Genomic DNA, 72,089 nt, shown 5'->3' on the forward strand with positions numbered 1-72,089 from the left:
AGTGGTTTGTCAACACGGGAAACCGGGGACGAGGAGACTCCACCCAAGATCTGCCCCCGACAGGATCTCAGGTGCGAGCGTTTCCCGGACGGTTCGGACATGCCAACCGAAAATGCCCGCCGAGACCACAGTACATGCATCGGCCCTCGCGTCTCCGGAGTACCCTCTCCCCCTCGGACAGGCGAGCAAACCCCAGCTGCATGGGTTCACCCCCAGACAAGTCATCCCCAGGAGGCGTGGGAGGAGAGGGAGGCACGGGTGGGACAGCAAACGTAGGCGCCAATCTGTTAGAAGGCCTCTGCAGGCTCTCCTTAAAGGAAGGTCTCTCCCTGAGTCTGGTGTCAATCAAAATCAGGAAAGAAATAAGAGACTCGAGCTCCACTGGTAGGTCCTTAGCTGCAACCTCATCCTTCAAGGCATCCGAGAGACCATGAGAGAAAGCAGCGACCAGAGCCTCATTATTCCAGCCCACCTCTGCTGCCAGGGTACGAAACTCAATGGCGTATTCAGCTACGGATCGTGAACCCTGTCTGATGGACATAAGGAGCTTCGCAGCAGAGGCAGCACGAGCCGGCACATCGAATACCTTCCGAAGAGAAGCAACAAAACCGGAAAACTCGGCAACCACCGGATTGTTGTTCTCCCATAAAGGGCTGGCCCAGGCCAAGGCCTTGTCCGAGAGCAGCGAGATCAAGAAGCCCACCTTTGATCTCTCAGTAGGAAAGGCATGTGGCAGCAACTCAAAATAAATGCCCACCTGGTTAAGGAAACCTCGGCACTGAGTTGGCTCTCCCCCAAAGCGCTGTGGAAGGGGGGCAGAACCGGTCATACCCCGAGACACCGCAGGCGCAGCAACAGGTGTCGGGGTAGACTCTGGCGCAACAACCGGAGCGGCAGTAGGAGCGGGCCCAGGAGCGACAACCGACCCATCGGCAACGGAAGCGAAATGAGCCGTGCGTTCAAGCAGGGTTTGCAACGCCACAGCGAACCGACCCAACAGGTGATCCTGCTGATCAAGTCTGGCAACCAGCGTAGGTAGCGAGGATTGCCCTGTACCGTCAAAATTCATGGCTTGGTCCTAATGTCATGGAACCATGAACCAGACGTGCAACAGAGATAAGTGGAAATAAGAAGGCTTTATTGAAAAGCAAGCTGTAAGCAAAAGTCCAAACGGATGGCTAAACCGAAGCAGGGTCTTGCGTAGACAGAGGTCAGGAACCAGAAGGGTAGTCAGACGAAGCCTGGATCAGGAACCAGCAGGGTAGTCAGACGAAGCCAGGATCAGGAACCAGCAGGGTAGTCAGACGAAGCCAGGATCAGGAACCAACGGGGTAGTCAGACGAGGCCAGGATCAGGAACCAGAAGCAGCAGCAGTCTTAGAAGCATGTGAACACAGGAGGACCAAGCAAGGAACTGAAGCCACAGACCTCCTATATATATGAGCTAGGCATCCAGCTCCTCCCAGTGGGAAGGAGAAGCCGCAGGGTGGGAGGCTACAAGAACCCCAGAAACCAAGATGGCCGCCAGCACATGTCAAACGAAGGAGAACAGTGAGAAGGTAAGACCATGACATTTATGTGTTCCACAAGAATTAATGGAAAATGGAGATGAAATTTCAGAATTTTTGGTAGATTTTCCATTTTAATAAAAAAAATTCCAGTAACAAAGCAAGGGTTAACAGCCAAACAAAACTCAATATTTATGGCCCTGATTCTGTAGTTTACAGAAACACCCCATATGTAGTCGTAAACTGCTGTACAGGCACACGGCATTGCGCAGAAGGAAAGGAACGCTATATGGTTTTTGGAAAGCAGATTTCACTGTAATAATTTTAAGCTGACATGTGACATTTGAAGATGCACCCCTAGAGTAGAAACTCCAAAAAAGTGACCCCATTTTGGAAACTACAGGATAAGGTGGCAGTTTTGTGTTGGTACTATTTTAGGGTACATATGATTTTTTAGTGTCTCCATATTCTTAAAGCCATAGTTTTTTGTTTGTTTTTTGGCGACTGTCTTATGTAGCGGTCTTATTTTTTTTTGGTATGATATGATGATTTGATTGGTACTCTGTTAGGGTGCATATGACTTTTTGATCGCTTGCTATTACACTTTTTGTGATGTAAGGTGACAAAAAAATAGCTTTTTTGACACACTTCATTTTTTTATGTTTTACGGTGTTCACCTGAGGGGTTAGGTCATGTGATATCTTTATACAGCAGGTTCTTACGGATGCGGTGATACCTAATATGTATACTTTTTTTATTTATTTACATTTTGCACAATAACAGCATTTTTTAAACCAAAAAAATCATGTTTTAGTGTCTCCATATTCTGAGTGCCATAGTTTTTAAATTTTTTGACTATTGTCTTAGTTAGGGCCTCATTTTTTGCAGGATGAGAAGACGATTTGATTGGTATGATTTTGGGGTGCTTGATTTTTTGATCGCTTGGTATTACACTTTTTCTGATGTAAGGTGACGAAAAATTGCTTTTTTTACACCATTTTTATTTTTAATTTTTTTACGGTGTTCATCTGAGGGGTTAGGTCATGTGATATTTTTATACAGCAAGTCGTTATGGACGTGGCAATACCCAATATATATATATTTTTTTATTTTTTTAAGTTTTACACTATTATTTTTTAAACAAAAAAAATCATGTTTTAGTGTCTCTATTGTCTGAGAGCCATAGTTTTTCTTATTTTTTTGGCGATTATCTTAGGTAGGGTATAATTTTTGCGGAATGAGATGATGGTTTGATTGCCACTATTTTGGGGTGAGTATGATTTTTTGATTGCTTGCTATTACACTTTTTATGATGTAAGTTGACAAAAAATTGCTTTTTTTACACCGTTTTTATTTTATTTTTTTACGGTGTTTTTCTGAGGGGGTAGGTCATTTGGTATTTTTATATAGCAGGTTGTTACGGATGCGGCGATACCTAATATGTCTATTTTTTTATTTTTTTTACATTTAACACAATATAAGCATTTTTGAAACAAAAATATTTTAGTGTCTCCATAGTCTGAGGTGACTGTTGGATTGGTACTATTTTCGGGCTCATACGCCTTTTTGATCACTTGGTGTTTTTTTTTAGCACAGATTTTATTTTTTATTTTTTGACGGTATTCACCTGATGGGTTAGGTCATGTGATATTTTTATAGAGCCAGTCGATACAGACACATAGAAACCTAATATGTCAACTTTTCTTTTTTATCCCTATTTTTTTTTTTTTTACTTTATTTTGCAAAAAGGGCGCTTTTTTTAACTTGAAAAGTAGATTTTTTTGTAAAAACTTTTTTAACCTCTTTTTTTCACTTAATTTTTTTTCCCACTATGGGACTTCAAGATTTCAGGGTCTGATCCCTGTTTCAATACAGCACAATACATCTGTATTGTGCTGTATTGAACTGTCAGTGTCTTACACTGTAAGACGCTAACAGTTGCCTAGGAGATCCAGCCCTGGGGCTGGATCTCCTGGGCTTCCGTAGCTGGCAGTCCCGATGCCTGTTCAAGGCATCGTTGCTGCCATAGCAACCATCGGGTCCCCGTCACCACAGCACGGGGACCTGATGGGGATGTACAAGCTGCCGCAAACCCCCTGTATGCCACGGTCAGCGTGACCATGGCATACAGGGGGTTAATCCGCCAGCATCGGTGTTTTCACCAATGCTGGCAGATATAGCAGGGGCCCGGCTGTCAGTATCAGCCGGGCCCCTGCTGCTGATCGCAGCAGCACGTGTGGGGCAGTGCATTAACCCTAGGACAAGAATGCTCGTCCTAGTGCGTTAAGTACCTGCAAGTTAGGACGTACCTGCAAGGTCCTGAACGTTTTAATATATAAATATATATATATATATTAATATTGACAATCTATGATGAACAGAGAATATGCGCAAAAAAATTAAGCATGCACAACAGATTAAGAGAATTCTAATATTCGATAGTTGATAAAGTCCAAGGGCGAATAAGTGGTCCATGCTGGTAGTCCTCAGCAGGATCAGGACAAACAGCAGCAGCAGATAATTGTTAATGGTATAGTATAAGGCCTTTACCTAGCTAGACCAAACTCGGCAGGAGCAGGTCAGACTGTAGCAGGTAAATTGTAACGCTGCAGTGTAAGGCATACACAGAGCTTTGCGTAACTCAGCAGGAACAGACAGCAGCAGGGAAATGGTAATGCTGTAGTATAGGGCATACACATAACTGGGCCTAACTCAGCAATATCAGGACAGACAGCGGCAGCTGGTAAATGGTAACGCTGTAGTATACGGCATACACATTGCTTGGCCTAACTATGCAATATCAGGACAGATAGCCTCAGCTGGAAAATGCTAATGCTGTAGTGTCAGGAGTACACATAGCTGGGCCTAACTTAGCAGAAACAGAACAGACAGCAGCTGGGAAATGGTAGCGCTGTAGTCTAAGGCATACACATAGCTGGCCCTAACTCAGCAGGAACAGAACAGACAGCATCAGGGAAATGATAATGCTGTAGAACAAGGCCAACACATAACTCATCAAGATCAGGACAGACAGCAGCAGCAGGTACATGGTAATGGTCAAGTCTAAGGCCTACACATAGCTCGGCCTAACTTAGCAGGAACAGACAGCAGCAGGTTCTTTGTTTGCAGCAGGAATGTGTTCCCAGGAATGGGCCCCCAACCACGCCAGTCCTGCTGCCCTCTGGCTTAGCGGAATCAGCACATGGCGCGGCAGGCTGCTCTACCGCATTGTTCTTCTCCAGACTCGATGTGCCCGATATGGAAACTAAGAGCAGACCGGGTCGGGCAGCATGTGGAGCGCTGTGTGCCAATTGGTATCGGAGAGGTCTATTTTCCAATATGGTTAATGTATAAAGGGCAGTGTCTAGAGAACACACAGAGGAATAAAGGTTACACTATACTAGGGCTGAAACGATTAATCAATTGAATCGAGTTATTCGACACAAAAAGCCAATGTGGTAAAGTTCTCTTGACATTTAAGATATAATGTTGCTACTAATGTTTATGCACTACTGTTCTAGCGCCGTTATTCAAACGGGCTTAATGTGTATTAGGCTTCTTTCACATCACCATTCAGCCTTTCCGTTCTCCTGCTCCGTTTAGGAGCAGGAGAACGAAAAAAGGACGGAAAAGGCACATAACTGACGCCAAACTGAGTAAAACGGAGCCCTTAGGACCCCATAGACTATAATGGGGTCTGTTATGTTTCCGCTCAGAAGATAATTTGTGCATGCAGGACTTTTGTCTCCGCTTAAAAATCATCTTCGGAGCGGAAACATAACGGACCCCATTATAGTCTATGGGGTCCTAAGGGCTCCGTTTGACTCAGTTTGGCATCAGTTATGTGCCTTTTCCGTCCTTTCCGTTCTCCTGCTCCTAAACGGAGCAGGAGAACGGAAAGGCTGAACGGTGATGTGAACAAAGCCTAATATATATAAATATTTCAACAATTAGTTAAATTAATGAATAAATAAATAAGAGGTTTAATAAATTAATGAAAAAAAGATAAATAAACTGAAAGATTTAAAAATAAAAAAAATTGGTCACCAAAAAAATATGTAGTAAAGGACGCTTGCCTACTGCCGTCCTTCACTCACTGCGCCTGCGCCTAATACTAAAATAGACGGCGCAGGTGCGGGATTTGCGAAGGACGGAGGAGCCCGAGGATGTCAACCACCTTTACAAGGGCGTGCCAAACGGTGAGAGGACGGAGCCTTTAGGTGCTGCAGCAACGCCCTACTAGCACCTAGAGGCTCATTTGTATATTATAAGAGTCATTATTTAGCGCGAACAGCGGCAGGCAGGGAGATATAAGTCATACAGTTATGTTCTGCACATCGCTAATGTCAGCCAGCTACATAACGATTATTCTGATCACAGAAACCCTTTAAATAAATAATTAAAGTCATCAAGAAATATATACAGTCCTGATCAAAAGTTTAAGACCACTTGACAAAAATGGCAAAAAATCTAATTTAGCATGGCTGGATCTTAACAAGGTTCCAAGTAGAGCTTCAACATGCAACAAGAAGAAATGGGAGTGAGACAAAACATTTTTTGAGCATTCAATTTAATGAAAACAACAAATAAACTGAAACAGGCTGTTTTTCAGCTGATCAAAAGTTTAGGACCACACCTTCCAAAAAAAACTAAACCCCCCCCAAAACAGAAATCCAACTTCCAAACATGAACTCAGTAATGAGTAGCTCTGCCGTTATTGTTTATCACTTCAAAAATTAGTTTCAGCATGCTTGATGCAAGCCTTTTTCATGAGGTGAGTGGGAACATTTCTCCAAGTGGTGAAGACGGCCGCACGAAGGCCATCTACATCCATTTTTGTAAACTTCCCTTGCCATCCATCCCGAAAGGTTCTCAATTGGATTTATATCAGGGGAACACGCAGGATGGGCCAAAAGAGTGATGTTATTCTCCTGGAAGAAGTCCCTTGTCCTGCGGGCATTGTGTTACTGTAGAGTTGTCCTGTTGAAAAACCCAGTCGTTACCACACAGACGAGGGCCCTCAGTCATGAGGAATGCTCTCTGCAACATCTGGACATAGCAAGCGGCCGTTTGACGCCCCTGCACTTCCTGAAGCTCCATTGTTCCACTGAAGGAAAAAGCACCCCAGACCATTATGGCGCCCCCTCTACTGTGGCGCGTAGAAAACATCTCAGGTGGGATCTGCTTGTCATGCCAGTAACGTTGGAAACCATCAGGACCATCAAAGTAAAAAAAATTCTCATCATGAATGTCCCATGTTTGGTGCTCTCTTGCAAAGCCCAAACGAGCAGTTCTGTGGCGTTTAAGGAGACGAGGTCTTTGAAGACGTTTTTTTTTTAAGTCCTTCAGTCTCAGATGCCGTCTAATGGTTATGGGGCTGCAGTCACCACCAGTAAGGGCCTTAATTTGGGTCGAGGATCGTCCAGTGTCTTGACGGACAGCCAATTGGATCCTCCGGCTCAGTGCTGATTAAAATTTTTTGGGTCTTCCACTTGACTTTTTTGTTCCATAACCCTCAGGATCCTTTAGGAAATTCCAAATGACTGTCTTACTGCGTCCCACATCAGCAGCGATGGCACGCTGTGAGAGACCCTGCTTATGCAGTTCAACAACCCGACCACGTTCAAAAAGGAAGAGTTTTTTTGCCTTTATCATCACAACATGTGACTACCTGACAGAAAATGACAATGAATGCACATCTTTGCACAGATTTGGCCTTTTAAAGGCATGTGGTCCTAAAATTTGGATCAGCTGAAAAACAGCTTGTTTCAGCTTAATCGTTATTTTCAATTAATTGAATGCTCAAAAAATGTTTTGCCTTAGTCTCATTTCTTCTTGTTGCATGTTGAAGCTCTACTTGGAACCTTGTTAAGATCCAACAATGTAAAATATCATTTTTTGCCATTTTTCAAGTGGTCTTAAACTTTTGATCAGGACTGTACAGTCGTGGCCAAAAGTTTTGAGAATTACATAAATATTGGAAATTGGAAAAGTTGCTGCTTAAGTTTTTATAATAGCAATTTGCATATACTCCAGAATGTTATGAACAGTGATCAGATGAATTGCATAGTCCTTCTTTGCCATGAAAATTAACTTAATCCCCCAAAAAACTTTCCACTGCATTTCACTGTTGTCATTAAAGGACCTGCTGAGATCATTTCAGTAATCGTCTTGTTAACTCAGGTGAGAATGTTGGCGAGCACAAGGCTGGAGATCATTATGTCAGGCTGATTGGGTTAAAATGGCAGACTGACTTTTCCTGTTAAAAGGAGGGTGATGCTTGAAATCATTGTTCTTCCATTGTTAACCGTGGTGACCTGCAAAGAAACGCGTGCAGCCATCATTGAGTTGCATGAAAATGGCTTCACAGGCAAGGATATTGTGGCTACTAAGATTGCACCTCAATCAACAATTTATAGGATCATCAAGAACTTCAAGGAAAGAGGTTCAATTCTTGTTAAGAAGGCTTCAGGGCGTCCAAGAAAGTCCAGCAAGTGCCAGGATCATCTCCTAAAGAGGATTCAGCTGCGGGAGCGGAGTGCCACCAGTGCAGAGCTTGCTCAGGAATGGCAGCAGGCAGGTGTGAGCGCATCTGCACGCACAGTGAGGCGAAGACTTTTGGAAGATGGCCTGGTGTCAAGAAGGGCAGCAAAGAAGCCACTTCTCTCCAAAAACATCAGGGACAGATTGATCTTCTGCAGAAAATATGGTGAATGGACTGCTGAGGGCTGGAGCAAAGTCATATTCTCCGATGAAGCCTCTTTCCGATTGTTTGGGGCATCAGGAAAAAGGCTTGTCCGGAGAAGAAAAGGTGAGCGCTACCATCAGTCCTGTGTCATGCCAACAGAAAAGCATCCTGAGACCATTCATGTGTGAGGTTGCTTCTCATCCAAGGCAGTGGGCTCACTCACAATTTTGCCCAAAAACACAGCCATGAATAAAGAATGGTACCAAAACACCCTCCAACAGCAACTTCTTCCAACAATCCAACAACAGTTTGGTGAAGAACAATGCATTTTCCAGCACGATGGAGCACCGTGCCATAAGGCAAAAGTGATAACTAAGTGGCTCGGGGGTCCATGGCCTGGAAACTCCCCAGATCTTAATCCCATTGAGAACTTGTGGTCAATCCTCAAGAGGGGGGTGGACAAACAAAAACCCACTAATTCTGACAAACTCCAAGAAGTGATTATGAAAGAATGGGTTGCTATCAGTCAGGAATTGGCCCAGAAGTTGATTGAGAGCATGCCCAGTCGAATTGCAGAGGTCCTGAAAAAGAAGGGCCAACACTGCAAATACTGACTCTTTGCATAAACGTCATGTAATTGTCGATAAAAGCCTTTGAAACGTATGAAGTGCGTGTAATTATATTTCACTACATCACAGAAACAACTGAAACAAAGATCTAAAAGCAGTTTAGCAGCAAACTTTGTGAAAACTAATATTTGGGTCATTCTCAAAACTTTTGGCCACGACTGTACATAAGTTAAAAAACAACGAAGTTTGGGAGGGAGAATCAAGGAGAGGGATGGACAATGGACCCTTCAGCGGCCAGAACCGACGGCGGGGGCCAAAAAGTCACTGCCGATCTAGAACTCGTTCATTTTGATAAATATCAGTCTGTCCACGGAGTCAGTTGACAGACGGGTCCGCTTGTCGGTGACCATCCCACCTGCCGCTCTGAATGTCCACTCAGACAGTACACTGGAGGGGGAACAAGACAGTACTTCCAGCGCATACTGAGCAAGCTCACGGCAGGTGTCCAGCCTGGCAACTCAGTACTCAATGGGGTCGTCGGTGCTCATGCTGTCGGAAGCACCGACGGACCCCGAGTAGTCTGCCACCATGCGGGCCAGCCGCTGGTGGTGACTGCTGCTGCTGCTACTGGATAACGCAGGCTGGTAGAACAGCCTCATCTCACCCATAAGATCACCTGCTCGGCTGGAGGTGCTTGGGCCAGCCACCTGCTGGGTTAGATGGGCGGGGAGAACTGGAGTGTGAGGCTGAGGGTTTGCCTGCTCCAGCCGGAGGAGCAGACAGGCCCGCAGGTTTTGCATACGGGACTCCCTCTGGCTGGCTGGGATGAACTGCTCCAGTTTCCCCTTGCAGCAAGGGTCTAAAAGAGTTGCCAACCAAAACTCATCCCTATACTTGATTTTCCTGATCCGGGGGACCCTCTGAGGCATCGTAGCATGTGGGCAGCCATGGGGAAGAGGACAGCCCGTTATGACTCTTCTCGGCTGCCCGGCACCAGGACATCTTGGTCCTCCTGCTGCTGCTCCCTGTGGGAGACACCCCACCCCCAGACTAATGGTGCCATCCTCACCGCCTCTCTTTCCTGACCAGGCCCAGGCTCCTAGACGTCGGCAAACTCAACACATTCTTCCTCCTCTTCCTCGTCCTGGGCCTGGTCTTGGTGGAGCATTGTTGCCTCTTTTTGCTCCACCAAGGCACTCTCCCCAGCCTCGAGCAAGCGATCTAGTGTCCTAGTGTCCTGTCTAGCAGGAACACTATGGGGAGCACGTCATTGAGGCAGACATGCTCCGCTGACCATCTTGGATTCCTACTCGAACGGGGCCAACACGTGGCAGACCTGGTGTATCTACCCCACTCCGCATTGGTGATGTAGGGGAGTGGGTGTGATGGCCCGGAAGTGCCTTGGTCCAGCAGGTATTCTTTACAGGGTCTGGTCTTGGGACCCTTGAAAAGCCTCACTCAACATGTGGTCTGGTTGCTGGGTTCCAGAATGGGTGGCAATTAAGGTCATCAAACTGAATTTTTGCCTAGGTAAAAGAAGGCTTCACTAGGGTTCTGCTTTCAAATCCAAAGAGATGTAACAAGAAACCACTAGGCCCCACAGTTACAACTGGAATGGACCATGCTTCATCGCCACCATGTAAAACAGTAGGTGAATTTAGGTCATCAAAAGTTTATTTTAGTGTTTTATGGGTCTCTTTTGGTTGTTGGGCCTCACAGAAGCTTCTACACTTAGGACAAAAGATATATTTCTATAAATTTGTGAGAGTGAGATTTGCTGATGTGTTTGTCTCGCTGAGGAATGCCTAGCATGGATACTTAGCAAAACATCCACAGGACGAACAACCACTAAGGAGAGACAAGCAGATTTTGTCATACAGTGGTAGCTGTATACATCTGTATGCAGTGAGCTCTCCCTAGTGGTGACTCAAGGCATAAAATAAATATTCTTTTTTAATTTAACTGATAAGTTATATGGAAGGAAACAAAATTTATAGCGTTGTATCAGGAAATAAAGATGCAGTGTGTGGGAAAGGTGTAAAGTTTTTTGAAACAGTTATTTATATATATTTTTACAAAGAATGTGAAAGAAAGTTTAAACCATATTTCAGGAATTTTCACAGAGCAAAATTTAAATTACCTCTTCCCTTTGTTTCTTCTCCCTACACCCAGTGATGTTGTTGCCCTCTCGTAAATGATCAGGTGGGCATAGCTGGAAGCGATCACATCTAATGTCACATAGCAAAGCACTGCTACCCAAACCTGTTAGGTGATATTTTTAAAAACTTATACACACAAAAAAAAAACAGGCCTCACACACAATTGATGGATTTCTTTCATTTTATCAGAACTTTCTTCACTGTTTTACAATCAAAAAGAAATTCCATTATATTAAGCGTTACATCCAAGCAATGATCCTTACAATTATTTACATACAAAAATATTTTGTACACATTTTTGAGAACTTTTTCTCCAGGACGATGATGAACACATAGGACTCAATGCATAAAAATAAAACATGCAATTATCCTGCCTTCACTCCAGAATTCTCCCTTCAAAAAGTTGCAAAAGGGGACTTTTACGACTTTTTGGGCTCACTTGCGCAAATTTTTTTGACTTATTGCATTTTTACACCACTCACTCCAGTATGATAGTAATATGAGTAGGAAAAGTGGGCATGGTTAACGATGTTAATGGGTTTCATTCCAGATTCATCACTACTCCAGATTTTTTCCTCCTCCGCCCTCCAGTAGGAGGGGCATTTCTAGACAAAAGTTCAAAAAAAAGTTTAAGGATAAGACAAATTTCTCAAACAACATACGACATTTAAAAAAGTGGCATTAAATACGCCAACGCAGACTCAAGCAAAGCTGACTTCAAATATTCCCCCCATGATAAATTCCCCCCAATATGTGTGACACGTCATCAATGCTGCTCAATGCCATAAAATTTACAATAAGAGAATAAATATAAAAGCACCATAAAAACCAAGTAGGTTTAACCAGAAGGATTACATAATACAACATGCTGCTCATTAATTCTTTTTAGTAGCAACACCATACGTTCCCCCCCCCCCACGTCCGTCTGTTTCTTAAAGGGTATGTAAACATTTGCAGCTATTTTTTGACCCTACTGCATCTAAAATGAGTAATAAAGCAACTTTGCACACAGATTTATCTCCTAATTCTTTTTTTTGTACACAGGTGCTACGTCTCCATGGTTACAGACTACAAACAATCCCTGTGTAGTCTGACAGTCCCTGTGTAATTTGATCCCCTTCTTCAGACAACCTACAGAATGAATGAATGGAGGGAGTACAACTGTAGTGTCAGTCTACACAGGGTTGGTCTCTAGTCCATAATCACAGACATATATAGGTCTGCACAGGGAGCTGTATGCACACCATGGGAGGAAATTTTGAATGATGAACCTTTTTATCAAAGTTACTTTGTTTTTTATTTTAGATACATGTGAGTTATAAAATTGGTTGCAAATGTGCACAAAGCCTTTATTTACAACAGTTTCTGGGAAATATAGGCGAGAACGAATATGGACACCATTTCAAAAGCCATGATGGATGTCACTCAGGTTTCCCACACTTTTTTTTTCCCAGCTACAAAAACGGATCTCAGGCGGAAATGGCAAAAACGGATGCTAAATGTGCATAACTGACGTTTTTTAACAGGAATCTTTTTTTTCTTTCTTTCTGACAGATAAGAAAAACGTAAAAATAACAGAGAGAATGACATCCAGAAGGAAGCTATCACTGTATGCTGGATCGGCAGAACAATATAAGATTGAACTGAATAGATTACTCTACAGCGCCACCACAGGCTAAACAAAGCATAGCAAAGTTCTAATGAAAAACAATAGGTTATCAGTGAAGTGCATAGATATGCCAGGTCTTTCTCCGCAAGTGGCCATCCTCCATTAGGAGAGACCTCAGTGGGGACCTCCTGTATGAATAAAAATGGTGATCTCACTCCTCTTGATCAATGGAAGGAAAAATAAAATAATTAAGCCAATTATTGGGTCCTAGGGTCAATTCAGTTCTATTTTCAATGGACACATGTGGTGATCTATTGCTGAGAAACTTGTATATAGTGCCGCTAACCATGAGTCTACACAGATTTTTTTTATGGTCCCATAATGGTCTCAGCAAATTTTAGCATGGAATCCTCACCCACCTCAACCAGTTTCCCAGTATGCAAGCTTCAAATACTCCCAGGCAAGGAGGAATGCAAAGCACGACTTCCCAGACTACTGACAAATTTAAGATTCGAAAGTGGAAGAATAAAACAAAAAGGAATGAAAAAGACGCTATTCACCCAATTTATCCAACTTCGAAAAAAACTGAAACTGGTCCTTCATAAATATGGAGCTCTTTCTGAACACTATATGTGGTGCCCTGGAGCAGACTATAGATGTTTGGGGACTTTTGTCTCTTTGGCTACTATGCAAAGCCATCAATGCATTACTTTATTGCACTTCGAAGGGTTGACTTGCACTGTGATTTATACTGGTGTGTGCACTTCTACTGTTTCATATTGCTGAACTTCATTTTATGTTTATTGTAATGTATCCTTTTGATTTGTACTGTTATTGCACTATATCTGCACTGCGAAAAGGGTTAATTCACAGCCAGCTAATACTGAAAGACTTTGGGACTTTCTATCTATGAACTGAGAAGTTAGAAATCTTCTACAGTTACTATAAGAGTATATGCAAAGCTCTGGGGGGGAAAACAGACACACTGACCTTTTGGCTGTCTGGTTTAGGTCTGTTGTTTATGTCTGAAAACACTGCTTAGACATTTCCATAGACTTGCATTGAACCTCTATACAAGTCTATGACAGACTGAAATAGCAACATTTTCTCTGTTTAGGCTGTGATTTTCCACTCCAACCCTTCCACTAGAGGGTTCTAATTCAGTATATAAAGAGAGCATCGGCATGCACCATGTCTTACCATCCCTTCCAGAGCAACAACACCTAGTGACAACTGGTATATATACATCGAGAAATCTCCACCATACAGCTTTATGTATACGGCTTCTGTACACATACAATATTTTAAAACTGTTTGCCTCCAGACCTAGGGGGAGGTCAACTTATATGAATTGATCCATTAATTTCAAAAGAAGCTGTAAATAATCTCTTTTCACTGAGTTCCCCCATGTGGTGGCTGAAGGAAAATGCTGTGAATCTATGTTGGGAACAGAAGAAGCAGTTCAGCTCTGGATACCCCTCCGCCTGTGCAGTTGCATGGTCTGGCTCCATAGTTGGTACGGCAATGGCTCTAAGGCTTCTTTTACATAGGCCTGATGTGGAGCCTATAATAACCACCGATCGATGATGTCTCGTTAGCTACTAGAATCAATTCTTAATTGAGTTAATCATTATATTAGATCAACATGCCCTAAAAAACTTCTTTTTACGTCCATTTAAGTCCATTTTACGTATCTAACTAGTCACCACTAGGCTTTTATCCTAAGATCAGTCATCAGTCTCCTCCAATTTGGGGATACCATCAATACACGTTTACAGTGGATCAGTCACCATCTAATCTTCCATGTACAATGCTGCACTTTGGGTAAGGTGGGTCAGGAGGTTATGGCCAGACTATAGACTATTCTGCAAGTTCAGACCAGAAGTGATGGACCTAAAGTAATGTTCACCAATCTGCAGCCGTCTCTTCTCATCAGAGAAATATGTCTGGAATTTCAGTGTGACAATACAAAGTGTCCAATGTTTGTCTTGACCTGTTCATAGAGGTTCACTCTATGTAATTCCATCCTCAAAGCTCTTCTGCAACTTTTCTATAGGTTCATTTTTTCAGCTTTTAAAATGTATATTTATTTTTTTTGGGGGGGGGGGAATATTCGAAGGTCATTCTAATATTTTATAATAATGCATGTAGATTAAGTACTAAAGCGACTTTAGCACCAGTTGATAACTAGTAATTTAAACTGCAACTTTATTTTAAAAAAGTTTTTCAAAAGTTGCTTCATTTATATTTTGTAAAATTATTACGAATTTCCTCTAAAGAGGTTTTCCAGGACATTTATACTGATGATCCCAGTTTAGGATTGGTGTAGTGGCCGTCCCTTGTAACTACAGCTCAAGACTGAGCTGCAATACCAGGGATAGCCACTATTAAATGTCCAGCGCTGTGCCTGGTGCACTGTGTGCTCTGCAATCGATTGATCGGCAAGGGTACCAGAATGACCACTGTAGTACTCCACACAGCTTTATTTATTACAAAATATGCTAGATATTATATAACTTAGGAATTGCCTCATTAAAGAGTTTAATACTGATGTCCTATCCTAAGGATAGGTCATCAGTATTTGATCCGTGAGTGTCCATTACCTGGCACCCCCATCGATCAGCTGTATGAAGAGGCGGCACCTCTCTGGCTTCCTCACAGCACACCAAGTACAGTGCCATACACTGTATTGTGGCTGTACTTGGTATTACAGCCCAGGGCCATTAACTTCTCTTAACCAAAAACTTTACATTTGATAAGATGATATATATTCCTCCAATGTTCTTCTCCCTTGCCAGAAGTGTAAAGGGTTGTCTAAGATTGGAAAAACGTGGCTGTCTTCTTCCAAAAACAGAGACATATCTGTCCATTGGTTGTGTGTGGTGGTAACTTTGCCCCAATCACTTCAATGGAGCTAAGCTGCAGTACCAGATGCAACCTGTGGACTTGAGTGGTGCTGTTTCTAGGGGGAGAAAAAAGAGACAGCTATGTTCTTCTAATTGTGGAAAACCCAGGGACAGACTGTATGACTTCATAGCTTCTAGTGTACAGAAGTATTTCAGAGTGTCTTGGCAATAGTTCACCCCAATCTGTCTGCCATATCTTTCACCCTTCTGATGGGAGACAAGAAAATAAGCTAATTAGAAGACACCATTTAAACAAAAAAATTTTGAATTAGCCAGTGAACTTTTTTAACTAGTGATATGGCCCAATGTAGCGATCCCACCATTGGTGAATAAAATTCTATGTCGGGAGAGACGCACAATCCCAATAATCCATTGCTGAGGATATTGGAAGAGGATGTCATGGTAGCCCGTTCAATTTGAATATTTGGCATAAGTCAAAACATTGAAATTCAACATCGGAAAAATAATTTTTCATGGAGCCCACTGTCTGTTTTCTCGAGATAGCGGTTGATAAATTTTAATTTTTGTTCTGGGTATAATTTTGATGACACTCTTTCTAAAACTTTTTTCCGACAAGAACATTCTTCCCTTTCACAAATTTTGAATATGTTGGATAAGAATATTGTTTTTTTATAAAATACCGCTCAATGAGTTCAATGAAGAATGACATCCTAATAATACATTTAAGCTTCCCCCTGCATATTTTGTACACCCTGAGATGAAAAGCTACTTAAGGGAACAAAAATGCATAGTAAAAAAAAATACTTTTCTACAGCAGTGATAATAAGTCAGTAGGAATATAGTAATTTATAAAAGAGACACATTTGCAGTCTTAGAATGAAGCAAGGGAAAAGTGTCTACTATATATCATAGAGCGAAAGGCAACTGTCGAAAAACTTTTCAACTTTTATTCAGCCTTTTCGAATGAAGCCCCCCCCCCCCAATCAACGTGATTTTATGTGACAGTCCTCATTAGCTATCCTGAGGTCTCGAAGAGAGACACAAAAAGAACAAAAACCTAAATTCTTCAATACACGTCTGGTAGAATCAGTTGACTTAGTAGCGTGAAAGAAGCTAGTCGAAAGAAGTCGAAACGTTCCCATTGTCCTTCAAGGTCGATGAAAGATCACATCTCCGTTGACAAAGGTAGGAAGAAGAAAAGGTTGCATTGGCTGAACAGTACATTCATACGTTGGCCATTCATATAACCAGAGCAATTGTTTATTTAAAAATTTGGTTAGTAGAACCACATTATTCATCCCTACAATCAATATAATTTCCTTTGATCCAAAAGCAGATTTGCGCATATTTAAGAGGTGTTATACGCACTGCTACATTAAAATCCTGCTTGTCCCCGTTTTTGTCCACCCACTGATGCCCAGAAAAAATTCCAATAATCTTCCGTTCCCATCTCCGTTTGTCTCGTTTCCACATCCTGACGTAAACTCCCGAACCACTGGCTCCCGGCTGGGCATCGCACTGTTGGTAAAGTAGGTCGTAGGTTTCTTCCTTGACATCACAGAATCGATATACTAGGTTCCCCGGTCTATCGTTGTCAAAGCCGGAGAAGTGGATTCTTCCACCAGGCAACTGTCGGCCAGTTGGACTCACACCGATCATCATAAATTTTCTTTTATGGGGTTTTTTAAGTTCTAGTAAAGCATAGTCGTAATCCATGCCAATGTCATTGGAATTACCTCTAATCCATCCTTTTGGGACATGGGTTCTTTTTACTCGAATCCATTGGAATTTCATTTTTTCACTAGATCCAGAATTTGTTTGCTTGAGACCTTTACCTCCATCTTTGAATTTCGACTTTAAGAATCCCACTCTGAGCTTCTGTGCCCCCTTGACATAATTTTTGCCATCATGAATGCAGTGGGCGGCAGTAAGGACATGTTTCTCTGCCACCAACGTGCCAGTACAACCAGTTGACAACTTTACAGAAGTTGAAAAGGGATAATTAAGTAAGAAGTTCTTCCCGTAGATATTAAACCTGCTGTCATATCCATAGATTTGCCTTTTACGACGGGACTTCCCGTGGCTTCTTTCACTGTCTGCTCTGTTGGGAAAAACGTAAATCCCTACTTCAGTCAAAGTGCGGCTCCCGTTGGAATACAAGGTCTCGTATGCCATGTTGCCCTTCAGTTCATCCAAAGTAGGCATTGGGAACTGTTTGTGACATTCTGACCCACAGGAACCTGGTACATCAAGCCTTGCCTCTCCATTAAAGTGAGGTTTCTTGAGGCCAGTGGTCGACTGAGGAAGAACCACTGGAACTTTGTACGTTGGCCAAGTTGGTTTTGAACCAGAGTTATGAGACTCCACACAGGAGATCAGGAACAGGAGGACATAAGCTGCCGACACCTGTTCTGCCATTACTATTTCTTCAATCTGCAAATAAAGAAAACAATTGATTAATTAGTGTAATAAAAAAAATTATAATAACAGTACTATCTAAAGCTGTCACGGGGCCCAACAAGGGGCTCACCTCTAGACAGAGGTAAAGTGCAGTTACTGTAGTGATGACTATGGATGATTGAAGGGGAAGGACAACTGGATGAGTTTTGCTATGGTCCCCAATAGTTACTTGATACAGTCCTACAGTGGTGGATTGTCCCTCTATTGTGGCATTGCTTTTTTCACTTTCTGCAGATAAAAACAGGGTTTCTGGAATTTTCATATTGATGGCCTACCCTCAGGATAGGTCATCAATATGATATAGGCAGGGGTCCAATTCCTGGCACCGCCATCCGATCAGAAATTTGAGAAGCCTTGGTGCTTACCGCAGCCTCTTCGCACAGCAGATCGGTGGGGGTTTGACTCATAATACCCCCGCTGAGGATAGGCCATCAATATCACAATTCTAGAAAAAAAATAATTACCAGCAACATGTATATGTGAACTCTCTCTATAATGACATCACGGTGTTCATTATCACTATGCTGTGACATCACTGTGTGTATTACCCTTATGCTCTGACATTGCTGTTTGCATTATCCCTGTATGGTGACATCACTTTGTGCATTCTGTATGCAGAGACACTGCTGTGCCTGTAATGTGCATTATGCTTGTGTATTTTCTGCCGATCCAGACAGCAAAACACTTACGGACGTGTGAATGGACCCCATTCACACGTCCAGTAAGTGTTTTGCTGTCCGGATCGGCAGAAAATACATACCGGCCGTGTGCGGTCGGCATTTTGTGGACCACACATTGCCGGCCCTATGACTATTGTCATTTTTACGGAGCAGTGGAACGGAACTACGGATGCGGACAGCACACGGCGTGCTGTCCACATCTTTTGCGACCCCATTGGAGTGAATAGGTCCAAACTTGTTGAAGTAAAATTGCGGAACCAGTGAGGACACAGAACTACAGGACATGTGAATGGACCCTAAGGGAAAAATATCTTGCAAGAAGTGGATACCAAAGTAACCATGAGCATTTCTGACCTCACTGCTGGTGGAGTAGGGTCCCATTCGCAATTAGGTCCCATGGTTATTTGTAAAGTCCCAGGTTAAAATTCAAAGAGTCTATACATTGTTTTAAAGATCTACCTAGTAAAAATGATCCTGCTTGCCATCATGCGCAGACTGGCCATAGACCCTACAGTGAAATTTCCCGGTGGGCCGATGCCTAGGGGGCCGTCCGAGCTCTCCTCACGGCCATTGGGTGGGTACATAACGATCTGATACTCTCAGAATTAATTGAGGGACTTATGCCCCTGGCCAGCAGCCTCAGGTGCCATCCTGATTTCAACTGTATCACCGTCCTCAGTATGGTGATAGGGCAGTATTTTATGCTGCATTGTAGTATTTGGTTCTGCTGCGGCGGTATTTTGTGCTACAGTACTGTATTGCTTGTGTTGGCCCTGCCTACTTGTGTTGTCCCACCTTCTGTCAACTTGGACTCACCTACAACTTAGGGCCACTTTTAGTTTTTTTTTTTTTTCCAGGGCCACTCTATGTTCCCAGTCCACCCTTGCCCATCCTCTTCCCTCTTGCGGGAGTGCCACAGTCCACCACTGTAGCCACCACACACTGATGACATATCCTAAGTGTAGACCAGTGATGTTATAGTGCCTGATAACTTCTTGAACAAGAGGAAATGAGGGCCACGACTTCTGTGTCTTAAAAAGCTTATTCAGGATGACAAAACCATGGCTACTCCAGAAACAGCGCCGCACCTATTCACAGGTTGCATATGGTAGTGCAATACAGATGCAAACTATAGAGGGGGAGGATCATGTACCTGGAGTAATTTTGGATAATTATAGCTATATACAAGCCAACTGCAGGGTCCAACCTCATCTTTTCATGTCTGTATACATTCAAGAACACCATAAAATACATTTCTGGAATTTCTGACCTAAATGCCTGTAGTCAGGGTCAAACTGCTAGACTGTTGATAACAGTACCTCGAGGCCATGCTCCTAGAAAAGGCCCACCAACAGAGCACAAAGCCCATTAGACTCTATTTCTTACAGGTTTGAGGTTAATCGGTCCATTTGATCATGTAGTTACACGTGACACGAATTACGGTTGAGCCTCTACTTTATGAAATGGGAAAGTTAAAACAAGAAATATCAGCACCAAGAACAAGAACCCCGAAGGTCGAGGGATTTCATTTATCTGGAAATGTACACAATTTGGTCCGAGCAGTATTAAGCTAGAATAGGGCACACATAGAAATCCATGAGGTTCAACTGTACCCAGGGCCGGTGTTATGGAAGGGGGCAAACTGGGCAATTGCCCTGGGCCCCCGTCACCAAAGGGGTCCCCTTTCAGTCAGTGGCAGATTACAATAGGGACGTTCGGGTCCGCAGCCCAACGCCGAACCGAACGCCCACATACTGCGGCGGGGCACGGGAGCGCATAGTGGCGTGATGACGTCATCGCACGCGCCTGTGCCAGGAAGCAGCACAGTGAAGTGCCAACTTTGGGGGACATGGGGGAGACACACAGGGAGACATGTGAAGAGACAGTACATCGTGGGGAAATTGCAGTATGGGGGCAAATTACTATGTGGGGGAAAAATATTAGGGTGGGATTATTGTGTGGGGGCAAATTATTATAGGAGGGATTACTATATGGGGGAAAATTATTATTGGAGGGATTACTATGTGGGGGCAAATTATTATGTGAGGGATTACTATGTGAGGGCAAATTACTATATGGGGCAATGTGGGGGAAACTGAGTGGGAGCAGTGTGGGGGCAATTACTGTGTGGTGGCAGTGTCGGGGAAACTACTGTGTGCAGGCAGTGTGGGGGAAATTACTGTATGGGGGCAGTGTGGGGGAAACTACTATGTGGGGGCAGTGTCAGGGAAACTACTGTGGGGGAAACTAGTGTGTGGGGGCAGTGTGTGGGAAATTACTGTATGGGGGCAGTGTGGGGGAAACTACTATGTGGGGGAAGTGTCAGGGAAACTACTGTGGGGGAAACTAGTGTGTGGGGGCAGTGTGGGGGAAATTACTCTGTGGGGGCGGTGTGGGAGAAACTACTGTGGGGGAAACTAGTGTGTGGTGGCAGTGTCGGGGAAACTACTGTGTGCAGGCAGTGTGGGGGAAATTACTGTATGGGGCAGTGTGGGGGAAACTACTATGTGGGGGCAGTGTGGGGGAAATTACTGTATGGGGCAGTGTGGGGGAAATTACTCTGTGGGGGTGGTGTGGGAGAAACTACTGTGTACGGGCAGTGTGGGCGAAACTACTGTGTGGGGGCAGTGTCGGGGAAACTACTGTGTGCGGGCAGTGTGGGGGAAACTACTGTGTGGGGGCAGTGTGGGGTAAATTACTATGTGGGGTAAATTACTGTGTGGGGGGCAAATTACTATGGGGGATTACTATATGGGGGCAGAGTGGGAGGTCTTTCTATTGGGGAGACACTGTAGGGGCAATTCTATTATTTTTGGGGACACTATACAGGGATTATTACCTGGAGCACAATATAGGGTGTTATTATTACTGGGGGCACTCTAGGGGACAATATAGCTGCTGTGGACACTATAGGGACCTTTGGGGTAATTTATCAAACTGGTGTAAAGTAGAACTGGCTTAATTGCCCATAGCAGCCAATCAGATTCCACCTTTCATTTTTGACAGCTCTTTTGGAAATCCAGTTCTACTTTACACCAGTTTGATAAATGACCCCATTATGTCTATTAGGGTCACAATTTTTTCAGCAGTATAGTACCTGGGGTATTTGGGGGCACAACGGGCACAGTATTGGGAGTGGCAGCAGGATGACACTGTGAGGGCACCAGGATGGGGAGGTTTATGGAAAAATTTAGAAATCTAACGTGTCTGTGTTACAAACTCTGTACAGACGAGATGCGGCTGAAAGAATTTGTCATGGTGGTCTGGGTCAAACGGAGGAGAAGAGGAAAGAGAAGGTCTACATGACAGGAGATGTCACTGGATGTAAGAGGTATGTGGTCACTAGGACATGTAGAAAGTGTTTTTAAAGGAGAGTTACACTATATATGTTTATCTTTCCAACCTGCTTCTTGTTATTTTCAGTTAAAAGGTTTACCTGGGAATTCGACATGGATGGTCTATCCTCAGGATAGGTCATCAGTATCAGATCAGCGGGGATCCAACTCCGGACACTCCTGCTGATCGGCTGTTTGAAGAGGCCACGGCGCTGACCAGAGCTCCGGTTAGCACTGCGCTCTCTTTATAGTTCACCAATCCCAGACATTAGACAGCAGCGATGCTTGGTATTGCAGCTCATCTCCTTTCATTGAATGTGACTGAACTGCAACTAGGCCATGTGACTGATATACAGTGACATCACTGGCCGCCCAACAGTTGATCGGCAGGGGTCCTGGAAGATGGACGCCAGCCGATCTGATATTGATGACCTATCCTAAAGATAATCTTATACACCTTGCTTGTACTGTATTACACTGCCGCTTCTCTGCACGAGAATCTGCGGGGAAAAACCATGTGTAATCCGCAATCAGTGCAGGCTGGCTATGCGTGAATGTGATGTTTGTGCAATATTTATTTTGGGGCCCCACTTAAAACTTTGCCCAGGGCCACACTTTGTCTAAAACCGGCCCTGACTGTACCTCTGTTTCGGTAGAGACTTATGTGGGGCTTATCTACAAGGAATTGTCCACTTATTCTATATTGATAGCCTATCCTGAGGATAGGCCATCAATCAATATCTGATTGGAGAGGGTCCGACACCCAGCACCGCTACCAATTGGCTTTTCTGCAATAACAGTGCCGGAAGTCGGTGCCAAAACTACAGAGCTCCGTCCATTGTGCAGTGGGCGGAAGTGGTTACTGTGGCGCTACTCCCGTTCACGTCAGTGAGAGACGACTTCTGACACCAGAGCTCCAGCAGAACAGCTGATCGGCAAGGGTGCAGAGTGTCGGACCCCCACCAATCTGATATTGACCGCCTATCCTGAAGCCATCTTGTGCCGGCATGGTAGATACATCTAAAGGACCGACCGGACTACAAATGTATTACTTCAGCCCAGACTTTTCAGATGGAATCTATGAGTCACAATCCTCAGACTTCTCATTTTCAGGGAACGTGTTTTTGGAAAATACATTATCCAGGACAATAACCTCTCACAGGAGACATGTAGCTATGTAGCCGTGACCCTACATAGAAATTAGGGGGAAAATCTTATCCTGCAGCCCCCTCATGCCTGGATGAGTCACTCCAATTCCCACGAGAACATCATAAAGCGCATATGAAATAAGGATGGAAATTCCCCTAACATATTTCCTACCAATATCACATACAAAAATAATTGCAGAATATTGTTTGCAAGTCTTGAATTTCAAGTATTTATGATAATTCTTCCAGAGCTTTACACTGACTAGAACTATACAAAGTGCACTGACAGACATTCACCAACTATGCTGCCAAACTATTACAGTATTATTATAGCAGTTATATTCTTGTACATAGGAGCAGTATTATAGTAGTTATATTCTTGTACATAGGAGCAGTATTATAGTAGTTATATTCTTGTACATAGGAGCAGTATTATAGCAGTTATATTCTTGTACATAGGAGGCAGTATTATAGTAATTATATTCTTGTACATAGGAACAGTATTATAGTAGTTATATTCTTGTACATAGGAGCAGTATTATAGTAGTTATATTCTTGTACATAGGAGGCAGTATTATAGTAATTATATTCTTGTACATAGGAGCACTATTATAGTAATTATATTCTTGTACATAGGAACAGTATTATAGTAGTTATATTCTTGTACATAGGAGGCAGTATTATAGTAGTTATATTCTTGTACATAGGAGCAGTATTATAGTAGTTATATTCTTGTACATAGGAGGCAGTATTATAGTAGTTATATTCTTGTACATAGGAGGCAGTATTATAGTAGTTATATTCTTGTACATAGGAGGCAGTATTTTAGTAGTTATACTCTTGTACCTAGGACTAGTATTATATTAATTGTATTGTTTTAATTAATAAAAAGATGTGTTCTTTCTTTCCAATAGCGAGTATAATATAGGAATTATATTATTGAGGTAATATTATAGCAGTTTGTGCTGGTAAAGACATTAGTTTTAGTGCTTCCGGACAGATAATTTAGCTGCTACTTTCCAGAGCTTTAAACTGTGCTCAGAGAAGTTTTCAATTCCCTTACTAACTAGTTCTGATCATCAGTACATTACTCAGCAGGGGGCACTAATGAGCACAGGAGAAGGAGAATTTGAGGTGCCGTGGGAAGAACATACAAAATGTGAAATAATTGTATTATTTAGGAAACTATTTCTATTCTTCCTTTCTACTCAGTTGTATCATTAATGACAATAACGTGTGGCTGTGGTAGACGTTTAATACAATATAGGAATAGCAGTGGTTGTAGACCTTAGCCTTGATACACGATTTTTCGGATTTTAGGCACGCTTTCACATTTAATCATTGGAACTGATTGAAGTTTGCTTTGGAGCGCAGCATTTGCTGTAGACACATTTGCTGTATTGACCAGCCGCTGGTCAGTTCCATGAAGAAGCTGCGGTGGCCATTGTCTAGGATGCTGCTGCTGAGTAAACTGCACGCCTATTAGATGCAATTAAAGTATCTTAATGAGATCTCCTTTATCACATCAGAATAACCTGCTGGCAGGAATTTCCCTCGACTCCAGAGCGCATCGAATCATTTCTCTGACTTGTTGCCTTTTCTGCTGGACACAATTGTCTTGTCCTTCCTGCAGAGTTACACAAAGTCACCGAGGCTTCACCGGCAGAACAGATGGTCTGCACTAAGTCCTAAGATGGACTCTGGACCCGTAGACGCAGCGGTATATTAGATATAAGCATTACAACACAGGTCAACCCCAGCCAGAATCACATCAGACAGTGGTCTCCAGCTGGAGGATCTCAAGCTGGTCTAGAACCACAACTCCCAGGATGCCCTGACCACTACTGGCTGTCAACGTATGCTGGGAGTTGTAGTTCTGTAAGGCCTCTTTCACACCAGCGTGACGGACTAGGTCTGGATACGTTCAGGATGCGTTCAGGGAAACTCGCACCATTTTGCAAGCAAGTTCAGTCAGTTTTGTCTGCGATTGCGTTCCGTTGTTCATTTTTTTCCGCGCGGGTGCAATGCGTTTTGATGCATTTTTCACACGCGTGATAAAAAACGGAAGGTTTACAAACAACATCTCCTAGCAACCATCAGTGAAAAACGCATGTCATTCGCAGCTGCTTGCGGATGCGATGCGTTTTTCACTGAAGTCCCATTCACTTCTACGGGGCCAGGGCTGCGTGAAAAACGCAGAATATAGAAGATGCTGCGTTTTTCACGCAACGCAGAACTGATGCGTGAAAAAAAATTATGGGTCAGGATTCAGTGCGGGTGCTATGTGTTCACGTCACGCATTGCACCCGCGTGGAAAACTCGCTCGTGTGAAAGAAGCCTAACAGCTCGAGTGCCACCGATTGGAGATTACTATTTTTATTACCGAATCACGCCATGTTTTTGAATCTGTTTTTATTTTCCGATTGTATATTTTTTTATTCTCTTTTTTTCTTTTCATATTTATATCTTACCCAAGGTGCTTGTCCAGAGGTTTATTTTATATCAGGCACCTGGATATAGAGGAATGACTGACTTCTATGAGTGGCTCATGCTCTGGGACACGTGAAGAGGTCATTGTGCAGGGAGGGGGAAGAGAAGCTGGGATATCTCATCACCTATCGTCAATGGTGCATCCTGTTTTGTCTGCCTGAATCTTTATTATAGAGGTTTTATAAGTCCAAATAACAATTTAGATAATAATGGATGACCACCTGAGTCAAACAGAAGAAATATGTAGTAAGTGGTCAGAATTAAAACTTAACGTTTAATTAGAAATTTTAGAAAATAGGTCCCATGATAATAGATAACAATAATGTATTGACATAAACAAGAAGCAACGCGGCGGGTTGCCAAACAGAAGGTAATAGTGCACAGAAGGTACTGTGCACTATTACCTTCTGTTTGGCAACCCGCCGCGTTGCTTCTTGTTTATGTCAATACATTATTGTTATCTATTATCATGGGACCTATTTTCTAAAATTTCTAATTAAACGTTAAGGTTTTATAAGTCACTGTAATCTTGCCTGTGATGATAACGAGCTGTAAAATATCAATGACAGCCGTTTAGGAGGAACCATCGACCAATGTGCAATATTTCAGGCCTTTTAAAAAAAAAGTGTTTTCCGTGTTTTCCGGGATATCCATAGGATAGGTCATCAAAATGAGATTTGGTGGAGGTATGACAACCTCACACCACCACTGATCAGCTGTTGGCAGCGACTGGTATGGGTCCACCACTGGGACCATGACCGATCACGAGACTGGGGGCCCTGTGTGCCCTTATGAATGGAGTGGCAGGTCGAGCATGTATACTGCTGCCTTATTCACTCTGTATGGGACTGCTATTTGGCTATCTCCAGCGGTCCCACAGAGAGTGAATGAAGCAACTATGTGCATGGAGGACCTGCTTCTCTATTCATATGGGACTACAGGATCCCCGCTCTCGTGAGGCAAGTATGTAGTATAGCTGGAAATCTAGATATTTATTTTTTGGGGTGAATGACTGAATAAGCAATACCAGGGGCATGTAAGTAAGGCTATATCTTTAGTTTAACTTTCATTTTCAGGTGAAAGGTCCTCTTTAACTACTGGGCACACAAAGGGGTGCATTATTTATACTGGGGGCACTATGGGGGCATAATATATATATATTGAGGGCACTAAAAACCAAATGAAGTGTATTAGTTTTTAATGGCCGTTTTTAACACTAAAAACGGATATTTGGCCAAAAAATTGATACAATGTGTTCGTTTCTAATGACTTTTTTTGCACTTTTCACTGTTGTGTGCATGTAGCCCAAGTGGTTGGAAGGTATAAAGCTACATATATATCTCATGGGAAATGTATGTGAGCGGCTCAGATATAGGTAAATGATGTATTTGCTTTTGCTCTGAAGAATGTCAAACAGGTAGGGCGGAAACAGACAGGATCTAGATATTGTGCTTGGATATCAATGCTGATATAACATTGTCAAGGGTGCTGTCTATGGTGACTATGTGAGTTATCAGCATTGTACAAGGAGAAAAACATATTAACAGAACGTAAAGCCTTGAACTCAGCGACTTTAACACTTCCGTGGCTGTTTCCAAAGTCCTTAAAGCACGGGTTGTCAATGGACATGACAATAATACAATTCTATTATGCTCTGTACATAGAACACTACAACCCCCAACATGACCCGACCACTGGACATAACCATAATACAATTCTATTCTACTTTGAACACAGTACACTACAACCCCTAATATGACCCAGCTACTGGACATTATACTACATCTCCCAACATGGCTGTCCACCAAACACTGTCATTATCATTTAGGTGGTATCAACATGAATGGACAGGTCTCTCAGGATCAGCATACTCTACTCCAGTTGCTCTCGCCATTTCCATGATCTGATGGTCAAGGATTATTGTTTATGGCCTTAAAAAACCCCATTGATCTTACTACAATATTCCCATAAGAACACAGGTCACTGTCTCCCACAATGTCAACACACTCCTCTGCTACTGCTGTCATAATTGCCATGATCTCAGTGGCTACAAAAGTTATTTAATTGCTGCCTACTACACACATTCTATAGTTTCAAAATTTCACAATCATTTTATGAGAACTTCGGTCACTGTCTCCTGCAACATCAGCCCACTCTGCTTCTGCTGCTGTGACCATCCTCTTTATCTGCTGTATATGGTTTCAGAGCAAGGGTGTATGTACCACAAAGACAGCCCATGCAATTGCTATCAGGTTTTTGAAGTGAGGGGTCCTAGTCCTATTTGGTACAATCCCTTTTGCTATTAGGTTCCAGTTAAATTAAATTTTTAGCAATTGGTGAAGGAGATGAGGAACTGTGAAGGAGATTACAGGTCATCCTGTCTTCGATGACAGAAGCCAGCACCAGTCTGATATTTGCTATAAGGCTTCCTATGTTCTGTGCATGGCACTGCTACTGAGTATTCTTTCCTTGTCTATTAATGGTGTATAGTCCTTAGTAGCACAATCACAATAGTGAAAAGGTCACTGCCATCCACAAGATCAGCATACTACTTTCCTGCTGCTACCATTCCCATCATCCCATTGCCTACAGGTTGCTCTTTCACTGCTCACTCTATGGGACTGTTCCTGTCTCATGTAGATCTATCCACACAAAACCTAAGAAAATTCTCATGAGAAAATTGGTCATTGCCTTCCACAAAATCAGCACACCTTTTTTCTCCTGCTATTATAGATTCCATTATTTATATGACTACAGGGTGTTATATCTTGTCCACTTCATGCTTTCTTTTCCTCAGTAACATAATCACAAGTGGACAGGTCACTGCTTTCCACAAAATCAAAACACTCCTCTCCTGCTGTTGTTCTCATTCCCATTATCCCATTAGCTAATGGTTGCTCTATAACTACTCTGTCTATTACATTGTCCCATGCAGTCAACCTCACAACGATAAAATCGTGAAAAGATACGTAGGTCACTGCCTTCCACAAGATCATCCCACTTTTACCTGATGCTGTAATCATTACTATTTTCCGTACCATATTCAGATGAATGCACAGGTCGCTGCTGCCTACAAGATCAACACACTCCTCCCCAACTGTCATCATTTCCATAGTTGGTTATAGGTAATTCCATTACTGAATGCTCTTCAATACTGTTTGTTTCATGCTATCCTAGCTTTACAAAACCTCACCATAATAATCTCATGAGAACATAAATCACTTCCTTCCATAGGACCAGTTCACTCTTCTCTTGCTACTGTGATCGTTACGTTGATCAATATGACTACAGAGTGTTGAACTCTCATCTACGGTGTGCAGTCTTGACCTAAGCAATGTAATCGCATTTAGTGGACAGGTCACTGACTCCCACAAGATCGACACGCTCATCTACTACTGCTGCCATAATTCCCATAATCTAAATTGCTACCACTTTTGCTGTTGTGATCAATCCCACAATCTCATGTAGCTCTGTCCCCACAAAACCTTACCATAATATTCTCATGAGAACATAAGTCACTGCCTTCCATAAAACCAGCTCATTCTTCTCCTGCTGCTTTAATCATTCTGGCCATCTCATTTGGTAAAAGAAGTTTTGTCCATACCCATGCTATGACACCGTTCCTGTCTGCTGCAGCAATGTCCATGCAAAACCCCACCACAATAATCTCATGAGAACATTAGTCACTGCCTTCCCCAAGACCAGCTCACTCTACCCCTGCTGCTGTCATAACTTCCATGATCTCAATTGGTAAAAGCTGTTTGGTCCATGACCAGTCTATGACACTGTTCCTGCAGCGCTATACCCACAAATCCTTACCATAATAATCTCATGAGAACATAAGTCACTGCCTTCCACAAGACCAGCTCACTCTTCTCCTTCTGCTGTGATCAATACCTTGATCTGTAAGACTACAGAGTGTTAAACCATCATCTATTTCGTACAGTCTTGACCTAAGCAACATAATAGTGGACAGGTCACTGGCTCCCACAAGATCAGCTCGCTCATCTACTACTGCTGCCATAATACCCATCATCTAAATGGTTACAGCTCTTTTGCTGCCTTCTGTATGACGCTGTTCCTATCTTTCACAGTCCTGTTCTTAGTAAACTTCACAACTATAATCTCATGAGAACCTGGGTCACTGCCTTTGGCAAAATCAGCTTCCTCCTCTTCTGCTGCTATCAACATCCACTTGATTTAACTACAGAATATCCTATCAATGTCCAATTTGAAGTCTGAAACATTTCATCAAATTTCTATCAAGAACAATTTTTTTATTATTATTATTGAAAATAAAATTGAAATAAGTCTAAAAATAAAGTTTAAAACAATGCAGTCATATACTTTTTTTTTTGGCAGGCTTCACTGAGGATCGGATTAGCAGCCAAGGAACTGAACAATACTTTAGCAAAGAACAAAGGTTTTTGGGGAGACAGGTCGCGCTGTTACCTAAAATGTGGAAATCCATTTCTAAGACATAAAAAATGTGGCATGGCAGAGTACATATTCTCTGAAATAATACATTCCGACTCCTTGTTATGAGTCACATGCCTCGCCCTAGCGTGTAAACTAAGTTTAAAGGGGAACTCTTCTTAAAAAGACTTTCACATAGTGTTTATACATTATGGAAAACCCTGTTTAAAGTGAATGTCCGGTTTCCTGACTGGACCAAATTTCTAATGGATGTGCATGAAAAATTCTTCAAAATATTCAGATCTGGGGGTGGTCTGGCCCTTCATCAACAAAGGTCATAGGTCACTTACCAACCACTATAGTCATGATGCAATGGCGCTGAGTCAAAACAAGGCATTGCAGCAGAACATTTCTCTTTGACCTGTACTGTGTTTACTGTATTTGACAAAGGGGACATGGTCCGATTCTGGTCATGGACCCCATTGGAATACACCAAAGTTTACTCCTCTTTAGAATACAAAAACCCGGTATAATAGGCTTTCGTAGCAAGTGGACCTTCTCTACATAGAAATATATTAATGAACTTTAGCCTTTTATCAATGCGTTGGATATTTTTGGCATAAATAGTGTCATTAAAAAGTTTGTCAAGTTCCAGGTTTGGAAGGGTGTATTTTGGGACCTTTGATGAGATGGAAAGCGTCGAGTTTGGCACGAGACGCTTTAATAAAAGGAAGCAGAATATTGTCTTAGCATCAAGAATTTCCAGCCTTTGTTTCCATTACCAGAAAAGGTATTTCTAGCCGTTTTTTCACACTTTCACCTACCAATCTGTGTACTTACTGTGGGAAAACATTGGCCAGTATGGACATCCTCGAAAGAACTATTAGAGAAGTAAGCTGCTGTTATAAATTATTTCCAGGAACAAAAAATTGGACCATTGGCCTAAAAAGTGATTAGTTGTTAAAAAAAAAAATTTGAGATATTTTTGGAAATATTTATGTAAAACAGTTTCTGTTTTCTATTTGGATATATTTTTGTTCATATTTTGCGAATTATTTTACTACTATTTGGAGTTATTTTTGATAATAGTTGTGAAATTATTTTTGGAGATTTTTTTTATTATATCTTTGGACATATTTTTTAGGTTGTTTTTTTTTTAAAATTATGTCTGGATAATTTTTTTTTATCCTCCCACTATACGACCTATGATTATATGTTTTAAGATAATCTTTGAGATATTTTAGATGATATTTCTAGAGCTATTATTTGAAAAATAATTTGAAATTTTTGCCCATAGTTTGAGAGTTTTGAATTTGTTGAAGATATTTTGATGTTGGTTTTGAAATTTTTTGGGTGATTTTTTTTTCTTACTATATGTTTTAGGCCTCGTGCACACGGCTGTTGTTTTGGTCCGCATCCGAGCCGCAGTTTTGGCGACTCGGATGCGGACCCATTCACTTTAATGGGGCCGCAAAAGATGCAGACAGCACTCCGTGTGCTGTCCGCATCCGTTGCTCCATTCCGTGGCCCCGCAAAAAAAATATAGCATGTCCTATTCTTGTCTGCACTTTGTGGACAAGAATAGGCAATTATATTAAAGGCTGTCCGGACCGTTCCGCAAATTGCAGAACACGCACGGACGCCATCAGTGTTTTGTGGATCCGCGATTTGCGTAACTGCAAAAAACGGAATGGTCGTGTGCATGTAGCCTAATACATACTTTTGAGGTTATTTTTGAAATGGTGTTTTGGAGATATTTTTCATTCTAGGACTGTGATAAATTGTTTGCTGATAACTTTGGAGGTATCTTTATGATATTTCTGGAGATATTATTTGATAATACTTTTTATTATATTTTTGGTATCCTTTTTGGAGACATTTTTTATTCTATGAGGCCTCATGCACACGAACGTATTTTCTTTCCATGTCCGTTAGTTTTTTTTTGCAGACCGAATACGTAACTAACCATTCATTTCAATAAGTACTCAAAAAAAAAGGAAGTTACTCCGTGTGCGTTCCGTTTCCGTATGTCTGTATTTCTGTTAAGCAAAAAAATAGAACATGTCCTTTTATTGTCCGCATTACGGACAAGGATAAGACTGTTCTATTAGAGGCCGGCTGTTCCGTTCCGCAAAATACGGAATGCACACGGGCGTCATCTGTACTTTTTTTGCAGATCCGTTTTTTGCGGACTGCAAAATACATATGGTCGTGTGTATGAGGCCTGACTGTGACAATAGTTGCGAAAATTTTGGATGATTTTATTTTTAATGATAGTTCTGGAAATTATTTTTGGAGATATTTTAGAAAATTGTTTTTGGTGCAATTTTTTTAAGAATTTTACAGATATTCTTGCAGTTATTTGGCTCATGTCTTTGTTAGGTGCAGCTGATCCTTTGCAGATAACTCATCTATGAGGTGCCTCCGACTTGATAACATTTATGTTCCTTTAGGTTTTCTGTTGGGAATTTTTAAAATTTTAAAAGGGAAATTTTGGGGAGAAGAGGGACAAATGGTCCATTCTATTCTAGACATGTAGATAAAATCAGACACCTGCACTATTCACTTGGAATCTGCAGACTTATGTAAGCAGGGTGTGGGCTCTTTAAGGACTTGTATGTTGGGTTTAAACAGCAGGCACAGAGCAGGACGATTCATATCGGATTGGCAGCAAAGGCCGCTGCATGTGGACAAAGGGGTGAAATCTATGGTCAGAATCCACAGCAGAATTTGACGTGCTGCATAAAGGGGTGCACACTGATTTTATAGGATCCCATTGGGTCGCCGTACCCCACCCAGTTGTCCAGTTCACCTTCGGTAAACTCTCTGAAGCAGCGCAATGTCTTTTTTTTTTTATTAAGCAGAAAAAATGTAAATCTTAAAAAAAAATATAAAAATTTTAATAAACGTCATCCTCCACCTCACCCACTTTATTGGAAAAACTGGTGATCCATACTCATTCAGAACATCATATTTCTCAATGAATTTACACCGGACAACGGATATAATGACATTAATACATTTCCCCATACAGCTCTATGTCTGCAGCCTCCCTCCTAGAATGTGTTCAAAAACTGTTTGCCTAAAGCCACCACTAGGGGGAGCTCAGTGCATATGAATATTTGAATGCAATGGAAGCTGCAACAATCTCTTTGCCCTGAGCTCCCCCTAGTGGCGGCTGCATGAAAATGTAGTGTTTTCATGTCGGGAACAGAAGAAAGAGTTCAGAGTCAGGCCCCCCTTTCTCCAAGGAGTAGCATGGTTTGCCTTATGGAAATTTTCCACAGTGTGCAGATGAGGCTTGTTAAAATCCAAGCAGCTATAATTCTTTCTGATAAGTCTATAGATCTCATTGATGTGCCCCAGTCTAGAAGGGTCTTTTATTTATTTTGGCTGATTCCCCCTAAGTTAAAGACGAGTCCAGTAGACTTAATAACGATATACAAGACAACAAAAAGCAAACGTATAAAAGGTGCCAAAGAGACTGACGGAGACTCCGCAAACAAGAAAACCACACAAAAGCCACATAACCGAAGCAGCTCCCTTTGTCGGGGGGCCGACTGCTGAAGTGAAGCCGAATGGTCCTCACAATGGCCGCTCAATCGCACCCAGTCCCTGATAAATACAGTTCTGGTGCATTAGGCTGTGTGTGAATGACGCGCACTCTGCACAAGGTATTCAGCAGTGCCGCCGCCAGAAGGGGCAGCCTGCCGCCGGGCAGACTTGATGACAGACTGGCCCTTTAAGAAGTTTACAGGTAAGCCAAGCAGCTGCAGGGGGAAGAAAAGCGCTCAGCGATGTGACAAGCTTTTAATGGGTAATTGAAGGAGACAGGGCGTGCCGGATTGTCCTTTGAAATCTGACAAGGTGGAACGCATAGCTTTAGGCCCCTTTCATACGAGCGAGTTTTCCGCACGGGTGCAATGCGTGACGTGAACGCATAGCACCCGCACCGAATCCTGACCCGTTCATTTTCATGGGTCTGTGCACATGAGCGTGTTCTATATTCTACGTTTTTCACGCAGCCCTGGCCCCATAGAAGTGAATTGGGCTTTAGTGAAAAACACATTGCATCCGGAAGCAAGTGCGGGTGCGATGCATTTTTCACTGATGGTTGCTAGAAGATGTTGTTTGTAAACCAAAACGCATTCTACCTGCGCGGAAAAAAACTGAACAACTGAACGCAATTGCAGACAAAACGGACTGAACTTGCTTGCAAAATGGTGCTAGTTTCACTGAACGCATCCGGACCTAATCCGTCACGCTCGCTCGTGTGAAAGAGGCCTTAGGGTCGCACCTATAGACGAAGTCCTTGAACTAGGATTATTTAGGGATTGAGGGAAAATATCACTTTCTAGCATGTGAAAGCTACAACCCCTTAAAGAGCAACGCAGTTCTTCGAAATTAAAGGGTCATCCCAGGATTATTGTAAAAAATTGAAATCTAACATCATATAGAACATGACAATCTCTTTCTAACAAAGCTAGAACCAGCCCTGTACCTCACATGGATCCAGAGATCTCCACATTCATTGCTCCAATTGCTCTGCCAGATTTATTTCAAGTTGACATCTCAGGGGGTGAGTCCTTTGACTGCAGTTCTCCTTATCACAGCTCAGGTGGTGAGTCCATTCTGCTGCAGCTCTCCCTATTATAGCTCAAGGTAGCGTTCATTTCCTCTGCAGCTTTCTCCCTACCACAGCTCAGGGGGTGAGTCCTTTCCTCTGCAGCTCTCTCCCTACCACAGCTCAGGGGGTGAGTCCTTTCCTCTGCAGCTCGCTCCCTACCACAGCTCAGGGGGTGAGTCCTTTCCTCTGCAGCTCGCTCCCTACTGCAGCTCAGGGGGTGAGTCCTTTCCTCTGCAGCTCTCTCCCTACCACAGCTCAGGGGGTGAGTGTTTTCCTCTGCAGCTTGCTCCCTACCACAGCTCAGGGGGTGAGTCCTTTCCTCTGCAGCTCTCTCCTTATCACAGCTCAGGTGGTGAGTCCTTTCCTCTGCAGCTCTCTCCCTACCACAGCTCAGGGGGTGAGTCCTTTCCTCTGCAGCTCTCTCCCTACCACAGCTCAGGGGGTGAGTGTTTTCCTCTGCAGCTTGCTCCCTACCACAGCTCAGGGGGTGAGTCCTTTCCTCTGCAGCTTGCTCCCTACAACAGCTCAGGGGGTGAGTCCTTTCCTCTGCAGCTCTCTCCCTACCACAGCTCAGGGGGTGAGTCCTTTCCTCTGCAGCTCGCTCCTTACCACAGCTCAGGGGGTGAGTCCTTTCCTCTGCAGCTCTCTCCCTACCACAGCTCAGGTGGTGAGTCCTTTCCTCTGCAGCTCTCTCCTTATCACAGCTCAGGGGGTGAGTCCTTTCCTCTGCAGCTCTCTCCTTATCACAGCTCAGGGGGTGAGTCCTTTCCTCTGCAGCTCTCTCCCTACCACAGCTCAGGGGGTGAGTCCTTTCCTCTGCAGCTCTCTCCCTACCACAGCTCAGGTGGTGAGTCCTTTCCTCTGCAGCTCTCTCCCTACCACAGCTCAGGGGGTGAGTCCTTTCCTCTGCAGTTCTCTCCCTACCACAGCTCAGGGGGTGAGTCCTTTCCTCTGCAGCTCTCTCCTTACCACAGCTCAGGGGGTGAGTCCTTTCCTCTGCAGCTTGCTCCCTACCACAGCTCAGGGGGTGAGTCCTTTCCTCTGCAGCTCTCTCCTTATCACAGCTCAGGGGGTGAGTCCTTTCCTCTGCAGCTTGCTCCCTACCACAGCTCAGGGGGTGAGTTCTTTCCTCTGCAGCTCTCTCCCTACCACAGCTCAGGGGGTGAGTCCTTTCCTCTGCAGCTCTCTCCCTACCACAGCTCAGGTGGTGAGTCCTTTCCTCTGCAGTTCTCTCCCTACCACAGCTCAGGGGGCGAGTCCTTTCCTCTGCAGCTCTCTCCCTATCACAGCTCAGGGGGTGAGTCCTTTCCTCTGCAGCTTGCTCCCTACCACAGCTCAGGGGGTAAGTCCTTTCCTCTGCAGTTCTCTCCCTACCACAGCTCAGGGGGTGAGTCCTTTCTTCTGCAGCTCGCTCCCTATCACAGCTCAGGGGGTGAGTCCTTTCCTCTGCAGCTCTCTCCCTACCACAGCTCAGGGGGTTAGTCCTTTCCTCTGCAGCTTTCTCCCTACCACAGCTCAGGGGGTGAGTCCTTTCCTCTGCAGCTCTCTCCCTACCACAGCTCAGGTGGTGAGTCCTTTCCTCTGCAGTTCTCTCCCTACCACAGCTCAGGGTGCGTTTCCTTTCTGCTGCAGCTCCTCACCTTTAACTGTCACAGCTTCTAACTGTAGATATGGCTGCAGATGGATGGAACTGAGCCTGTGCGACTACTGCAGCAAAGTGAACAGAGAAATAAAAAAAAATAACAGCAGGTGGCGCTATACAGATACATTTTACTGAATAACTCAGGAGGCTATACAAAATTTTAAATTACATGCAATTACAAAGGTATTTACTATTAAAAAAAAGTAGAATATTTTTCATAGGACACACGGTTTTAAGGGGTTGTACAAGATTAGAAAAACATGGCTTTTTTTGAGAACCAGCACCACCCCGGACTATGGGTTGTGTCTGGTACTGCAGATCAGATCCTTTGAAGTGAGCGTGGCTGAGCTGCAATATCGCACACCACCTGTAGACAGATGTGGCGCTGTTTCTGGAAGAAAGAAGCCATGATTTTTTCTAATCAAACCAGAAAAAAAACGCTGTACAAACGCTCAAGGGTTTTGGTGTACTTGCAATTTAGCACTTCATTTTCCTTTATTAATTTATATATTTCAATGGCAGACATTTCATTGGACATATGTAAGGTATAGCCAGACAGGTACTGTCACTGGATAGCCCTGGGGGGCCTTTTTCAGGCCCCATGTCGTCTGCAGAAACCGTCAGCCAATGGTCGATTTAATAGTTGTCACAAAGTAGAGAAGCTTTCCTGCCTGTAATACCACACACAACCTGAAGACAGGTGTGGCGCCATTTTTGGGAGAAAGCAGCAATGTTTTTTTTGAATGATAGAAAATCCTTTCAAAGGGGTTTTCAGACTGGCTTATACTGATAACTTATCCTAAGTATTTGATCGGTGGGGGTCTGACTCCGAGGACCCCCATGATCAGCCATTTGTGGAGGCCTTTGCACAACTTACTTTAGGCCTAGGCGCCGCTCAGTCCTATCCAACTGAAGGGGGCTGCGATGCCAAGTACTGCCACTATACAATGGATGGCGCTGTACTGATCAGCGGGGGTCCTGGGTGTCGAATCGGATCAGAAATCTAGTGATATGCAACCCTATGGCCCCTTTTACACGGGCGAGAATTCTGTGCGGGTACGATGCGTGAGGTGAACGCTTTGCACCCGCACTGAATCCGGACCATTTCATTTCTATGGGGCTGTGCACATGAGCGGTGATTTTCACGCATCACTTGTGCGTTGCGTGAAAATCACAGCATGCTCTATATTCTGCGTTATTCATGTGTTCTGTATTCAGAATGCTATTATTTTCCCTTATAACCATGTTATAAGGGAAAATATACAGAACACCGAACCCAAACCCGAACTTCAGTGAAGAAGTCTGGGTTCGGTTCGGGGTACCACAGTCAGTTTTTTATCACGCGCGTGCAAAACGCATTGCACCCACGCGATAAAAACTGAACATCGCAATGCAATCGCAGTCAAAACTGACTGCAATTGCGTACCTACTGGCATGATGTTCCCTGATCGCAGACGCAACGCATCTAGACCTAATCCGGACACGCTCGTCTGCAAGGGGCCTAAGGCCTCTTTCACACGAACGATACGGATTGGCTTCGGACGCGTTCAGGGTGCGTTTAGTGAAACTCGCACCATTTTTCAAGCACGTTCAGTCAGTTTTGTCTCCGATTGCGTTCATTTTTTCCGCGCGGGTGCAATGCGTTTTGATGCGTTTTTCACGCGCGTGATAAAGAACTGAAGGTTTACAAACAACATTTCTTAGGAACCATCAGTGGAAAAACGCAATGCATCCGCACTTGCTACCGGATGCAATGCGTTTTTCACTGAAGCCCCCGGGGCTGCGTGAAAAACACAGAATATAGAACATTCAGCGTTTTTTAACGCAACGCAGAACTGATGCGTGACACGGACCCATTGAAATGAATGGGTCAGGATTCAGTGCGGGTGCTATGCGTTCACGTTCACATTGTAGCTCATATTAAAAGGGTCTTCTGGGAGTAAATGAGCCCAAACCGTGATGCGGCGTGTCCATGTTTTGTAGATCCACAGTTTACAGTCCGCACAACGGACCTGGTCGTGTGCACAGGGATTTACAGTGTCTAATAAGAAGCTTGGATGAGTGAAGGGATGCAGCACAGAACTCGTCAAAACCTTCAAAATGACAATAAAAAGCAATTCACCTCCAGGCGGGATTACAAGCTGTCATCTGACGGGCGGAGAAGAAAGACAAGAGTAAAGTTACACAAGGCCAAGGACTGAAAGATGCATCAATGGTGGATGAGGACGCCGATCGTGTCAGCCGCGGTATACCAACATGGTAACAGTCATGTAATTAACAAAGATCAAAAAGAGATAAAAGAGAAGTATATATGTATTTGTGGGGGGAGGGAACGGGTTAAGCTACTACCAAGAGCATATTTCATACACGGCCCCAAATATCACCGGTAATACTCCATATACACTGCCCACCTATCTACTATCTTCATATATACTTCCCCCCACCACCAGAAATACTCCATATACACTGCCCACCCATCTACTATCTTCAAATATACTGCCCCCACCACCAGGAATACTCCATATACACTGCCCACCCATCTACTATCTTCATATATACTTCCCCCCACCAGAAATACTCCATATACACTGCCCGCCCATCTACTATCTTCATATATACTGCCCCCACCACCAGGAATACTCCATATACACTGCCCACCCATCTACTATCTTCATATATACTTCCCCCCACCAGAAATACTCCATATACACTGCCCACCCATCTACTATCTTCATATATACTGCCCCCCACCACCAGAAATACTCCATATACACTGCCCACCCATCTACTAACTTCATATAAACTGCCCCCCACCACCAGAAATACTCCATATACACTGCCCACCCATCTACTACCTTCATATATACTGCCCCCCCACCACCAGAAATACTCCATATACACTGCCCACCCATCTACTATCTTCATATATACTACCCCCACCACCAAAAATACTCCATATACACTGCCCACCCATCTACTAACTTCATATAAACTGCCCCCACCACCAGAAATACTCCATATACACTGCCCACCCATCTACTACCTTCATATATACTGCCTCCACCACCAGGAATACTCCATATAAGCTGCCCACCCATCTACTAACTTCATATAAACTGCCCCCCACCACCAGAAATACTCCATATACACTGCCCACCCATCTACTACCTTCATATATACTGCCCCCACCACCACCAGAAATACTCCATATACACTGCCCACCCATCTACTATCTTCATATATACTGCCTCCACCACCAGGAATACTCCATATACACTGCACACCCATCTACTAACTTCATATAAACTGCCCCCCACCACCAGAAATACTCCATATACACTGCCCACCCATCTACTACCTTCATATATACTGCCCCCCACCACCTCCAGAAATACTCCATATACACTGCCCACCCATCTACTACCTTCATATATACTGCCCCACCACCACCATCACCAGGAATACTCCAAAGACATTGCCCACCCATCTATTACCTTCATATATACTGCCTCACCATCACCAGGAATACTCCATACTCCATATACACTGCCCACCCATGTACTACCTTCATATATACTGCCCCACCAACACCACCAGGAATACTGCATATACACTGCCGACCCATCTACTTCTTTCATATATACTGCCCCCACCACCAGAAATACTCCATATACACTGCCGACCCATCTACTACCTTCATATATACTGCCCCTCACCACCTCCAGAAATACACCATATACACTACCCACCCATCTACTACCTTCATATATACTGCCCCCACCATCAGGAATACTCCATATACACTGCCCACCCATCTACTACCTTCATATATACTGCCCCACCACCACCAGAAATACTCCATATACACTGCCCACCCATCTACTATCTTCATATATACTGCTCCACCACCACCATCACCAGGAATACTCCATATACACTGCCCACCCATCTACTACCTTCATATATACTGCCCCCACCACCACCAGAAATACTCCATATACACTGCCCACCCATCTACTATCTTCATATATACTGCCTCCACCACCAGGAATACTCCATATACACTGCACACCCATCTACTAACTTCATATAAACTGCCCCCCACCACCAGAAATACTCCATATACACTGCCCACCCATCTACTACCTTCATATATACTGCCCCCCACCACCTCCAGAAATACTCCATATACACTGCCCACCCATCTACTACCTTCATATATACTGCCCCACCACCACCATCACCAGGAATACTCCAAAGACATTGCCCACCCATCTATTACCTTCATATATACTGCCTCACCATCACCAGGAATACTCCATACTCCATATACACTGCCCACCCATGTACTACCTTCATATATACTGCCCCACCAACACCACCAGGAATACTGCATATACACTGCCGACCCATCTACTTCTTTCATATATACTGCCCCCACCACCAGAAATACTCCATATACACTGCCGACCCATCTACTACCTTCATATATACTGCCCCTCACCACCTCCAGAAATACACCATATACACTACCCACCCATCTACTACCTTCATATATACTGCCCCCACCATCAGGAATACTCCATATACACTGCCCACCCATCTACTACCTTCATATATACTGCCCCACCACCACCAGAAATACTCCATATACACTGCCCACCCATCTACTATCTTCATATATACTGCTCCACCACCACCATCACCAGGAATACTCCATATACACTGCCCACCCATCTACTACATTCATATATACTGCCCCACCACCAGGAATACTGCATATACATTGCCGACCCATCTACTACCTTCATATATACTGCCAACCCTACACTTCCAGCACCTACACTGCCAAACATCTACTACAAACACCTACACATGCACTGCCAAACATCTACTACCTAAACCTATACCTCCTATACCTTTCAATGCCAGCCATCTACTACCAGCACTTACACATGCACTGCCAACCATCTACTACCATCACCTGCACATGTATTGCCAACCATCTACTACTAGCACCTACTATGCACTACCAACCATCTACTACCAGCACCTACTATGCACTGCCAACCCTCTACTACCAGCACCTACTATGCACTGCCAACCATCTACTACCAGCATCTACACATGCACTGCCAACCATCTACTACCAGCACCTACACATGCACTGCCAACAATCTACTACCAGCACCTACAGCTGTAGAGCCAACCATCTACTACCAGCACCTACAGCTGTAGTGCCAACCATCTACTACCAGCAGCTACACATGCACTGCCAACCATCTACTACCAGCACCTACAGCTGTAGAGCCAACCATCTACTACCAGCACCTACAGCTGTAGTGCCAACCATCTACTACCAGCAGCTACACATGCACTGCCAACCATCTACTACCAGCACCTACAGCTGTAGAGCCAACCATCTACTACCAGCAGCTACACATGCACTGCCAGCCATCTCAGATGGTTATTAACCTGGAGTAGGGCTGAGTTTGTCATTTGGCACAATCCATATTGATATCTGTGTTGCACACCATAAACATCTACTAAATCTTGTTATGATGTGTTACCAATGCAGGAACCTAGCAGTGCTGCCATTTGCCACACTTTATAGTGCTATTACATCGTTTATAGCCATACACTGAAAACCAAAAATGCAGCCCCAAAGAGTTAACAATGACAAATTCAGATCTGCTCCATCTGCATTACTAGCCAGTTCTTTTTATTATTTGCAGATGTAAAAAAATTGAGTTTGTCATTTGGCACATTTCGTCATGATGTTACTTATGACAAACTCGAAATCACAAACTCGAACCCTGCCTCATCTACATAAAGGCTAAAGTTCAGCAGAGCTGAGTTTGGCATTTGACACGATTGAAGGTGATATCACAATGTGACATACTTTTTTAATATAGTAACTGAGACCTATTACAACCCAGAAAAGATACATGTGACGCACATTCAGCTCTGCTTCATCTGCATTTAGACAGATTCTTTCATAACAAAGGCATGTACTATAGCAGAGTCAAGTTTGCCATTTGGCACAATTCACATGGTGACATCACACGGTGCTAAATGGGACTGCAGAGAAAGACAAAGCAAGCGAGGGAGACAGAGCAAATTCGTGAAAACTGTGGCTCAAATGGCATGAAAAACTACCATGCACTAAATTGTTTATGTGTTTTACGCTGGGTTCAGACCTGAGCGTTCTGTATGCGCGATTGTACCGGCGTTTGCAATCGCGCATACAGAGACAAGCGAACGCCCATTGTCGCGCGTTCCCGGAAGTCTATGTACGGGAACGCGCGACAAGACGCCCCAAAGAAGCTCATGTACTTCTTGGGGCGTCGGGCGTTTTACAGCGCGATCGTACGCGCTGTAAAACGCTCAGGTGAGAACCATTCCCATAGGGAATCATTGGTTCTTGCCTGTTGAGCGTTTTGAGGTCTGAACCCAGCCTTAGACATTTTTTATGGCTCGCAAGATGATTTTGAAGAGTTTGAAGAAAAAGGGTGTGTGGCTAAGTGGAGCCATAAAATACGCCAGATCATGTGCCGTTAATTAGGCGCAAAACATTTGTTTAAAGTAATCCAGTCGGTAGGTGGCTCTAATGTCTATGTGGATGTGCCAGGTCAGACTTCATTTTTCAAAACAGTAAGACTGACCTTGTTGCTCATGGCAACCAATCAGAGCTCTGCTTTCATTTTTCCAGAGCAGTTTAAGACATGAAAGCTGATCTCTGATTGGTTCTATGGACAACAGGATCTGAGGCCTACTGGTTACACAGAGGCCTGCTGCCACTTAGGCCTCATGTTGTGTTCCGGTCCGCAAAATGGGGTTCCGTTGTTCCGTGATCCGTTTCCGTTTTTGTTTCCGTGTGTCTTCCTTTATTTTTGGAGGATCACCAGACAGGAAAGTAAAAAAAAGTCTTAAGTCAAGTTTGCCATGCAAATGATGGAAAAAAAACGGATGCGGATGACAATCTTATGTGCATCCGTGTTTTTTTACGGACCCATTGACTTGAATGGGTCCGCGAACCGTTTCCGTGAAAAAAATAGGACAGGTTATATTTTTTTGATGGACTGGAACCACGGATCACGGACGCGGATGACAAACGGTGCATTAGCCGAGTTTTCCACGGACCCATTGAAAGTTAATGGGTCCATAGAAAATCACAAAAAACGGAACAACGGACATGGAATGAAACAACGGTAGTGTGCATGAGGCCTAATACTGTGATAGATTGTCTGCCTTTCTGTCCTAGTTTTATTTCCAAATTTAGGCCTCATGCACACGACAGTATTTTTTGGCGGTCCGCAAAAAGGGGTTCCGTTGTTCCGTGATCCGTGTCCGTTTTTGTTTCCGTGTGTCTTCCTTTATTTTTGGAGGATCTCCAGACATGAAGGAAAGTATAAAGAAATCTAAGTTTAGTTTGCCATGCAAATGATAGGGAAAAAAAACGGATGCGGATGACAATCTTGTGTGCATCCGTGTTTTTTCACGGACCCATTGACTTGAATGGGTCCGCGAACCGTTGTCCGTGAAAAAAATAGGACAGGTCATATTTTTTTCACGGACTGGAAACACGGATCACGAACGCGGATGACAAACGGTGCATTAGCCGAGTTTTCCACGGACCCATTGAAAGTCAATGGAAAACGGAACAATGGACACGGGACACTCGTTGGTGTCCAGTGGGCCCCCCCTCCCTCCCCTGTAGTTAACTCGTTGGTGGCCAGTGGGCCCCCCCCCTCCGTCCGCTATAGATAACTCATTGGTGTCCAGTGGGCCCCCCCTCCGTCCGCTATAGATAACTCATTGGTGTCCAGTGGGCCCCCCCTCCCTCCGCTGTAGATAACTCGTTGGTGGCCAGTGGGCCCTCTCCCCTCCCTCCCCCTCCTAATTAAAATCGCCCCCCTATCATTGGTGGCAGTGGTGAGTACCGATCGGAGTCCCAGTGTAATCGCTGGGGCTCCGATCGGTAACCATGGCAACCGGGACGCTACTGCAGTCCCGGTTGCCATGGTAGCTTAGCAATTTGTAGAAGCTTCATACTTACCTGAAGAGCTGCGATGTCTGTGACCGGCCGGGAGCTCCTCCTACTGGTAAGTGAAAGGTCTGTGCGGCGCATTGCTTATAGCACAGACCTGTCACTTACCAGTAGGAGGAGCTCCCGGCCGGTCACAGACATCGCTGCTCTTCAGGTAAGTATAAAGCTTCTACAAATTGCTAAGCTACCATGGCAACCGGGACTGCAGTAGCGTCCCGGTTGCCATGGTTACCGATCGGAGCCCCAGCGATTACACTGGGACTCCGATCGGTACTCACCACTGCCACCAATGATAGGGGGGCGATTTTAATTAGGAGGGGGTGGGAGGGGAGAGGGCCCACTGGCCACCAATGAGTTATCTATAGCGGACGGAGGGGGGGCCCACTGGACACCAATTAGTTAACTACAGGGGAGGGAGGGGGGGCTGGCTACCAAGAAGTTAACTACAGGGGAGGGAGGGGGGGGGAGGCGGCCGCACTGGCCACAAATGAGTTAAAAACAGGGGGGGGGGGGGTCTGCCCCCTGCTGCCTGGCAGCACCTGCCAGGCAGCAGGGGGCAGTCATGTACACAGTTTTTCAGTATATTCTAACCTGAAGCGTCCCCATCACCATGGGAACGCCTCTGTGTTAGAATATACTGTCGGATCTGAGTTTTCACGAAGTGAAAACTCACCTCTGAAAAAGCTTTTATGCAGACGGATCTTCGGATCCGTCTGTATGAAAGCAACCTACGGCCACGGATCACGGACACGGATGCCAATCTTGTGTGCATCCGTGTTCTTTCACGGACCCATTGACTTGAATGGGTCCGTGAACCGTTGTCCGTCAAAAAAATAGGACAGGTCATATTTTTTTGACGGACAGGATACACGGATCACGGCCTCGGCTGCAAAACGGTGCATTTTCCGATTTTTCCACGGACCCATTGAAAGTCAATGGGTCCGCGAAAAAAAACGGAAAACGGCACAACGGCCACGGGTGCACACAACGGTCGTGTGCAGGAGGCCTAACTATTAGGAAAACAAAGGGGTATTTTTTTTTAAGGCTTTACACCAGAAAACTGAGGTATACAACTGGTGATGCAAGCCCCAAAATTTGCGACTTTTGTCTGTTTATGCCGTTTTTGGCATTTTTCCTTAAACAGTGGTAATGGACTAGCACAAGGGCGACAGATTTATTATAATTTAATCCAGAAACTGGGATCAATTATAGCGGAAATTAACCCCAGAATATGGGGCTGGTGCACAATAGATTTGATTTCCTGGCGCACGGACAGGCACAGTCGCGGAAAATGTATTAAAGGGGTTGTATCATCTTGGACACTGGGGGCATAGCGCTAGGATAGGATATGCCCATAATGTCTGATAAGTGTGGGTCCCTGACCTATCCTTATAACGAAGCACGCAATGTGCAAGAGAGCGCACTGCGCAAGTGCGGCCCCCTCCATTCATTTCTAGGGGACTGCCGAAAATAGTTAACCGCGCACTCGGCTATTTTCAGAAGCCCCATTGAAATGAATGGGAAGTGTACCGCGCAAGAGAGGCCACCGCTCCATTCACTTCTATGGGGCTCACGGAAATAGCCGAGCACAGTCCCATAGAAACGAGGAGGGTGGTCACCCATGTGCAATGCGCCCCCCTTCACTTTGCGGGCTCCTGAGGTGGGACCCGCACCTATTAGACATTGGGGCATACCCTAGCGATATACCCCCATTATCCAACATCATACAACCCCTTTAAGGGGCCTGTGCCTCTCCTTTTACCCCAGGCAACCACAGCAACCAATCACAGCTCAGCTTTCATTTTTCAAGTGCCGAAAAGCTGCGCAGTGATTGGTTGATGTGGACGTTTTCTTTTTTAAATATTCCCCTGGGCCACAGTTCAATGGCAACATATCCAGCTCTGCTACATGCGTACAGTCCGCAGCTGGGTGTTCATACATCACGTGTGATCACTCAGCGCATTATCTATATCCTTCAGAAATTCCTCAGATGAGGACTGTGACCTTTATACTAGACGCACGGGTTAATGTATAGGCCCTTCTCCTGTGGCTCTCGCCCATGGGTAGTAAATATTTCTGCACCTGACATTCCACCATCATTCCTTTAACTAGGTGTTTCCTCCTGTATTGCCAAAAAGATATAGGAGTGCTGAGTTTGTCATTTGTTTTAGGTCTCATGGACAGTTTTGGTATGCATCCAATCCGCATTTTTTTGCGGACCGCTCTGGGACCTATTCTTTTCTATGGGTCGACAAAAAATGCAGACAGCACACTCATGTCATGTGTCCGCATTTCGTGCGGCTGTTCCTCCTATCCCTGCCGCTTTTGCAATGAGAAAATTGCGGGATGCACGCGGTCTCCATATTTTGCGTATCCGTGTTTTGCGGAAATGGATATCGTCGTGTGCATAAGGTCTTATAGCTATGATGAACCTGAACGAGAGGGCTACAAAGTCAGCTCTGCTACATCTGCACACAGATGCATTTTGCTTCCTGTGCAGTGATAAAACGGATCTTAAATATTTCTGTCAGTCAGCATTACTTTTTTTTATATAAGCGCCATAATTAAAGCTGTAGATGTAGCAGAGTTGAATTGGTCATTGAACTCTTTTTGGGGCTGCATTGTTGCCAGGTCATTTGCATCCCTCTCTGAGATGAATGGGGGTCCGATGTGGAGCCCCTGCTTTCACATGCCCCAGGAGAGCTTGGCTTCTCTGCAGCACCACAGGCGTCCACTAGAAACAAAGGACACGGATTTCAATGTATGTCCGTCCAGCCATGCTTTGTTTTCCCTATACCATCGCCCCTCACCAATGTCAGCTGATCCGGTGGGGCTCAAGACCCTCTGCTATCAGCCATGGAGGGAGGAACAGCGGTGTAAGAAAGGTGTCCAAATTGAGCAATCCTATGACGATAACGCAATGTGCTCACCTGCAGCCCTCTGCTAAACTACAGATGACAAACTCAGCAGTGCTACACCTCAAAAGTAAATGTTGATCATAGTCAACTCACTTTGACACCAGGAAGACTTAATTCAGTATGCACAACAGAAAAACAGTCAGTGACAAACTCAGCTCTGCTACTTCTGAATTGTAGATGCTGATCGTAGTCAACTCACGGTGGCCTTGATGCATTATGCACAAAAGAAAGTGGTCAATAATAAACTCAGCTCTACTACGTCGACCTATGGTGATACCAGGTGTCCTTAATGCATTATGCACAAAAGAAACCTGTCAATGATAAACTCAGTTCTGCTATATCTGAAATGTAGATGTCACAGATAACTCACGGTGACACCAGGTAGACTTACTGCATTATGCAAAAAAAGAAACGGATCATGACAAACTTGGCTCTGCTACATCTAAAATATAGATGTTGACCACAGTCAACTCATAGGGACACCAGGCAGACTGATTGCATTAAGCACAAAAAATAAAATAAACTGGTCAATGACAAAGTCAGCTCTACTACATCTGAAATATAGATGTTGACCACAGTCAACCCATGGCGACACCAGCTAGAATTACTGCATTAATGTTAATGAACTCAGTTCTGCTACATCTGAAATAACAGATGTTGACCACAGCCAAGTCATGGTGACACCAGGTAGACATTGCATTGGGCACTAAGGAAACCACATATGGCACCAAAGAAAATGGTCAATGATAAACTCAGCTATGCTACACCTGAAATGCAAATACTGATCATAGTCAACTCATGGAGACACCAGGTAGACTTACTGCATTAAGCACAAAAGTAACCTGTCAATGACAAACTCAGCTCTGCTAAATCTGAAATGTAGGTGTTGACCATAGTGAACCTATGGGGATACCAGGTGACCTGTATACATTATGCACAAAAGAAACCGGTCAATGAAAATTCAGCTCTGCTACATCTGAAATGTAGATGCTGATCATAGTGATGACGGCAGGTAGACTCATTGCATTGGGCACCACGGGAACTAGTCAATGACAAACTCTGCACTGCTACATAGGTGCTGACCGAAGCCAAGTGATACCAGGCAGACTCATTGCATAATGCACAAAATAAACTGGTCCAATACAAACTCAGCCCTGCTACACATGAAATCTAGCTGCTGATAACAGTCAACCCAAGGTGACACCAGGTAGACATACTTCATTATGCATGACAGAAAACAGTCAATGACAAACTCAGCTCTGCTACATTTGTAATGTAGGTGCTGACTGTAGTCAACTCCCGGTGACACCAGGTAAACTTACTGCATTATGCAGAAGCAAAACAGGTCAATGACAAATTCAGCTCTGCTACATCTGCATTGCTCCTGTATACAGCCCACCTGGTGGTGTGCTGCCGGCTACAGTTGTCACTTGTGGGACTCACCAGCTTTCCTCCAAGTAATCAGTGCAAGGAACTCCGCAGGAAAGCCTGGATCATGTCTCCAGATCCCTCCGGTGCCAGGGGGATTTTATTCCAGGTCACAGCCCCTGTGGTGCTGAGTGCCCATCCAGGCAGGGCAGTGCCCATAGAGCTGGGTGGTCAGTAGCTGGAGCAGCAGGGCAGGTGGCTCCTGTCTCTGACCCTTCTCTGCTGCTACTGATGATCTCTGCAAAGTTTTCAGAGTTGCAGGGAAAACTTTTGCTCTGACTCCTCAGGATCACGTGATCCCTCCCACCCACAGGCTCCTGGCCCAGAACAAACAGCTCCAGTGGGAGCAGCCTGTGTCCCTGCAGAGGGCTGGCACTGGCGCACCAAGGGCCGCCTGCCCTCTGCCCCTTCCCCATACAACCTAGCAGGGGCTGGGGACAATGCAGGGGACACAATGGGGCTGACGCATGGCAGCACAGGGCTGCGGACTCTCTCAGACTCTTATATGGTGATACCCGGGTACCTCTACTATGCCCATTGTCTGCCAGAGGGCTGAGGGTGCAGAACACACAGGGGCTCATGTATAGAATGTAGCAGTGATGGGAAGTGTAGTGAGGTGGCACCTCGGGCACACACTGGCATCTCATGGATAAATATTTCACCACGCTTTAACATTGGGGGGTGCACAAGTCACGGGGGTGCCGCTTGTGCCGCTTCACTCAGTTCAGCCAATCATCTTTGAGCTTTAGGTGTCAGAATGTCACACAGGTCAGGAGTGGGAAAGATGGGGGTACTCTGGGCACTGGGCGGCTGTCACCGCTATGGAAGCACTGGAGCTGTCGCAGTTAGGGGCAGAGTGGTCGTCTATCATGAGGGCACTGTGACTATTATAGAGGTACTTTACCAGTCATTACAAGGAGGCACTGTGTCTGTCACTATTATGGAGGCACTGAGGCTGCCACTATTAGGGAGGCACTGAGGCTGCCACTATTATGGAGGCACTGAGGCTGCCACTATTATGGAGGCACTGAGGCTGCCGTTATTATGGAGGCACTGAGGCTGCCACTATTATGGAGGCACTGTGGCTGCCGTTATTATGGAGGCACTGTGGCTGCCGTTATTATGGAGGCACTGTGGCTGCCGTTATTATGGAGGCACTGTGTCTGTCCCTATTATGGAGGCACTGAGGCTGCCGCTATTATGGAGGCACTGTGGCTGCCGTTATTATGGAGGCACTGTGTCTGTCCCTATTATGGAGGCACTGAGGCTGCCGCTATTATGGAGGCACTGTGGCTGCCGTTATTATGGAGGCACTGTGGCTGCCGTTATTATGGAGGCACTGTGTCTGTCCCTATTATGGAGGCACTGTGTCTGTCACTATTATGGAGGCACTGTGGCTGCCACTATTATGGAGGCACTGTGGCTGCCGTTATTATGGAGGCACTGTGGCTGCCGGTATTATGGAGGCACTGTGGCTGCCGTTATTATGGAGGCACTGTGGCTGGCGTTATTATGGAGGCACTGTGGCTGCCGTTATTATGGAGGCACTGTGGCTGCCGTTATTATGGAGGCACTGTGGCTGCCGTTATTATGGAGGCACTGTGGCTGCCGTTATTATGGAGGCACTGTGGCTGCCGTTATTATGGAGGCACTGTGGCTGCCGTTATTATGGAGGCACTTTGGCTGCTGTTATTATGGAGGCACTGTGGCTGTCGCTATTATGGAGGCACTGTGTCTGTCACTATTATGGAGGCACTGTGGCTGCCGTTATTATGGAGGCACTGTGTCTGTCACTATTATGGAGGCACTGTGGCTGCCACTATTATGGAGGCACTGTGGCTGCCGTTATTATGGAGGCACTGTGGCTGCCGTTATTATGGAGGCACTGTGGCTGTTGCTATTATGGAGGCACTGTGGCTGCCGTTATTATGAAGGCACTGTGGCTGCCGTTATTATGGAGGCACTGTGGCTGCCGTTATTATGGAGGTACTGTGGCTGCCGTTATTATGGAGGCACTGTGTCTGTCACTATTATGGAGGCACTGTGGCTGCCGTTATTATGGAGGCACTGTGTCTGTCACTATTATGGAGGCACTGTGGCTGCCACTATTATGGAGGCACTGTGGCTGCCGTTATTATGGAGGCACTGTGGCTGCCGTTATTATGGAGGCACTGTGGCTGTTGCTATTATGGAGGCACTGTGGCTGCCGTTATTATGAAGGCACTGTGGCTGCCGTTATTATGGAGGCACTGTGGCTGCCGTTATTATGGAGGCACTGTGGCTGCCGTTATTATGGAGGCACTGTGGCTGCCGTTATTATGGAGGCACTGTGGCTGCCGTTATTATGGAGGCACTGTGGCTGCCGTTATTATGGAGGCACTGTGGCTGCCGTTATTATGGAGGCACTGTGGCTGCTGTTATTATGGAGGCACTTTGGCTGCTGTTATTATGGAGGCACTGTGGCTGCCGTTATTATGGAGGCACTGTGGCTGCCGTTATTATGGAGGCACTGTGGCTGCCGTTATTATGGAGGCACTGTGGCTGTCACTATTATGGAGGCACTGTGGCTGCCGTTATTATGGAGGCACTGTGTCTGTCACTATTATGGAGGCACTGTGTCACTATTATGGAGGCACTGTGGCTGTCGCTATTATGGAGGCACTGTGTCTGTCACTATTATGGAGGCACTGTGACTGCTGTTATTATGGAGGCACTGTGTCTGTCACTATTATGGAGGCACTGTGTCACTATTATGGAGGCACTGTGGCTGTCGCTATTATGGAGGCACTGTGGCTGTCGCTATTATGGAGGCACTGTGTCTGTCACTATTATGGAGGCACTGTGGCTGCCGTTATTATGGAGGCACTGTGTCTGTCACTATTATGGAGGCACTGTGGCTGCCACTATTATGGAGGCACTGTGGCTGCCATTATTATGGAGGCACTGTGTCTGTCACTATTATGGAGGCACTGTGTCTGTCACTATTATGGAGGCACTGTGTCTGTCACTATTATGGAGGCACTGTGGCTGCCACTATTATGGAGGCACTGTGGCTGCCGTTATTATGGAGGCACTGTGGCTGCCGTTATTATGGAGGCACTGTGGCTGTTGCTATTATGGAGGCACTGTGGCTGCCGTTATTATGAAGGCACTGTGGCTGCCGTTATTATGGAGGCACTGTGGCTGCCGTTATTATGGAGGCACTGTGGCTGCCGTTATTATGGAGGCACTGTGGCTGCCGTTATTATGGAGGCACTGTGGCTGCCGTTATTATGGAGGCACTGTGGCTGCCGTTATTATGGAGGCACTGTGGCTGCCGGTATTATGGAGGCACTGTGGCTGCCGTTATTATGGAGGCACTGTGGCTGCCGTTATTATGGAGGCACTGTGGCTGCTGTTATTATGGAGGCACTTTGGCTGCTGTTATTATGGAGGCACTGTGGCTGTCACTATTATGGAGGCACTGTGTCTGTCACTATTATGGAGGCACTGTGGCTGCCGTTATTATGGAGGCACTGTGTCTGTCACTATTATGGAGGCACTGTGTCACTATTATGGAGGCACTGTGGCTGTCGCTATTATGGAGGCACTGTGTCTGTCACTATTATGGAGGCACTGTGACTGCTGTTATTATGGAGGCACTGTGTCTGTCACTATTATGGAGGCACTGTGTCACTATTATGGAGGCACTGTGGCTGTCGCTATTATGGAGGCACTGTGGCTGTCGCTATTATGGAGGCACTGTGTCTGTCACTATTATGGAGGCACTGTGGCTGCCGTTATTATGGAGGCACTGTGTCTGTCACTATTATGGAGGCACTGTGGCTGCCACTATTATGGAGGCACTGTGGCTGCCATTATTATGGAGGCACTGTGGCTGCCGTTATTATGGAGGCACTGTGGCTGTTGCTATTATGGAGGCACTGTGTCTGTCACTATTATGGAGGCACTGTGGCTGCCACTATTATGGAGGCACTGTGGCTGCCGTTATTATGGAGGCACTGTGGCTGCCATTATTATGGAGGCACTGTGGCTGCCGTTATTATGGAGGCACTGTGGCTATTGCTATTATGGAGGCACTGTGGCTGCCGTTATTATGAAGGCACTGTGGCTGCCGTTATTATGGAGGCACTGTGGCTGCCGTTATTATGGAGGCACTGTGGCTGCCGTTATTATGGAGGCACTGTGGCTGCCGTTATTATGGAGGCACTGTGGCTGCCGGTATTATGGAGGCACTGTGGCTGCTGTTATTATGGAGGCACTGTGGCTGCTGTTATTATGGAGGCACTGTGGCTGCTGTTATTATGGAGGCACTTTGGCTGCCGGTATTATGGAGGCACTGTGGCTGCTGTTATTATGGAGGCACTGTGGCTGCCGTTATTATGGAGGCACTGTGGCTGTCACTATTATGGAGGCACTGTGTCTGTCACTATTATGGAGGCACTGTGGCTGCTGTTATTATGGAGGCACTGTGTCTGTCAATATTATGGAGGCACTGTGTCACTATTATGGAGGCACTGTGTCACTATTATGGAGGCACTGTGTCTGTCTCTATTATGGAGGCACTGTGTCTGTCAATATTATGGAGGCACTGTGGCTGCTGTTATTATGAAGGCACTGTGTCTGTCACTATTATGGAGGCACTGTGTCTGTCACTATTATGGAGGCACTGTGTCTGTCACTATTATGGAGGCACTGTGTCACTATTATGGAGGCACTGTGTCACTATTATGGAGGCACTGTGTCTGTCGCTATTATGGAGGCACTGTGTCTGTCAATATTATGGAGGCACTGTGGCTGCTGTTATTATGAAGGCACTGTGTCTGTCACTATTATGGAGGCACTGTGTCTGTCACTATTATGGAGGCACTGTGTCGCTATTATGGAGGCACTGTGTCTGTCGCTATTATGGAGGCAGTGTGTCGCTATTATGGAGGCACTGTGTCTGTCGCTATTATGGAGGCAGTGTGTCGCTATTATGGAGGCACTGTGTCTGTCGCTATTATGGAGGCACTGTGTCTGTCACTATTATGGAGGCACTGTGTCTGTCACTATTATGGAGGCACTGTGTCGCTATTATGGAGGCACTGTGTCTGTCGCTATTATGGAGGCACTGTGTCGCTATTATGGAGGCACTGTGTCTGTCGCTATTATGGAGGCACTGTGTCTGTCGCTATTATGGAGGCACTGTGGCTGTCGCTATTATGGAGGCACTGTGTCTGTCACTATTATGGAGGCACTGTGTCTGTCACTATTATGGAGGCACTGTGTCTGTCACTATTATGGAGGCACTGTGTCTGTCGCTATTATGGAGGCACTGTGTTATTATTATGGGACACTGCAGTTATGGGGGCATTCCCTTAGGCCTCTTTCACACGAGCCGTTACGGATTAGGTCCGGATGCGTTCAGTGAAACTCGCACTATTTTGCAAGCAAGTTCAGTCCGTTTTGTCTGCAATTGCTTTCAGTTGTTCAGTTTTTTCCGCGCGGGTGCAATGCGTATTGATGCGTTTTTCACACGCGTGATAAAAAACGGAAGGTTTACAAACAACATCTCCTAGCAACCATCAGTGAAAAACGCATCGCATCCGCACTTGCTTCCGTTTTTCACTAAAGCCCTATTCACTTCTATGGGGCCAGGGCTGCGTGAAAAACGTAGAATATAGAACATGCTGCGAGTTTCATGCAACGCAGAACTGATGCGTGAAGAAAACCGCTCATGTACACAGACCCATTGATATGAATGGGTCAGGATTCAGTGTGGGTGCTATGCGTTCACGTCACGCATTGCACCCGCGCAGAAAACTGGCTTGTGTGAAAGGGGCCTTACACAAACATGGCTGCTCTCTTCCACATTCAGTTGTGGCTCCGTCTTGATAGTTTGCTACAATGTATCAGTGCAGGTAACAATGTATCATGTACGGAGTTCAGCCAGCGTAGTTCAGACGGTCGTTTGTATTTTTATAAAGACCAGAAGCCAGAGACTAAACAAGCCTGCGCCATTTTTTGGTATGTGAGTATATATTGACTCTGATCATACATTGATCACTGCGATCACTCGGGATCACTAATAATTGCACCCCCCACCACTGAGCCTTTAGAATCACCAGTAGATTGTGTTTAGATTCTTGACCACAAGAGGGCGCTGATGAGATTGATAGCCTGGTGAGCTCCCTCATCTACTCCACACCGGTGGTCTCAGATCCCCGGGGATGATGGATTACAACCTCAGGGGGCAGGATCACATAAGATCCTTTAATGCTCTCCCAAGGAATTACTGGTTTCTTGAGAAGGGGTGTAACAAATACTGCGGGGCCCCATACCATAACATGAAGTGGGGCCCCACGTTACCATGATGACGATGAGCATCTACTAGGGCTGGGCCCCTTAGCTGTTGGGCCCTATAGCAGCTGCAGAATAAAACTAATCATTTAAAGGGGTATTCCACTGGATTGGTGTGGACTTGGGTCCCCCAATTCAACGACTGGTAGGAGTCCCAGTAGTTGGACTTGTCCCTGTCTAACAAGTGTCACCCTATTGCATGGACAGGTGGTACATTCTCACCTCTAGAATACCCCTTGAGGATGCATTGTTTGTGCAGGTGGAATACCCCTTTAAGCCTTTGAGGCAGCATTGTAGGTGTAGGTGGAATACCCCTTTAAGTCTTTGAGACTGCATTGTGTGTGCAGGTGAAATAGCCCTAAAGTCTTTGAGGGCTTCATTGTGTATGTAGGAATACCCCTTTAAGCCTTTGAGGCTGCGTTGTATGTGTACATGGGACATTCCTTTAAGTCTTTAAGGCTGCATTGTGTATGCAGGTGGAATACCCCTTTAAGTATTTGAGGCTGTATTGTGCGTGCAAGTGAAATAGCCCTTTAAGCTTTTGAGGATGCATTGTTTGTGCAGGTGGAATCCCCCTTTAAGCCTTTGAGGCAGCATTGTACGTGTAGTTGGAATACCCCTTTAAGTCTTTGAGGCTGATGGAATACCCCTTTAAGTCTTTGAGGCTGCATTGTGTGTGCAGGTGGAATACCCCTTTACGTCTTTGAGGCTACATTGTATGTGTACATGGGACAGCCTTTTAAGTCTTTGAAGCCGCATTGTGTATGCAGGTGGAATACCCCTTTAAGTCTTTGAGGCTGGATTGTGTGTGCAAGTGAAATACCCCTTTAAGCTTTTGAGGCTGCATTGTTTGTGCAGGTGCAATACCCTTTTCAGTATTTGAGGATGCATTGTCTGTGCATGTGGAATACCCCTTAAGCCTTTGAGGCTGCATTGTGTATGCAGGGGAAATACCCCTTTAAACTTTTGAGGCTGCATTGTTTGTGCAGGTGGAATCCCCCTTTAAGCCATTGATGCAGCTATGTACGTGTAGGTGGTATACCCTTTTAAGTCTTTGAGGGCTGCATTGTGTATGCAGGTGGAATACCCCTTTAAGTCTTTGAGGCTGTATTGTGTTTGCAAGTGAAACACCCCTTTAAGTTTTTGAGGCTGCATTGCTTGTGTAGATGGAATACCTCTTTACGCTTTCGAGGCTGCATTGTGTGTGCAGGTGGAATACCCCTTTAAGCCTTTGAGACTGCATTGTGTGTGCAGGTGGAATACATCAAAGTCTAAAAGGAGAGTTTCTACATATCCATAGAGTTATGCCTTCACTCACCACTAGGGGGAGCTTCCTGCATTCTGCTTTATTATTGTGTTTTATATCAGTATGCGGTAAGCTCCTGAGCTCCCTCTAGTGGTGACTGCTATATCAGGGTGGATTTTCACTCATTGTCATTCTCTGATCTTTTCTGTAAAGCCGCTACGGAGGCGTCACTGAGTCAATAGGTGGAACGTATAGCGCTGCTTCATTTACTCACAAGCTTTATAGAAGTGCATGAACTGGACTCCTCATGTTTCCGGCAGACGCGCGGATGAGGGCGAGGTGGCTTCGATCAAAGGTTTGTGTTTGCCTAACATACAACAGAAGCCGAGTTCGCAAATATTGACTCTGTCTGGAAAGAAAAATCTTTATATAGGAGAAAAATTCTGTGAATGGTCCTGAAGTGCTTTGTATTGTGGAGGTCTGTATACAGTATGTACAGCCTGGCTTAAAGGGAAAGTCCAGTGAGATCGGAAAAATCCACCTCTGCTTCTCTACCGCATATCTGACTCTGCTACATCACTAAACCCTGGGTTTCCTAGAGCCACCTAAGTAGATTGACTTTAAAGGGATTGGCCACTTCATTGACAGTTTTCCAAAAAGAAAAGTGCTGTAAACAGCAATACTATCGATTTACTCCTGATATTAGAACTTCCAGTCTCTTCATTGACTATGGGGCCCCCATCATGTCATTAATGGATGAAGACAACATGCTGCTGTTAACAGATCTGTTATTCTTATGTGCTATTAGGTAAATAGTGCGCTGTAAACAGCAATTCAAGTCATTTACACCTGATAGCGGAATTTACACTCTCTTGTTGCACACAGTCTCTTCACTGCCTGTATGTGGCTCCCGTCATGTTACTACTGGAAAATGACAACATGCTGCTGTTGACGGACCTGTTATTCTTATGTGCTATTAGTTATCTAGTGTGCTGTAAGCAGCAATATAAGTGATTCACTCATGATATCGGAAATTTACCCTCTTGTTTCACACAGTCTTCAGTGCCTGTATGTGGCTCCCATCATGTTACTACTGGAAAATGACAACATGCTGCTGTTGACGGACCTGTTATTCCTATGTGCTATTAGTTATCTAGTGCGCTGTAAACAGGAATACAAGTGACTTACACCTGATATCATAATTTACACCTTCTTGTTTCAGCCCAGTTTCTTCACTGACTGTATGAGGATCCTGTCATGTTACTACTGGAAAAGACAACATTCTGCTGTTGACGGATCTGTTATTCTTATATGCTATTAGTTATCTAGTGCAGTGTAAACGGCAATTCAAATGATTTACACCTGATACCAGAATTTACCCCTCTTGTATCAGCACAATCTCTTCACTGACTATACAGGGCTCCCATCATGTTACTACTGGAAAAGACAACATGCTGCTGTTGACGGATCTGTTATTCTTATATGCTATTAGTTATCTAGTGCAGTGTAAACAGCAATTCAAATGATTTACACCTGATACCCGAATTTACCCCTCTTGTATCAGCACAATATCTTCACTGACTGTATGAGGATCCTGTCATGTTACTACTGGAAAAGACAACATTCTGCTGTTGACGGATCTGTTATTCTTATATGCTATTAGTTATCTAGTGCAGTGTAAACGGCAATTCAAATGATTTACCCCTCTTGTATCAGCACAATCTCTTCACTGACTATACAGGGCTCCCTTCATGTTACTTCTGGTGAAATACAACATGCTGCTGTTGACTGATCTGATATTAAGTGCTTTTAGTTATCTAATGTGCTGTGAATGAGGTGTAGTTCTGATTTTTACTGACACATGCATAGCCAAAGTAAGTATGAGGGGTGCAGGGCGACTATGAATAGTGTCCCCATATTTGAGGCTCCTAACCCTTGTGCACCTCCTATTATCTGGGACTTTGTTGTGATCACACTCGGTGACATTTCAATGATAGGCAGGCTTGACTTTTTTGTGACATGGCAAAGATGGGCGATGGATGGCACAGAAAAACAAAGAGGCCCCAAAATCACTTTCACTGTGACACAATGGCAACTGGGTCAAAATATTGTGTCACCATGTAGCCCTAGCGGTAGGGTTAGTCCATGTTCACACGTTCCATTAAAATTGTACAAACTGCCAGTTTTTCATGGCCCTTTTGCATCCTTGTATCCGTCCATTCATCCATTTTCTGTCCGTTATACCTGTTTTTTAACGTCCACTTTGTATCCTTAAAAAATTTCCTATAAAAATGTACAGAATGTAGACAGCACGCAAGTATTGAATGAACATCATGTGTCCATCATACCAATGTTGCATGTGCAGTGTCCCAGAGGACTACTGCATGGGTTAATGTCATTTATTTCAAGCATTATGTATCCCACATGGCTGAAAATAGGCAAGGAAATAGTTAATCTGGCAGCCTCTCGATGTAGTTGCCAGGGTGATGTACCGCTCACGCCCCTGTCCAGCTAGTTTTCTGCTAGTTTAGAGTCAGTCTGGCTCTGCCTGTTGTTGGTGACTGAGGCCTTTGAATCTGGCTGAAGCCTGGGTGAAAAGAAGAAAGTCCGTTCCCCAGGAGAACGCCATTCATATGGACTGCAGAAGCTGGGAGAGAAAAAGCAATTGCACCCGGAGACTAAGGGCTCATGTCCACGAACGTACAAATAGCGGTGCGCAATGCAAGGGCACCAGCCATGTGCACTCCGGGTGTGGATGCAGAGCCATTGACATGAATGGGTCCGCAATCCTGAAAATACGACCAAAAATAGGAAATCTATTGCAATGCGGAGGCACGGACCTTAAAACCTTCCGATCCGTGCCTCTGCTCCGCAAAAAATAAGGGATTACCAATCGTTGGCCATTTTCCAAAAGTCCACCAGTCACTGTTGCATGGCCCCAGGGAAGAGGTGTAGCTAGACTTTGCAGCACCCGGGGCAAGGATTCATCATCACACATTTTTTTAACGCTAAGCCGCTCTTCTAACTCCGTCCAATGCATAGCTATACTCACCCAGTCCCGCTTACTTCATAAAATCTATCATAGGGCAGGGCACACAGCGCTAGCAATACACCGTGCAATAAATGAAAGAACCAACTAGTCCTACCTCATCCAGGGCGTCGCTGGCGTCGGTGTAATGTCTGCTGGATCCGGAACAAGGTCGCTGTGGTGATAGCGCAAAAAGAATATTCACATAAGGAAGGGATGGTGACTGTACCTGTGAAATTCCCAGCAGGGGGCGCTGTGCTGCCCTGTAAGACCTCACTATCCCAATGTATAAGGGCATTTCCTCTTAGTGCTACCATACAGTACTAATGCCCACACTGTGCCCCCTCATAGTAATGCCCACATCGTGTCTCCTCACAGTACTAATGCTGACCATTGTGCCCCCTCACTGTAGATATGTCCTCCTTGTGGCCCCATCACAGTAGTTAATCCCACCTTTGTGCCCCTTTCACAGTAGTTATGTTCTCCTTGTGGCTCCTTCATGGTAGTTATGCCCACCTTTGTGCCCCTTTCAAAGTAGTTATGTTCTCTTCAATCATTCAGACAAAATGCTGAAATCGAGGGAATGAAAGTAGGGTCTATCACCCATCAATCAGCTGCTTTCGCAGATGATGTACTCCTACTTATCACCAATCCAAACCGAGCCTTTCCAGAAATTATGTCTACTCTTCAGACTTACCACTCCCTATCCAATTTTTCGATGAATTTATCTAAATCCACAGTCCTAAATGTGACCCTGAGGCCGAAAATTATGGCCACTTTACAAAAAACCACCCCTTTTCAATGGACCAATGAATCTATAGTATTCTTAGGGATAACATTGTCCCCGGACTTCTCAAATTTGTTTCGGGACAACTTCCAACCATTACCAAAACGATTAGAAGATCTGTTAGGTTCTTGGGATATTCCATTTATATCATGGTTCGGTCGAAGGACACTGATTAAAACAATACTGCTGCCCACTGTTCTTTACTTTCTTCAAGCATTGCCTATCCCAATCCCCAAGGCTTATTTTGTAAAAATACAGGGAATCTTATCAAAATTCCTATGGGGTGGTAAGAGATCTAGACTACCTCTTACTCTTAGTGGGCAACACCCTATGAATGGGGGACTTGGTATTCCGGACCTATATACCTACCATAAGGCAGTAATTGCACTTAGATGCCTAGAATGGCTAAGACCTTACTCAAAACGGCTAGACCTAATTACGGAAGATAATATGTTAAACCTCCCACTTCACTCTTTAATTTTCTTGGACCAATCCCCAAAATACGCTAAATTACAAACATATAATAATATCACTAAATATACTTTTGACATGTGGAAAGACTCTAAATGGAAAGACCACCTATTAACTAATTATCTCGCCCTGATGCAAGTTCGGGATGTCCTCTGCCACTCCTCAACCCAGTTCTGGGAAACCATATCTGACAGAGCCAAAGCTGTTACTACACCGGTTTTGTCTCTATGTCCAGATAATGATGTCCCAACTTTCGAAGAACTGAAAAAACACCCTATAGTAGCCTGCCTTTCAAATTTCCAAATAGCTCATTTTATTCACTTTATGAAATCCCACCTTAAAAATCTCAATGTAACTTCAGAACAATCTGTTTTTGAGAAGCTAGCCCTGCAATTAAATGAACCAAAAGGAAAGATATCTAAATTATACAGCCTTCTATTGGCCCTAACACGCCCGGACAAAGTCCCCTTCATTTCAAAATGGGAGAGTGAACTAAATATCCAGTTCTCAGCGAAGGAAATACATGGGGTGTCCCCATGGGGTGTCCAGGTGTGTCAAATTACAAGAGAATAGCTATAAAGTACTTACTCAATGGTACTATACACCACAAAGAATTAACCGTATGATTCCTGAATGCAGCCCGATCTGCTGGAGATGTGATATGGAAATAGGCACTCACAGCCATTTATGGTGGAACTGCTCTAAGATTGCATCCTACTGGCGAAAGATATGTAAAGTCATCTCTGATGTGTGTAAAATACCTTTCCCGGTCTCTCCGAAGGTATGCCCTCTTTGGGGTGTTCGGAGATCTCAGATGTCCTAGAGACACACAAAAATTGGGTCAGATTTTATTGGCAGCGTCCAGAATACTCATCGCAGTTTACTGGAAAAAGAAAGAGACACCCCCATTAAAACATTGGATTCAAAGATGTGATCAATTGTACCGCCTTGAGCAGATGGCTCACTGGGAGGCCCGAACACCACACAGATTTGAGGCTATTTGGAAACCCTGGAAAAAATATAGAGGTTTTTCGAACTGACAAATCATAGATGTGCTGATCGTGAACACATACGATAATGTTTTACTAGATATTCTTATCCAAGTACTACCTTACTGCAACATAATTGGAGTCCTCACCCCCTTCCCTTTCCTTCCCTCTGACATCCCCTCCCTTCTATTCTTTGATATTGTTTTTCTCATTTGATTGTACTGTATCAGCTGTATTCTTATATAGGGCAATCAACGAGTGTACGACCCCACTGTTGTAAAACCAATAAAAATAATTTTAAAACACAGTAGTTATGTTCTCCTTGTGGCTCAGTCATGGTAGTTATGCCCACCTTTGTGCCCCCTCACAGTAGTTAATCCCATCTTTATGCCCCCTCACTCTAGATAAGTCCTCCTTGTGGCCCCTTCACAGTAGTTATGCTTACATTTGTGCCCCCTCACAGTAGTTATGCCCATCTTTGTGCCCCTTCACAGTAAATATGTCCTTCTTGTGGCCCCTTCACAGTAGTTATGTCCATCTCTATGCCCCTTCACAGTAGTTATGCCCACTTTTTTGCCCCTTCACAGTAGTTATGTCTTCCTTGTTGCCCCTTCACATTAGTTATGCCCACCTTTGTGCACCCTCAAAGTAGTTAAGACCACCTTTGTGCCCCCTCACTATAGATATGTCCTCCTTGTGGCCCCTTCACAGTAGTTATCCCCACCTTTTTGCCCCATCACAGTAGCTATCCCCACCTTTTTGCCTCATCACAGTAGTTATGACCACTTTTTTGCCCCTTCTTGTTTCCTCCTTGTGCCCCCCTTTGGCCCTAGTGCCCTCTGCAGCACCAAAAAAAAAAAAAAATTTAAAATACTCGCCTGTTTTTCTGATGATCGGCTGAAGTACGAATATGAATATGTCTCTGATCATTTGGAATCCATTGGGTCTGATTAAATTATCCTGACCTACATATGAAGTGAATATTTGTCTTAACTGTTGGTGTGACACCTTGTCCATTTCTGTCAGATGGAATGAGCAAAGAAAACTGATCTGAAAATATTTGTGGAAACCTTTGTTCATTCTACCTTATAGACTGAAAAAAGAAGAAATCTGTACCAGGTATTGTCTCATTGATTAGACGACCTTTAAACGAACAAGGACTTGCTTGTCAGTGTGTGTACAAGAGCGTTAGCATTGTCTGCTTAGTTTGTCTAAGGATTCTGATTTATTGTGGATCTGAGAATTGGCTGCTCCAAGGTCCAAAATGATAACAGAAAAACAAGATATGCACAGTGACCATTTTTCATTTTCTGTTCCCTTAGCTCGAGAAGTATTATATGTGGCAGGTGCAGCGCTATGAAGTGCATTTTGCGCTGTGGCATTAGAAGAAGTCTGATATCTCTGACTTTTAGTCTAACTAGACTGTCTGTTACTCTGTAATTCCTCTAGCACCGTTCTATGGAAACAGTAGGTTTAAAGAGCACACCAAATGCTTGAAATAACTTATTTATTAACTTAAACTTTTCTTAATATAGCACTGCCGCCTCCGCAGCAGATAGTCCATGTACAAAACACGTGTTGAAAAGATATCACAAAATGGCGGTATGCATAAGATGGTGGTTCAACTGTTCAATCTTGTCATTCAACATAAAATGGTGGATATAGTTCTCTCTTGAGTAATTGTATTCTCACTTTAAGTTATTTAAGCACTTTATGATCTCTCTGAGAGGTATATCTGAGGTCTAACTAATAGTTCACTTGCTGAATTTGGTCGCAATTTGCAGTATGCAGTTAGCAGTAACTATTTGCAGATTGGTTGAGTATGATCTGGTATGGTTGTATACAACTTAGATTGCAATATGGAATTTGAATTTGTATGTGAACTGGTTCAGTATACAGTTCTAATCACTATATTAACAGTAAGAACATTATATAACTGTTTTAAATACCTATTTTGGCCTCTCTGCTTCCATAAAACACAGCTCTTTGTGGAGTGTGTGTCTGTTCAGCTTCCCTCTCTGGTGAATAATGATTCCAGCAGCTCCTGCTAGGGGGATTTCCCACACACGCTGTGTGTGAGGCTGGCTGTAATTGGTCAAAGCTCCTGCTGTGTGTGAGGCTGGCTGTGATTGGTCTAGACTCCTGCCCAGCAACAACAGTTTAACTCTATGCTTTCTGTTGAGTCATTGAGCTTACCTTACATTATATAATGAATCTTAAAGGCATATTATATTTTCTGCTTCTGTGAACACAATATATAACAGTTTTATGACATCCAAACATGAAGTCACTGTAAATAACTCTGCTTTTGTCTTTAACACACATACATAGGAACTGTATTAAGGTTATTGGCAGGTTTAGCTGTATAAACATATACGCTATATTAGCAACCTAGGACAAGTCTTAGCTGGCCAGCTACATTATATGCCATCAGCTCGGTTCCACTACACTTCTTAGCTTGTGCAAACTTCTAGAGGACAGTCAGCAGCTACTTCCCAGCCAAGATCTGGAGGAGAGATCTGCTGCTTCCTCCGGTAGGCGGGCAAAAAGCGACAATGAGATTCGCGTGGGAGCAGGTGTTGTGAGCAGTCAGGAAAACAGCCCTGAGACTGGTGAGGGTGACATCAATGTTGTGCAGACAGTAGTGGATGATGATGTAGCCGATCGCAGGTGGGAACCAGGTGAAGAGGGGACTTCATTATCATCAGGAGAAGAGGGTGGCAGCTTGCACATGAGGCAGTGGCTGAGCCAGCAGGGTGGTAGCGTGGCCGCAAGTCAGCAGGGTGGCAGCAGTGGGCGGTCTGGAGCCAAATATGCCCAGGGTAGACCGTCTGCTTCTCAGGAGCCTACCTGTCCGGAAAGAACTAGCGGTGCAGGGGTTCACGGAGGCAACGGCAGCAGGGAGGTGGTGGGGGAAAAAATACGCGGTGTGGAAATTTTTCATCAAGTTGCCGAAGGACGTCATCGTGACCATTTGTAGAATCTGTGGGCAGAAGGTGAAGTACAGCCAACCTTCCAATGTTGGCACCACGGCCCTGCGTCAACATATGCAGCGTCACCATAAAGTGGCCTGGGAAAACCGTGGCACTAATGTAGTGGTACAGCCTGACGCAGCAACTACAGCATCACCCAGTGGCCCCCACCCCTTCTCCAGCAGTCAAGGCTCCACCACCTCAGCAGAGAGGAGCTGTGTTTCCTTCCCATCATCTACTGGTCCTGATGCTCCAGCTCCTCCTCCTACCCCGTCACACATTTCATGAGCAATCGATCCTAGAGGCAATTGCAAAAAGACAACAGTATGCGTGCACTCATTCAACGACACAGAAGCTGAACGTGCTCTTGGCCAAGTTGCTGGTACTACAATCCCTCCCTTTCCATGTGATGGACTCTACACCTTTCAGAGAAGTGATAGCTTATGCTGAGCCAAGGTGGAGAGTCCCAAGCCGTCATTACTTCTCCAAAAAGGTGTACCAGCCCTGCACACGTATGTTGAACAGAAGGTGGGCCAGTCCTTAAGCCTGTCGATGTCTGTGCCGACGTGTGGAGCTTTTGCAGCACGCCAGACCTGCAGGGTATTGGGATTGTGAGGTCACGGTTTATGAGCAAGCGAGGGTTACTCACAGTTCTGTAGGAAAACCCTGGGCAGGTGTACAGCAGTGAAGGAGAGGCTGGCACAGGGGTCCTCTGGGGCACACTCTGTATATAGGGACCAGGCCTGATGGTGGATGAGGTGCCCTGGATGTTGCAGGTGTTTTATGTGCCTGGGGCAGGGTCCCTTTAAGAATCGTGGCACCAGTGCCTGTAACGGTGGCACACCAATTTATAGTTGCAGTAATGGAGGAACATGGTTGTATGGTAAACCAACTTTGCTTTACTGGAACAACAGTTCAACTTTGTACAGTTGGATGTTAATACCATCCCTCAAATCAAGTTCCCTTCACAAGCAGGCTTACATCAACAATGGCAGGTATATTCTTTGCAAGATACTCGGAGGGTAATAATCACACACACTCAGATCAGGCTGTACCTTCTCCTCAGATATAGAGTACACTGTTCCTAGAACTCCTGTCTGGTTTCTATCCCAAGGCCCGGACGCCCAGATGCTGGCTTTTATCCTTGGCAAATAATCTTCCTCCCGTATTTATCCTTGCTCTATATTTATGACTCTTCTGCCCTTCAGCTTACTTGAGTTTAGCTGGAACTCTGGCTCTGCTTGGCTGGTGGGAACTGCTGGTTTCTCCCAGGAGGCACATCTCTTCTACTAGGGTGACTCTTCTGAGCTAGCTCTGGCTCTTTATCCTCAGGCAGGCTAGGATTCTTCCACTAGCCTCCTGGTAGCAACTAGAAGCCTGGATGTCAAGAGGAGGCCCTCAGCTTGTCTCTGGCTGGTGCCTTCTCACTTCTGTCTCCACAGACTCCTGACTACAGACTAACCCCTCTCTGTCTGGGCCTGAACATTTATACTAGGGGCTCCCTATCTCCCTCTAGTGTCTAGGATGCTACACTACACCCCAATAGGCCTGCTATACATATAACAGGGGAACAATACATATAAAAGCATATAGAAAATATATTAAAATGGACGGTTAAATATACTGCCACTGTCCCTCCGGAGTAGGAGTACAACGTGGCCCAATTGACCCTTGTGTAGTGCCCACCTTTACCTAGTGGGACACTACATACCCCCATGCTATGACGTTGCCCGTCCTCGGAGCAACATAAAGGGGCCCTGCCCAGCTGGAAACTGCACCTGAAAGACAAAAATAATGCAAAGCAGGAACACACATCTACATTTGCAAATACATATATATATATATATCAGGCAGTTCCGCTGGCTAAGGAACAAGTCACGGTGAAAAGGGGCGTCGTTCTCTTCTCTCAGGATAGTATAAGGGAACAGGGGGCGCTGACCTGGTGCAGCGTATCAAGGATACCAGGATAGTCCATAATAAAATACAATAGTCCATAATAAAACAGCATCTCAGAGGCCCACTTGAATCTGGAGTCATCTCTGGGCACATCACTTTGAAGTTTAATGTTGCACATAAAAGTCACAGCACACAAAAGTCCACATTATTAAAATGGCATATAAAATAAGTGCTGTAATGTCCCTTAATCAACCTGAAAAGGGGGTTAAAGGGTTAAAGGTGCAAATAAAATAGGCACAACTTGGCTTGAGTTCCTGAAGCAGGCAGGAGGTCCTGTAAACAGTATGCCCCTGTAGCAATTGGTAATTTCAGTGGCCCACCACTGTCCTGAAAGGGTTAAATCCTCAGCAATTAGGGTCCTTCAGCAAAACAAATCACATAATGGCCTGGCAGGCCTACTGTCACGGACGGTGTACAGGAAACAAGGCAAAGCAACATGTATAAACGACTCGCTGGATCCAAAAACTAAGGAACCAAGGGAGACCCCTGCAGAAGACCTGGCACTTTCCCTGGCTGCTCAGCCTATGCAAAGATCCGAATGGTGGAGGTTTGCATATCCACGAACCTTGACTATAAAGCCCTGAGCACCCTACAATAGTGAGGGGACACGACCACCGGCTCCCTACACAAGATACGGAGGGAGTCAGGGTCACCTGGGATCCAGCAAACAGAAAATAACAGATAAAGGTACAACACTTAGCTTTGAAGCAAACAGGAGGACAGAGTCAGCGTGCACACACACTCCAGGAAGTAGTATAAGCCGCCCAGAAAAGCCTTCTGGGGAAGAATTTAAAGGGAAGCAATTAGTCCAACACATGACAGCTGAGAGAGGCTAACGAGAGGAGGAGCTGAATACCACAACACAGAAACTCAAGGAGGAGGTTCTGAAAGGCCTCTGTCAGAGCTTCTCAGCTGTCTGGTTGTGACAGTACCCCTCCTCTACGAGTGGACTCCGGACACTCAGAACCCACCTTCTCAGGATGGGACCTATGGAAAGCCCTGATGAGACGAGAGGCCTTAATGTCCGTCACTGGGACCCACATCCTCTCCTCAGGACCATACCCCTCCCACTGAACAAGGTACTGAAGAGAACCGCGGACAAGACGAGAATCCACAATCCTAGAGACCTGAAATTCAAGATTCCCATCAACCATAATCGGAGGAGGAGGCAAAGGCGAGGGTACAATGGGTTGAACATAAGGTTTCAATAAGGACTTATGAAAAACATTATGGATGTTCCAAGTCTGAGGAAGATCAAGACGGTATGCAACAGGATTGATGACAGACAGGATTTTGTAAGGCCCAATAAACCTAGGACTCAACTTCCAGGAGGGAACCTTCAATTTGATATTCTTGGTAGACAACCACACCAGATCACCAACATTCAGGTCCGGACCAAGCACACGTCTCTTATCAGCCACACGCTTATATCTCTCACTCATGCTCTTTAGATTATCTTGAATCTTTTGCCAAATAGATGACAAAGACGAGGAGAATCTGTCCTCATCAGGTAAACCAGAAGACCCCTCTCCCGAGAAAGTCCCAAACTGTGGATGAAACCCATATGCCCCAAAAAATGGTGACTTATCAGAGGACTCCTGACGACGGTTATTTAAAGCAAACTCAACAAGGGACAAAAAAGAACACCAATCCTCTTGATTCTCCGCCACAAAACAACGCAGATATGTCTCCAGATTCTGATTGACGCGCTCTGTCTGGCCATTCGACTGCGGGTGGAAAGCAGAAGAGAATGACAACCGAACCCCCAAGCGAGAACAGAAAGCCTTCCAGAATCTGGAAACAAACTGCGTGCCCCTATCAGAGACTATGTCTGAAGGAATACCGTGCAATTTGACAATGTGATCAACAAATGCCTGCGCCAGCGTCTTAGCATTGGGCAAACCAGGAAAAGGGATGAAATGCACCATTTTGCTAAAACGGTCCACCACCACCAGAATCACAGTCTTCCCCGAGGAACGAGGCAGGTCCGTTATGAAGTCCATGGACAGATGTGTCCAAGGACGGGAAGGAATGGGTAAGGGAAGGAGAGGACCTGATGGCCGTGAATGAGGGACTTTGGCACGAGCGCAAGTCTCGCAGGCTGCCACAAAACCCTCAACCGACTTACGAAACGCAGGCCACCAGAATCTCCGAGCGATGAGATCCAGTGTGGCTCTTACCCCCGGGTGCCCAGCAAGGACCGTATCGTGGTGTTCTTTAAAAATCTTGTGTCTTAAAGCGAGAGGCACAAACAACCTCCCAGGAGGACAAAGATCAGGAGCCTCTGACTGGGCTGCCTGCACCTCTGCCTCCAATTCAGGAAAAAGAGCAGAGACCACCACACCTTCAGCCAAAATAGGACCCGGGTCTTCAAAACTCCAGGGCGGAACGTGACAACAAAATTAAACCTAGAAAATAACAACGACCATCTGGCCTGTCTCGGGTTCAGACGCTTGGCTGACTCCAAGTAGGCCAGATTTTTATGGTCAGTAAATACGGTAATAGGGTGTCTGGCTCCCTCTAGCCAATGGCGCCATTCCTCAAAAGCCAACTTGATGGCCAACAATTCCCTATCTCCCACATCGTAATTTCTCTCTGCAGAGGAGAGTTTTCTTGAGAAAAAGGCACACGGTCGCCAATTGGCAGGAGAGGAACCCTGAGACAAGACCGCCCCCACACCCACCTCAGAAGCATCAACCTCAACTATGAAGGGTAAAGAAACATCAGGTTGCACCAAGATGGGAGCGGAAGCAAAACTCTCCTTGATATCAGAAAAAGCCTTACGCGCCTCTACTGACCAAGAAGAAAAATCTACCCCCTTTCTGGTCATATCAGTGAGTGGTTTAACAATAGAAGAATAATTCAAAATGAACTTCCTGTAATAATTGGCAAAGCCCAAAAAACGCATCAGCGCCTTTTGATTCTCAGGAAGCTCCCACTCAAGCACAGAGCGGACCTTCTCGGGGTCCATGCGAAAACCAGAAGCGGAGAGAAGAAACCCCAGAAATTGAATTTCTGGAACCGCAAACACACATTTTTCCAGTTTCGCATATAATTTATTCTCCCGCAGGATGAGCAAGACCTGACGTAAATGTTCCTTATGAGTTTTGAAATCGGGAGAAAAAATCTAAATGTCATCCAAATACACCAATACAAATTTTCCCATCAAATGATAAAAAATGCTGTTCACGAAATGCTGAAAAACGGCTGGGGCATTCATCAAACCAAAAGGCATAACCAAATTTTCAAAATGGCCCTCAGGGGTATTGAAGGCCGTCTTCCATTCGTCCCCTTCTCTGACCCTGACCAGGTTGTATGCCCCTCTTAAATCTAATTTGGAAAATACTTTAGCCCCAACAACCTGGTTAAATAGGTCCGGGATCAGAGGAAGCGGATAAGGGTCACGAATTGTGATATTGTTCAGCTCCCTGAAATCCAGACAAGGTCTTAAAGAACCATCTTTTTTCTTAACAAAGAAAAAACCAGCGGCAACAGGTGACTTCGAGGGTCGTATGTGTCCCTTTCTCAGACTCTCAGAGATATAAGCACGCATAGCGATCCTCTCAGGTTGGGAAAGATTGTATAAACGAGATTTAGGCAGCTTGGCGTCTGGGATGAGATTAATAGGGCAATCGTACTCCCTGTGCGGGGGCAAATCCTGAACTCCACTCTCAGAGAAGACATCTGAAAATTCAGAGAGAAAAGATGGTAAAGTCTTAGTAGAAACATCAGAAACAGATGTCGTGAGGCAATTCTCTCTGCAAAAGTCACTCCAACCATTTATTTGCCTCGCTTGCCAATCAATGGTGGGGTTATGCTTAGTGAGCCAGGGCAGCCCCAACACCAGAGGGGTAGGTAAACCGCTAAGGACGAAACATGACACATCCTCAACATGAGCATCACTCACAATTAAACGGATATTGTGAACTATGCCCTTTAATGATTTTTGAGAAAGTGGAGCGGAATCGATAGCAAAAACAGGAATATCCTTTCCCAAAGTGCGCACCTGGAAACCATGAGTTATCTCAAATTGATTATCAATGAGATTAACATGTTCTTGCTCTCTAGCGCCACCCTAGCCGGCAGGACAAAACGGGAACTACAAGCAAATGGAAAACCTTCAATTTCCGCCTCAACCCTGCCAATAGTAACAGATGGAACATTTTTAAAAGATTTTTTCCTGTTTGTTTCTTTATTACTCCCAGAAAACTGCCTGAATCTCCTAGAGGGACAAATATTTGCCAAATGATTTATACCTCCACAACAAAAACAAACCCTCCCATGCGGGCTGAATCTTCTATTGTCAGAAGCAATCAACCCCAGCTGCATGGGCTCCTGCTCAGAAGGGGCTGACGGCGACTGAGACCCCTGCGCACAGAACGGGACCGCTGCACAGTCCTGGGACCGAGTATGACAGGAAGGAGAGATCTCTCCTCTCTCTCTAAGATGCCTGTCAATACGAACGGCCTGAGACATAGCAGAGTCCAAAGAAATAGGCCTCTCATGAAAGGCAAATGCATCTTTCAATCCCTCTGAAAGACCATGGCAAAATTGACTTCGGAGCGCAGCATCATTCCAACCAGTATCAACTGCCCATCTCCGAAATTCTGAGCAGTATATTTCTGCGGATTGTTTACCCTGGCATAATAGACGTAGTTTAGACTCAGCCAGAGCAATACGATCCGGATCATCATATATCTGACCCAGGGCTAAAAAGAATTCATCCACTGAACGGAGAGGCCGTGCCCCCTCCGGCAGTGAAAAGGCCCAGGACTGAGCGTTACCTCTGAGCAGCGATATAATGATCCCCACCCTCCGTTCCTCATCACCAGAGGAGTGGGGAAGAAGGCGAAAATGGAGTTTGCAAGCCTCTCTAAAACGCACAAAATTCTCACTACCCCCGGAGAACGTATCCGGGAGCGAGATCTTAGGCTCAGAACAAACTCCATGAACGCAAGCTGAACCGGTCACTTGAAGCTGAGAAAAAGTCTTACGGAGATCAGCTACCTCCAATGAAAGACCCTGGAAGCGTTCAGCCAAAAGTGAAACCGGATCCATGCTTGAGACGGTTATGGCGGCTTATAATGTCACGGATGGTGTACAGGAAACAAGGCAAAGCAACATGTATAAACGACTCGCTGGATCCAAAAACTAAGGAACCAAGGGAGACCCCTGCAGAAGACCTGGCACTTTCCCTGGCTGCTCAGTCTATGCAAAGATCCGAATGGTGGAGGTTTGCATATCCACGAACCTTGACTATAAAGCTCTGAGCACCCTACAATAGTGAGGGGACACGACCACCGGCTCCCTACACAAGATACGGAGGGAGTCAGGGTCACCTGGGATCCAGCAAACAGAAAATAACAGATAAAGGTACAACACTTAGCTTTGAAGCAAACAGGAGGACAGAGTCAGCGTGCACACACACTCCAGGAAGTAGTATAAGCCGCCCAGAAAAGCCTTCTGGGGAAGAATTTAAAGGGAAGCAATTAGTCCAACACATGACAGCTGAGAGAGGCTAACGAGAGGAGGAGCTGAATACCACAACACAGAAACTCAAGGAGGAGGTTCTGAAAGGCCTCTGTCAGAGCTTCTCAGCTGTCTGGTTGTGACACCTACTCACAGGTGTGTATCAGTCCCACTTTGAACATCAGTGGCATATCCTGGATCTGCCTGTAAATTGGGCTTGATTCTAGGATCCACAT

The 72,089-nt window shown here is 44.9% G+C and overlaps 1 protein-coding gene across 1 annotated transcript; it reads right to left on the bottom strand.

Annotated features, from left to right (window-relative positions):
• Positions 1–11,090: 11,090 nt before the first annotated feature.
• On the bottom strand, positions 11,091–48,852 carry PRSS23 (serine protease 23). Its single transcript, XM_044283765.1, has 2 exons — positions 48,609–48,852; positions 11,091–17,832 (listed from the first exon to the last, which is right to left on the bottom strand). The coding sequence occupies exon 2, from the start codon at positions 17,815–17,817 to the stop codon at positions 16,690–16,692; it is 1,128 nt and encodes a 375-aa protein (XP_044139700.1). The 5' UTR covers positions 17,818–17,832; positions 48,609–48,852; the 3' UTR covers positions 11,091–16,689.
• Positions 48,853–72,089: the final 23,237 nt, after the last annotated feature.

This window comes from Bufo gargarizans, chromosome 3 (assembly GCF_014858855.1).
Source record: "Bufo gargarizans isolate SCDJY-AF-19 chromosome 3, ASM1485885v1, whole genome shotgun sequence".
NCBI lineage: Eukaryota > Metazoa > Chordata > Amphibia > Anura > Bufonidae > Bufo > Bufo gargarizans.

What these genes read in the sequence shown, in the direction of transcription:
- PRSS23 (XM_044283765.1), bottom strand. Translation starts at nt 17,817, where the DNA reads ATGGCAGAACAGGTGTCGGCAGCTTATGTCCTCCTGTTCCTGATCTCC.